Source organism: Ahaetulla prasina, chromosome 13 (assembly GCF_028640845.1).
Source record: "Ahaetulla prasina isolate Xishuangbanna chromosome 13, ASM2864084v1, whole genome shotgun sequence".
Lineage (NCBI taxonomy): Eukaryota > Metazoa > Chordata > Lepidosauria > Squamata > Colubridae > Ahaetulla > Ahaetulla prasina.
This window is the reverse complement of record NC_080551.1, coordinates 24,309,677-24,379,969: the sequence shown is the minus strand read 5'-3', so window position 1 is coordinate 24,379,969 and position 70,293 is coordinate 24,309,677. Positions and strand designations below refer to the sequence as shown.

Here is a 70,293-nt window from a genome sequence, read left to right as displayed (position 1 = left end):
CGGGGGATTGGGGACCCCTAGGCTAAGTGCCCGGTCATTAAGCCAAGAACTATTTTGCACTCCTCCAATGCCTTCCATCTGCCCAGAGACATTCTATTGTGGCCTGTTGGCCACCAGCCCCTCCAGCAGCCGAATCAGAGGAGGAGGAGGCGGCGTGGGAGTCAGAGCCAGCATCAGGGCAACCTGAGAGCTCCGAGGGAGAAGAGGGAATGGAGATGTCAGAGAGAAGGGAGACAGAGGTGGAGCCTGGGCCGTCCATCAGCCCTCAGATGGAGCGTCAACAGCCTCCAGGTCTGGAGGTGGCCGATGAGGAAGAGGAGGAACAACTGGGTCCAGTGCCTGATGTGCGGATGCACAGAAGGCAGAGGAGAGGAGAGCAGTGGAAATCAACCGGCCGGTCCTTGGGACGGAAGAGCCTTCGCTGCTAGTGAAGCCCCACCCTAGCTCTGGGGATAAAAGGCAGGGGGCGGAAATGAATAGGTGTAGCAGAAAACTATTAATCTTTCTGCTGGACAGACTTGTTAGCCTGCAGTGAGAGATAAACATTTTGCCGGGGTTGCCGACGCTCCTAATAAAGGAATCTTTTGAGTTAACTTCAGAGGGTTCGTCGTGTTTGGGGAGCCGGGTCAGAAGACACTCACTAGGGTCTTTCAAGCGCAGCTGGATGGCCGGACTGTCGCTCTTCTCTCGCTTCACCCCCAGCACTTCCCGTTCCCACTCCCGTTCCCGGCTGTCCTCCTCGATCTGCCGCTCGGCCTGGCTGTATATCCGCAGCAGCCGCAGGCACAGGATCTGGTGGAGGCGCAGGAAGATGTACCAGTTGTTGTTGACGTGGAAGAGGTTGTAGGCCTCGTCGAGGCTGCGCAGCTTCTGAGCCGCCGTGCTGCTGAAGAGCAGCTTGGCTTTGGGGGAGCTGCCCCCCACCCCGTTGTGCTTCTTCACCGCCCCGGAGTTTTCGTCCACGTCCATCTCTTCCTCTTCTTCCTCCTCCAGGTCGGAGAGCTCCCCTCGCTGAGCGAAGAGAAGGTCCGGGATGAAGTGGTACATGATCTGCTTGATCTTGTACTTGTCCTCTTTCTGGATGCCCGTCTGACGCTTCACGTGGTGGATGATCAGAGAGGCGGCATCCTCCAGAATCTGCTTGTCCTCGTAGGCCAGGGAGAGGTGAGGGCCGGAGTTGTCTTCCGAGGCCTGTTCTTGCCTCTGAAAACCCAGGAAAAGAACAGTCTGAAATCGTCTCTTTTTTCTCTCTCCGCCCCCCCCGTCTTTGTCTGTCTATTTCTCTCTCAGTGTGTCTATTTCTCTCTCTCTTTCTCCCTCTTTCCCCCTCTGTCTTTGTCTATTTATATATCTCTTTCTTCCCCCTCTATTTATCCCTTTCCCTCTCTCTCTCTTCCCCCGTCTTTGTCTATTTATCTCTCTCTCTCTCTTCCCCCTTTCTTTCTCTTTCTCTCTCCCTTTCCCCGTCTTTGTCTATTTATAATCTCTCTCTTCCCCCTCTATTTATCTCTTTCCCTCTCTCTCTCTTCCCCCTCTCTTTCTCTCCCTCTTCCCTCCCGTCTTTGTCTATTTATCTCTCTCTTCCTTCTCTCTCTCTCTCTTCCCCGTCTTTGTCTATTTATCTCTCTCTCTCTTCCCTTTCTCTCACTCTTTCTTTCTCCCTCTTCCCCCTGTCTTTGTCTATTTATCTCTGTCTCTTTCTCGCCCCTCCCCTTTCTCTGTCTCTCTCTCTCTCTCCCCCACCCTTCCCCTTCTGTCTCTCTCTGTTTCTCTCTCCCCCTCTTCGTCTGCCAATTTATCTCTCTTTCTCCAGCTACAAATTGCTGAAGGACAACCTTTCTACTGCTTCCCTCAATTGCCCCCCAGCAAAAGGACAACCATGAACACCCTTCTCCTACAGCTCTTTCTCAAACAGTCCTCAAAGCCGTTATCTGAAAGTTACCGTGGAAGGAACATTTGGTGAATTTTTTTCAACGTACCTCATCATAAATGGTCTCAATCTCGCTGATCAGACTCTTGGATCGCAAGATCTTGGTGTCGTTCTGCTTAAAGTTGATGCCTTGATGGTCCAGGGATTTCAAATAGTATTTTTCGTTTTGTTCCCGCCACACTTTGTTGAATCCCCTTTGGGCTTCCCGCCATTCCTCTTCTTTCATTTTCAACCTAGGCCGGAAAAAGTTAGAGGGCGTGTGAGAGAGAGGCCTCTTGGTTTAGGACCTCTGATGGTTTGATCACATTCCTCCTGACAAACACGGATGAAAACTCCGGCAACATGAAAACATGCGCTCACCATGTGGTCTCCTTTCCTGAGTAACTGGAGAAGTTCACTTCTACCTAACTCCCCCCCCACATTCCTCCCCTGCATCCCTGATATTTCTAGGATAAATTGAATCCCAGTAGAATTGAGTTTGAAAGGAGAACTTTTTAATACAATTCTCGCAGGTGAGTTGTGAGATTCTGGCTCCCAAGATCTATAGAAAAGGGAGCAGGCCCAACAGATGTGCCTAAAATCCAGCTTTTTGAGTTTGGCATCAACCAGATGTGTAAACAATGCAACTGATCTTATTCTCAACCAGCAAGGCTGACGTATCTGCAGATTCCAGGTTGAAGAAACCAGCCAACGCCGGTCTTCTCCGTTATCAAGCCATGGTTTAGATCTTTGTTTCTCAACCTGGCAACTTTAAGATGCGTAGAAGTAGGTTGAAAGCCATCCGAAGGCTGAGAAACAGTGGTTTAGAGCAGAACTCACAGTAGAGCTCTGGGAGTTGAAATCCAGAAGTCTTAAAGGGACCAAGGTTGGAGACCCCTGGTTTAGAGGCCCGGTTGCTTTGGGACAGTTAGGGAAATCGCAATTTCTCTGGAATCAAGATGACTAAACACGGCTAGATGATAAATTCTATCAATGCTTGGCCAGATGTAACGGCTCCCAAGTCAAAGTTTCTCAACTTTGAAAGGCATCCATAGCTTCGAATTTAGATGTCAGGAGGATCACCCCATCCTACATCTACCTCCTCAACTCCCAAGAGCTTTCCCCAAAGTTCTTTTCCATGTGAGATGTGCCAGGTCATCCTAGATCAGGGGTGTCAAACTCAAGGCCTGTGGGCTGCATCTGGTCCCATGGGACTGGCCTGGCAAACAATAAAGGACTGCCCTGCGGTGCCTCTGCCAGGGAAAATGGAGCCCCCCCCTCCCCCGGGCTCCATTTTCCCTGGCAAAGGGTTATCAAAATAAACTAAAAACAAAACAAAAGGAGAAATGTTTCCCCTTTTGTGTTTGAGTATACAAGAAGGGACAGGAAAGGAGAAAGGAAAAGATAAAGAAAAAGATGGGAAGACAGCAAGGAAGGAAAAATAAGGAAAGAGGGGAAGGAAGCAGAAAGGAGAATGAAGAGGGAAGGAAAAAGAAGGAAGGAAGGTTGGTTGGTTGATTATAATGAGGGAGGATCTCAGAGAAGTCCTGCCTTAGCACCTGGCCATCACATGTGCCCCCGACATGAGTCCCATGTTACACCCAACATGGCTACTCTCCTGCCCCCACCCCCGGCCCTCTGAGGTCAAACACAACCCTGATGCGGCCCTCAATGAAATCGAGTTTTGACACCCCTGCCTGAGATGATTCCAGACCAGTGGTGGGTTTCAAAATTTTTACTACTGGTTCTGTGGGTGTGGCTTGGTGGGCGTGGCATGGCTTGGTGGGCATGGCAGGGGAAGGTTACTGCAAAATCCCCATTTCCTCCCGATCAGCTGGGATTTCGGAGGCAGAGAATAGATGGGGGCGGGGCCAGTCAGAATTTTTACTACCGGTTCTCCGAACTACTCAAAATTTCCTGCTACCGGTTCTCCAGAACTGGACAGAACTTGCTGAAACCAACCTCTGGTCCAGACCTCGGAAAAGCTTGCCCAGCGTTTTTTCTTTCGACACCTTTCAACATATTTTTTTTAGATTCCCTTTGAACGCTCCTCTTTGTTTGCCCAATGACCGGGTACCTTTTCAGCACAATGGGAACTGCGACAGCTGGATTTTTCCGAAGGCCGTCGATGATGTCGGCAGCTTTGTCTGCGTATATCCTCTGCAGGGCTTTGCGATGGATCACTTCGGAGGAGCCCCCCAAGGTGTTGTCGAGACGGAACTTGGCTTGCTCTTCCGCCGATAAGCGGGAGAGCTTCTTCTGTATCGTTTCCAAGACTCGGATGGTCGCTAGGTTGGTCTCCAAGACTACATCCAGCTGGAAAAGAAGACGCTCATTTAGCTATGGCCGGGGGTCCCCAAACTTGGCCAGCTTTAAGACTTGTGGATTTCAACTCCCAGAATTCTCCAGCCAGCATAGCTGGAGACTTCTGGGAGTTGAAGTCCACAAGTCTTAAAGGGACCGAGGTTGGAGAGCCCTGGTCTAAAAGGATGCAAATGACCAGCTGTCTGCGAGGAATATAAATCCTTCCATTCCCCACCATCCAAGTCAGAGCTGAAGAAGCTTCTTGGATGAGAAGCGAAATGTCTTCAAAGAAAAAACAAGGAAGTCCAGTTGCCTCTTGAAAAAAAGCACCTTTGGGACAACCAGGACCTGGAGGACTGAGAATCTTCACAGACACCTGAATTGGGAAATTCTACAGCATTGCTACAAAGGCTGAATTTCAACTTCCCAAGTGGGATTTATCCAGGTAGTCTTTTAATTTACCACCTTTCATTTTAGTGACCATTCACTGAAGTTACAACCGCACTGGAAAAAGAGACTTATGACCCTTTCTCACACTTACGACCATGCTGCCCTCTCCATGGTCACTGGATCAAAATCCAGACGCTCAGCAAGGGGCTCATATTTATGACGGATGCAGGTGACCTGGGGCCACGTGATCCCCGTTTGCAACCTCCTGGCGAGCCAAATCAATGGCGGAAGCTGGATTTGCTGGACAGCCGTGTGACTGACTTAACAATGGCGGTGATGCAACTGTGGCAAGAGGAGTCATCCCATGGGGCAAAATTCACTTCACTGTCTCACTTAGCAACAGAAGTCTTGGGCTCAATTGCGGTCATTAAGTCAAGGACCACCTGCGGTTGGGAAACGCTGCCTGGTGCCAATTTTTCCAGTTGTGATACTTTATTGGCCATCGGAGCGAAGTTCCTGATTTTGTCCTGGGGAAATCAAGGCCTATCTGACCTACCTCAAACCGTTCATCCTCACATCGGTAGATGTGCTCTTCGTACTGAGTCTTCTTCGAGCTCACAAACGTAGAATCTTCGGACCAGGAAGGGAAGGAGACCCAGGTGTCATTCAAAACCTGAGCAGGAGGAGAGAAAGAAAGAAAGAAAGAAAGAAAGAAAAAGAAAGAAAGAAAGAAAGAAAGCAAACACAGAGGGAGAGACGCAAGGAGGAAGGAAGAAAACAGGGAGAGAGGGAGGGAGGGAGGGAGAAAAAGAAAGGAAGGAAGGAAGAAAGAAAGAAAAACAAGGAGGGAGAGGGAAGGAGGAAAAAAGAAAAAGAAAGAAAGAAAGAAAGAAAGAAAGAAAGAAAGAAAGAAAGAAAGAAAGAAAGACAGACAGACAGACATGGAGGGAGAGAGGGAAGGAAGAAGGAAGGAAGGAAGGGAGGGAGGGGTTGTTACTGCCAGTCAGATAAAATATTATTCTAGCAACTATGGAAAAAAAGGCTTACTGGACTGCTGAGAGCAGATTGCTGGTCCAGTCACCATCAAGGAATATGGTAGTTTCTCACAAGAGAATGCTCAGCTGTACAAGGGCGCCCCCTTGTGGGTGGAGAAAGGACTCATGCTGAGATACTACAGGGATACTATGAACTTAGAATATCTTAGAAGCCAGATTCACTTGACTTCACTTGATTGGGTTATTTATTTCACAAGCGCAGTGATTTGTTTAACAGGGCAAGAAAAGCCGTAAAATGGAACAAACCTCACTCAACAATTTTCGCACTTAGCAACATACATTTTGTGCTCGATTGCGATCGTAAGTCGAGGACTACCTGTAACTATTGGGGGTGGGAGGGGAATCCCCGGAGGGCCTGCCATTGTTGCTAAGTTGCAGCAACATTCACATCCTCAAAGGGGGGGGGGGAGATGGCCAGCTTACCATGAGTCGTGGTGGCGCAGTGGTTAGAATATAGTACTGCAGGCTACTTCTGCTGACTGCCGGCTGCCTGCAATTTGGCAGTCTGAATCTCACCAGGCTCAAGGTGGACTCAGCCTTCCATCCTTCCGAGGTGAGTAAAATGAGGACCCAGATTGTTGGCGGCAAGAGGCTGACTCTGTCAACCGCTTAGAGAGGGCTGGGAAGCACTATAAAGCGGTATATAAGTCTGTGTGCGATTGCTATTACCTCCTTGCACAATGGGGTCCGACCTGTGCATTTGGGCTGCTGGTAACTTTTGGGCAAGGCTCGATAGCTGGAGCCCAGCCGTTTGCAGGAAGCGTAATCTATCTCCATCGCTATCCCCTCGGTAGCTCGCTCCTTCGGGAAACTTTCCAGATGTGAGGATTCTTTGTAACCCAGGAAGTTTTTAAACCAAGTGAACAACTCCGGAAATTTTCTGAAAAGGATGAAACCAAAAAACCAATGAAAACAGAATACACTACGTTAGCACCGCTGCTGCAGATTTTTTTTAACATTCTTAATAAGGTTTAAAGTTTTATTAAGCTGCTAATCATCTTATATGGGGAAAGATGCAACCCGCTTCTTTAAAGCTTTCCTCTGGCACCTTCTGCGGTGAAATTCACTACGCTGGTACCACCGGACAACTAAACTTGGCCAATAATTGAGGCAGGAGTAGCTCTATTCCTTGAACTCTGACCTGGTTGGCAGATGAAACAAGCATAATGATCTCTGCCTGTTAATTTACATATTATTTCATTTATTAAATTTATCCCTGGCCCATTTCGCTATCCAAGCAACTTTCAGTGGCTTATTTTCAGTTCTCCAGTGTATGTTGTCTGTCCCACAAGGGAGCACGCTAAAGGGCTCGTTGCTTATCTTGCTTACCCCAAAAAGGGAGAAACCAGCTGTACAAGTTCAGCTCGGGATATGACCTCCTGATTGAAAATGACAAGGCACCGGAGGAAATTCTCATAGGCCTCCGTGCTGCGCAGTGCTTTGCGGACCTGAAAGGTGGAATGGGAAGAGGAAAAAAGGAGGACGAGAAAGTTGGAAAAGAGAAGACGAGGCTCTCCTACAAAGGAACAGTTTAATCCTCTCCCATTAGCACAATTCTAAGCTCATCAACCAACAGACATGACGTAAGTGGAGCTGGGAAATGGGTATATTTATTCCAGGGGGAGCTGAAGGGCGAAGAGGAATATCTCAGGACCCAAACTATAATTCCTTGTGGACCCCAGACGATCCCATACATGTAGCATCCTTGAACAGCTAAAAAATGCCGTAAGTTATAAGCTCAACTTCTTTCTTATGAATAATCCTCAACATAGGACAACCGAGACCAGAATTTCCTTTCCTAAACCAGGCAGTGGTTAAGCTCAATGTTACGACCTCTTTCCCCATGATCGTTAAGTGAAATCCCTGCAGTTGTTAAGTGAAGCAAATCCTGCTCTTCCCCCCCACTTAACTTTGCTTATTGAAAGCCAGCTAGGAAGGTGGCAAAGGGCAACCCCCCCCCCCCGGGAGAATGGCAAACCGTGGTGAATGCACACCGGTTGCCAAGTAGCCAAATTTTGATCTTGTGATTGTGGGGGTGTGGCAACCGTGGCAGGAGCAAGGTCTGGTTGCAAGTCCCTTTTTCCGTAATAACTTGGAACTAGAATGTGTGGGTCGAAACACAGGCGAGGAGCCAAACTTCCAGCAGCAATGTTTTATTAAGATAAGGACTCAGTATAAACCAACATCCAGTTTCCGGCTAACAGCCCCTTTTAAAGGAAAACTGTCAGCCTTTAACCAATAGCTTTAAAATATGTCCCGCACTTGCGTGGCGGAAGGAAAAGCTTTCTGCCTGGACATAACAGGAACAGTTGCTAAAAGTTGTAAATCGAGAGCTGCTATTATTATTGCAGAATAATTCTGGGGGATAAAACGGGCACCGTTTATTAGCTCTCCTACCTTGTCAAAGAACAGAGACTCTGTCCCGTGTTTGCCAGCTTCTGCAAAGGATGGGTCCTTCAAATTAAGGAGCTTTGGTTTCTTCTGTAGCGAGGAAGCACACAAACACAAAGGAATAAGTAAGTGGTATCTACCACAACACATTTTAATGTGCTGAGCTACTGTGCAGTTAAAACATTAGGAGAGGAACAATGGCACAGTACTGATGCTACTTTGATAGGACAAGCGTTGGTTCGTGAAGGCAAGGGTCTCCAACCTTGGCAACTCTATGACTTGTGGACTTCAACTTCCAGAATTCTATGCTGGCTGAGGAATTCTGGGAGTTGGAAGTCCACAAGTTGTAAAGTCGCCATGGTTGGAGAACCCTGAATTAAGGGACTCAGAAGCAGACACAACATACGAACAGAGGGTATAGTTCTCTGCACTCTTTCCTTAGGAAATATGGAATAATTAATCAAGTCAAAATTAGATTATTATTCCAGGCAGCCTGAACATGGAACTAATAAGAAACTGTTGTTGTAGATCGGTAGTTCCCTATTTGGCTCAGGGTTACAACTTTCTGCCTTTCCTTTTTCCAGGGGCTGGGCCAGACCTGGAGTATTAGACATTAAATTTCTGGTTTGCCTCACATAGTGCAGTCTGGCCCACTGAAATTCTTAACTCAATAACATTGATAAAATGTGAAAGTGCTGTAGAAAACATTGCTTTTGTAGCATTAAAGATCCCTCAGGTGTTCTTAACTAGTTCCTAAAATTAAAACACTAAATTGTTGGGAGAAAATCAGGATGCAGTATATTATTTGCTAAGGGCTTATATTAAAGTACTTTGCCACCAATTGTGGGCCTTGAAATGAAAAGGGGTAACGGGCAGAGGAAGGTTTCAGCAGGTTCTGACCAGTTCTGGAGAACCAGTAGTGGAAATTTTGAGTAGTTCGGAGAACTGGTAAATACCTCCTCTGACTGGCCCCACCCCCATCTATTCTCTGCCTCCTGAGTCCCAGCTGATTGGGAGGAAATGGGGATTTTGCAGTATCCTTCCCCTGGAGTGGGGTGGGAATAGAGATTTTACAGTATCCTTCCTCTGCCGCCACCACCAAGCCGGTAGTAAAAACATTTGAAACCCACCACTGGTAACGGGGCCTTACCTTCACTGGAGGGGTGACCCCCGGGGTGGCATGCCTCCGGATTTGACAGCCGTTCTGATTGGGCCTCTGCTGCTTGCTGTTAAGCTGGGGCTTCTTTATGGTGCCTCCGTGGTCATTTCTCACCGACTCCACTTTCTCCGCAGTGGTCTTGCTCAAGAGCTGACCGGGAAGAACCACAAGTCCATTATGGCCCCCATGGGCGAGAACATGCAAAAACGCTTCACAAGAATTAGCTGGTGAAGAGGCGATGAACACTCGAAGATAAAGATGATCCTGTTCTCCCCAGGCTTCATATGCAGTAGTCCTTAAGACTGAGAAGGAGCTGGCCCCTTTACAGGAAGTAAGCTGTGGGTCCAGCTTACCTGAAGGACCGTCTGACCCCATCAGGATTGGCCTGCCCCATGTGTGTTGGCAAAGGAGGCATGCTATGGGTCCCCCCCTCCCCCAGCTCGATTATTCCGGCTGGTGTGGTCCAGGAGGAAGGCCTTCTCTACTTTGGCTCCTGCCCTCTGGAACATCTTGCCCCCAATGTGAGGTTGGCTCCAACCCTCCTATCCTTTTGTAAGGCCTAAAGACCTGGACCTGCCAGTTGGCCCAATGGGGAAACAGCACAATGCAGGTGGCTGATTGAGTAATCACAGATCCCCCCTTCCCCCACTCTTTGGCTTAAATTTATGTTTTAATGTAGGTATATATTTTATACCCAGTTAAATGAGTGGCTGATAAATTTTACAAATATAATAAAATACTAATAAAGGAGAATATTTGTAGCTCAGGGTTGACATGTGGGGTCCTTGGTGCTCTCTGAGCTTTGCTTGTTTTCTTGCCGACCGTTTCATGACTCGAACTAGGTAACGTCATCAGCGCGAACACCACCAGCACTGATGATGTTACCTAGTCGGGTCACGAAACGCCTGCAAGAAAACTAGCAAGCTCAGAGAGCACCAAGGACCCCTAATAATAAAATAAAATAAACAAAACTCGTGATGAACTAAATCGGGTGACCCATTTGACCGGCCCAATTTTACGATCTTTTTTGCAGCGGTCGCTAAGCAAACGCCCCAGCTGTTCAATGAACCCATGGTTCACTCTGGAGGCGGTTTGCCGAAAACCCAGAAGTAAATGCAAGACGACGAATTCGAAGTCACTCACAACGGAGCTATTTGCATCTGGCAAGAACTGCCCGAATTCGGAGAGCAAGTCCTCCTGGTTCTTAAAGAGGCGCGCCACCTGGGCATAGACTTCCTGTTCGGTCAACGCTGGGGTGTAGTTCCCACCGGCTTCCTTGGCATTTCGCTGCTCTTTCTGTTAGAGGAGATGGAGGAGAAGGTTCAAGAAGACGAAGGAGGGGGAAAAAATTGGCAGCTTTTAGCAGCTGCCCCTTGCCCATTTCTGCTCTCTGAGCCTTACAAAAAATAAAAAATGACGACACCCAGCTGGAGATTTCAAAAGAAGAGTAGCAAGAGATGGGCTGAAAAAAGGCATTGGCGGCACCAATAAAGGAGAATTGTTGTAGCTCAGGGTTGAAATGAAGGATCCTTGGTGCTCTCTCACTAGCATTGATGTTGTTGCCTAGTTGGGTCATGAAACGTCTGCAAAAAAACAAGCACGCTCAGAGAGCACCAAGAAGCTCTCAAGTCAACCCTGAGCTGCAAATATTCTCCTTTACTGGTACCACATATGGGTGTCAAACAGTTCAGGCAGCACGCAAATGGGAGGCTAGCACTGAGGATGTTACCCAGTTGGGTCATGAAACGTCTGCAAGAAAACAAGCAAGCTCAGAGGGCCCCAAGGAACACACATGGGAGGCGGTCTGTGCTTTGCCCCAAAGCCGTCACCAAAATATCGGACCCTGGAGAGGCAACTCACCTCTCCCTACTTTCTACCTGCATCAATTTCAGTTTTTTACACTCAGTGAGAAAGTTTCCCTCTTGCAGCCAACCCAAATGCCAACGATTTAATGCCAGCAGGCAGGATTCTGTGTCCCACTGTCCCCATCCACAAAAAAATCTTTGCCCCAAAATCCTTCTTCTGCTCAGGTCCCCAAATTCAGAGCAAAGCAGCCTCCAAAGGAAGGACTGGCTGGCTGGCTGACCCACCTGATAGGTGTGGAGAATCTCCAAAAAAGCCTTATAAATGTCCGGCTGCCCTTGAAAACGGTTCTTGATCTTGTTGACGTAGTTGATGGCGTGGTTAAACTCCACGGGCTGATTGTTCTGGAGGGACGGGGTGGTCCCCAGGGAGATTGTCACGGGCGTGTGGGGCTGGACCGGCGGAGAGCGAGGGGAGGCGTAGGGGACCGGAGGAGTTTGCTGGCTGGTGGGCGTATGGGTCTGTAGCTGGGAGGGCTGAAAGAAGCAGAGCAAAAGGATTAGGGTGGCTTGAGGTCAGAGGGGTCTATAATTAAAGGCAGTCCTCGACTTACGAACTGAGGATGCTTAGTATCTGTTCAAAGTTTCAAGGATACAAAAAAAAACTTAGGACAGGACCTCACACTGAAGACCAGTGGGCAGTCAGCCTGAAATGCTGCATTCTAACCACTGCGCCACCACGGAGGAAGGAAGGAAGGAAGGAAGGAAGGAAGGAAGGAAGGAAGGGATAGAATTTAAGACTTACATACCGCTTCATAGTGCTTTACAGCCCTCTCTAAGCAGTTTACAGAGTCAGCCTTTTGCCCCCAACAATCTGGGTCCTCATTTTACCCACTCAGAAGGATGGAAAGTTGAGTCAACTCTGGGCTGGTCAGGATCGAACTGCCGAACTGCATAACCACTGCACCACCACCAATATTCCAGCTGTTTTGGAAACTCCACCTTTCTAAACTCCACCCTTCTCACCTGTCCTTCAAGAGGCCCTTCCAATGCCGGGAAGCTGTCATGCTCGAGGCCCGCCCTTCTTCCCCTGTTCCTAAGCAAAGCCCGCCTCCATCACCTACGCTCACCTTGCTGATCTTGGCAGGCGGAGGCTGTGGGGCCGGCTGCGCCGGGGTGGGAGCAGATTGTGCTGAAGGTTGAGACGGGTGCTGCGGCTGCGGCTGGGGCTGCGGCTGGAGGCCATGGGCCGGGATTTGGTGCACTTGCCCCGGGGTGGTTACATTCACCATGTCGTTGGTCTGGACTTCGATTTTGTAGCCCGGAGGCAAGAAGGTGTTGAAACCCATGATCAAATCTGGGTGGCCTTTGAAGAGTTGAGAGACACGGCTGATCACCCCGGGAGTGTCGATGCTGCGCGGGGAGCCGGCAAAAGAAAAGAAAAGAAAAGAAAAGAAAAGAAAAGAAAAGAAAAGAAAAGAGAAAAGAAAAAAGACGTTACTTTCTTGCCACAAATTCCAACAGGTGTAAAGGCAGGCTGCATTAAGGTGCATCCATTATGGCCACAAGCACAAAACAGAATATGCTAGGTCAGGGGTCCCCAAACTTGGCAGCTTTAAGACTTGTGGACTCCAACTCCCAGAATTCTTCAGACAGCTGAAGAAAAGGGGACCAAGAGGTGTGAAAAGCTCTTTCCTTCCTCTCCCAGTGTCATTCACACATCCCATTACAGCAGAGGTCTTCAAACTTGGCAGCTTTAAGACTTGTGGACTTCAATTCCCAGAATTCTCCAGCCAGCTATGCTGGAGGTTGAAGTCCACAAGTCTTAAAGCTGCCAAGTTTGAAGACCTCTGTGCTAGGTTCTACAGCCTGCCCTTGAAGGGAAATCAATACAGGTAGTCTTTCACTTATAAAAATTGGTTTAGTGACCGTCCAAAGTGACGACGGCGCTGAAACAAGCGACTTAGGACTGTGTTTCACAGTTGTGACTGTCGCAGCATCCCCATAGTCATGTGATTTACGTTCATATTTACTCATCTTTATGACGGCTGCAGTGTTCCGGGGTCACATGATCCCCTTTTGCAACTTTCTGACAAGCATAGTTATAGACCTTTCCAGCATCTCCAGGATCATGGATCAAAATTCAGATGATTGAAAACTGGTTCATATTTATAACTGTTGCAATGACCTGGGGCTCATGTGACCCCCCCCCCCGGCGACCTTCTGACAAGCAAAGTCAAGAGAGAAGCCAGGTTCACTTAGCAACTGGGTTTACTAATTTATCAACTGCAGCAATTCACTTAAGAACTGAGGCAAGGAGGGTCGTAAAATGGGGACAAAATTCACTTAAACATCTCCCTTAACAACAGAAATTTTGGGCTCAGTCGTAGCTGTAAGTTAAGGACTACCTGTAGAGGAAAACCTAGGCAGACACTGGTGTTTGGTGATAAAAAGACAGAATTATTGCCAAGATTGCTTGAGTTTTAAGCATTGAGTTTTAAGCATAATTAGAACTGCAGAAAAAACAATTGCTACCAACCTGCCCTCCATTGAGGACCTGTATACTGCACGAGTCAAAAAGAGGGCTGTGAAAATATCTACAGATCCCTCGCATCCTGGACATAAACTGTTTGAACTCCTACCCTCAAAACGACGCTATAGAGCACTGCACACCAGAACGAGACACAAGGATAGTTTTCTCCCAAACGCCATCACTCTGCTAAACAAATAATTCCTCAACACTGTCAAACTATTCACTAAGTCTGCACAGCTATTAATCTTCCCATCGTTCCCATCACCCATTTCCTTCCACCTATGACTGTGTGACTGTAACTTTGTTGCTTGTATCCTTACAATTTATATTGATATTGTTTCCTGATTATTTGTAGCCTATGACTATCTTTAAGTATTGTACCTTAGAATTCTTGATCATCTATTCTTTTATGTACATTGAGAGCATATGAATAGAATAGAATAGAATAGAATAGAATAGAATAGAATAGAATAGAATTTTATTGGCCAAGTGTGATTGGACACACAAGGAATTTGTCTTGGTGCATATGCTCTCAGTACCAAGACAGATTCCTTGTGTGTCCAATCACACTTGGCCAATAAAAAAATCTAATCTATTCTATTCTATTCTATTCTATTCTATTCTATTCTATTCTATTCTATTCTATTCTATTCTATTCTACTCTACTCTACTCTACTCTAGTAGGCTACATTTATGTTCACTACTGTTTGTTGAACATGCAGCAACGGTTGGACTCCCATTAAATATAGGAAAATAAAAACAAATACAAAAAAAAGCAGCCATTCTTTATACCTTTGAGATTTAAACTCCTTCATTATGTCCAAGAAATCATTGTAGACTTGAGGCTGGCTACCAAACTGCAGCTTCACCTGGTCAAGGTAAGAAAGAGCATCTTCGACCTGTAACCAAAATAAGTCAAGTTAAAAACAGGTACCAACGATAAAATGACAAAAGTGAACCTTATTTAAATGTTCAAAATTGAACTAAGGGCCTAATAATATTTATAGAGTAATAACTTCCCAACAAATTTTAAGTAAAAGAATTTGATCTGATATAGCATCAGGAAGATTGGTTTGGCTAATAAAAAGAAATGAGCTGTAATAAACCTACATTGCGAGGTTAATTTCAGCTTAAGTCTATTAATAATTATGATCACAATTAAAAAGAAAAGAGTCACTGGTATTTTATTGTATTCCTGGAGTTACACGCTCTTCAAAGAATTTAGAACTGACTTCGCTTCCAAAGTTTTTATGCTTTTTGCATCCTTCAGCACAACTCAGGCAGGAAAATGATTAAATGTTAAATACAACTTTGCACAAAGTCTCCCAAAGCCGTTAGTAGGCACAAAGTAGCAATTTCATTTTCTACACCAGTGAGGATGGGAGGAGGAGTGGAGTAAATTAACACCGTGTCTTCACTGGTTATAAAAGTATGAAGAGGGTAGACTCGAAAAGTGGAGCACATAAACAAACAAACCAACAAAATATATCCGAAGATGCAAATGTTGCTTTGGGTGTGTGTGTGTGTGAGAGAGAGAGATGTATAACACAAACCCATCCATAAAGCATAAGCAGTTCAAATCTGAACAAAAGGGAAGATCACCATGTATCAAAAACGGAACTTAACAAACATGCACAAAACACGGAATTTATTTTACAGTCTAGTTTAAAGATGCTTTACGCCCATCTCTCTCAACCCGAATGCTCCATCACGGGAGGTTTTTAAGAAAAGACTGGACAGCCACATTGTCTGAAATGGTATAGGGTCTCCTGCTTAAGCAGGGGGCCGGACTAGAAGACCTCCAGGGTCCCTTCCAACTCTATTCCGATTCTCTGCAGCAGCAAGTGGAAGATCGAACAGATTCTCAACCCTCTGACCAGACTCACCTTCAGCCTCTGGAACTGCTGCTGCCCCTGGACTGGTGCTGCTGGTGGAGTCGGATGGGCGTGGCTCTGCACCACTTGGCTTCCGTGGGGCTGAACGGGGGTGGGGTGATGATGCCCGCTGTGGACGGCGGCTAAAGTGGGGCCGTGGCTGTTGGAGCTCTGGGGAACGGTGGACACCTGGGGAGCGAAAAACCACACGCGAGTCAGGGCCCAGCAAGGATCCTGCCCAGAGTTAAGGAAGGGCCAGCAGTCGTTCTTTCAGTTGTGGTGGAAAAAGAAAAAAGTGGGTGATGCTATTTGCCGAACCACCTAAAAATCCAACTAACAACTCAGGCAGTCCTTGACTTATGACCATAACCGAGCCCAACATTTCTGTTGCTAAACGCGGACAGAGGTTAAAAGTGAATTTTCCCGCATTTTACGAACTTTCTTCCCCCAGAGAGATTTAACGACTTATTGAGTTATTGAGATGTATTCTGTGTTTGGGGGGGGGGGGGGGGCTGCACCAAGGGAGGTTCATCCAATCTCTCATTGTGCACATGTTGTGCATTGACAATAAAGGTTTGATTTGAGAAACATTCCTGGTCTTCTCAGATTTCTGATCGTAAATTCCCTCATTCTCTATTGGTTTGGCTGCGTAACTAGTGCTTCTCAACCGTGGCAGATTGAAGATGGGTGGACTTCAACTCCCAGAATTCCCCTAGCCGGCCACGCCAGCTGGAGAATTCTGGGAATTGAAGTCCAACAGGCTGAAAGTTGACGAGGTTGGAGACTCCTGGTCTTGAGGATGTTGGAAAGTCTTCTCCAAACCGTTGTGGCTTAGAAGCTCAACACCCTTTGACACCCCTACATGCATCTTTGCTCGCTGTAGCCACCGTGCACAAATTCAGGGACCCGCATCTATTGTGTTATCGAAAGTGTTCACTTCCGACGAGGGGCACAAGAATTTCTCAAAGGCAGAAGAGCGAAACTCCCCCCCCCACCTTTTGCCGCTGTGCAGCTCCTTCCTCCAGGAGCTGTTTCAGCACTTCAGAACAGGATGGGCAGCGTCTCTTACCTGGTAGCTGGGAGTGACCGAGTACTGGATCCCGGTAGCGGATTGCATGGTCTCCGAAACCGATTCATAGACGGGGGGAGCTGGAGCCAGCACGCGATGCTGGTGCTGGAAGGGCTCAGCGCTGCTGGCGATGCGTCTCTGCTGGGACGCGTAGACGGGGGAGTCCTGTTCCTCCACTCGCCGCTTCATCCTGAATTCATGCTCAGGAGAGCCCTACGAAACCTGCGGAGAGACGGAAAGGGTCGCTTTCTGTGGCTTGAAGGGAGACCGTGGTTAAGGGAGCTTTGAAACCCATCAACACCTTTCTTAGAGCGGTTTGGAAGGAATCCAAGCTGCGGCTATAAAATCAGCAACGCCGTTGTTAAGCAAGTTCCCACATTTGATTCTGCTTGTTGGAAGGCCGCAAAACGGGAATCCCATGACCCCAGGACGTTGCCACCGTCATAAATTTGAGCCAGTTGCCAAGCGGCCGAATTTGGATCATGTGATGTTTCAACGGTCATTAAGTGTGAAAAAATGGTCAAAAGTCAGTTTTTTCAGTGCTGTTGTAATTTTTGGTCACTAAACGAAAGGCTGTTAAGTGAAGGGCTACCTGGAAAGACAATCAACCACCCCCTCCCAACCTTACACGATCTAAGTGAGGGGTGCCCCACTTTTGAGACCTGTGGACTTCAACTCCCAGAATTGAATGTATTTTTAAATATATCCTGATCGTGCTCTGCAGCCTCTCAAGAGTAGGAAGTAATTTGAGTAATGCACAATCTTCATTTGGCGTATTAATTCTGAAACGTGTCGGAAGAGAGAGCATTAATTGCATCTGGAGCGTTTATTGTGAGCTTTGCTGGCACCGCACTTACATGAATGAGTCACTTAAGATTCAGCAGCAATTCAAAAGCATAGTAAATATCCTCCTGTGTTGTTCCCAATGAAACACACACCTTGCACATGGCTTTGAAGCAGCTGCTATTGAACTGCCCACAGGGTTAGGCAAGAGAGAGCTGCTGGAACGGATACTGAAGAATCAGAAACTCTTCTCTCTTACAGAACGGTGACCAAAAAAAAAAAACAAGAAAAAAAAACAAAACCCTTTTGAAATCAGGCCTTTAAAGCAGGGGTCTCCAACCTTGGCAACTTTTAAGCCTGGCAGACTTCAACTCCCAGAATTCCCCAGCCAGCAAAGCAAAGCAAAGCTGGCTGGGGAATTTTGGGAGTTGAAGTCCGCCAGGCTTAAAAGTTGCCAAGGTTGGAGACCCCTGCTTTAAAGTATTTCTTGGTGCCGTCCCTCTGGCCCTCCTTAAACTGGCTTGCCAGAATACAAATGTATTAAATGAGAAGGGCTCCCCCCCCCCTTTGTCCTTCACACCCTCAAATCAAATCTGTGCCTGTCAATGCCAACATCTGCCTTTGATTATTATCACTTTTTTTTATTTATAGAACAGAAAGGATACTTCGGTCTAATGAACATTAGTTTCCACCCATGCTTAAACTCCAATGTCCACATTTCTGTTTTGAATGAACTAGCCAACTTTCACAGATATGTTTTATATGAATTACCATCCTTGTTAAGATTGTCGGAGACCATCTATTTCCCCTCTTCAGGACCTAAGACGAAAAGCATTTTAGGAGTTAAGATCTTAATTCCTTCTGCATGGCCTGTGCTTTTTGTCTTTCTGCCTGCAGTGAAGATGAATTATACAAATGTAGGGGCATTTCACTGCAGTAATTGAACATGCTTAATGAGCTACTGAGTACATGGAAATTAATCCGTGAACATATATACCTGAAGAATGCATTTCACATGAGAAGATGAACCTTCATCGCTAAGGGGGAAACTGAAGATGCTGAGACCAGAAGGATCTTGCCACATCTACATCCCCAAACGTGAAGGCATATTTATTGGAACAGCAAATACACACAAACGTGGGCCAAAAATTAAGGGGATGGGGAAAAAAGTCCTGAATGGGATTTGAAAAAATACACTAACTTTCCACCACTTGGTAGATCTAAGCATTAAGGACAAATGAGACCAAAAAGAAAAAAAGAAAAAAAAGAAAAGAAAAAGAAGTATCACCCTGTTCTGTTTTCAATACAATTTTCAAGACAATACAAGTTTCAGGTCAAATTTGAATAGAGAAGGAATGCATAATCCACCATTAGTCCTTGCAATGAGTGTTTTCCATAGAAGATCTTTCAGTCTTTGGGGCCATAATGGAAGGAAAGTGGAAGGGACTTTATTAATTAAAATTTGGCATTACTACTTGGGAAGAGAATTGTGGAAATGAACAGAGAAAAGAAAGGCTAAGGAAAAAAGGGTAAGGCGTATTTTTGGGTTCAGACTTCATTGTTCCAACCTTTCCATCACTAGATTAAATCTGAACGACAATCAAGACGGGGAGACTATTCAGAAAACTTGGCTGCCCATACCGGTTGTGACATGTCTCACATTTTAAAAGTTCACAAGTTCCGGAACATCTTCAAGGGACAGTCTTGGGTGAAGCCTGACCCCAGGTAGTCATGAGGGATTCTGGGAGTTGAAGTCCATACATCTTAAAGTTGCCAAGCTTGCAACTTTTATATTAGTTCAATATATTTATTGATCCAACAATTGGGATATCACAGGTTGGAAAAACGCTGGATTATGACGTCAATCCCTAACATACATATTATTAATAAAGGCATGAACTAATTTTATTGTTGATGCATTAGACTGGTTGGAAAGCTCACTGAAGCGGCAGTGGACCCGATACCTGATAGAAGTACATTTTATGAAGTACTGGAAGACGTAAAATATAAGCCAGTAAAAATCGGAAATTCACATGCGTGTAACTTTTTTTCAAGATCTAAAAAGCTTCTGTCCAACAACCCTTCACCTGTAACCTTAAATAGGCTTGCCAGGAAGTGTGTAATAGAAACGACATCTAAGTATGGTTCCTTGAGTTTTGAGTTCAAAACTGAATAGCCTTTTGAATAAAAAAAAACAAAACCCACTGTGGCTAGCATCCTATTAGTATGCCTCTAAAATCAATAGATCTAAGTATTTTACACTAAACTAAAACCCCACTTATGTCTGTCTGATTCAGTGTGTTATGCAAACACAGCTTCTGTGGTTTATAAAACCTAGTTTGTGTTCCTAGTTCAAGATATGAATATATATAGGTTGCTTAAGTCATGGTTTAGTATTTTTATGTGAACCGAACAGTTCGTCAGATGATCAAAGCCATTTTTGCTTGGTATGCAAGCAGCAAAATAAATAAAAATGTAAAATAAAAATAAACAAAATGAAACTTTAGCCCCAATGAACTATTAATATTACTGCGTTTTTGGTAGTTAGCATCATGACAGGAAATCAAATATAAAGGAATCTTAACAACGTTACAAGGGGGTTTGCAAATAGATCCTGCACATTTAATGTGAGGAATAAAAAGATGAAGACGTCTCAGATTTCTCAAATATAAAAAAACTAGCTCAGTTAAAACATAAAACCCACAATCTTGTTATTGAGAGAAATATTAGGTGCTCACTCATCCACGCTAAGCTAGCTATCTATTTCTGACCAGGGGATTAATTAAGCTTTGCATTCCTAAAATAGGAAATAAACAAGAGGAAAAGGGCTGCCAGCAGCCAGCCGTCCCTTCAAATTTCATACTGCCAACAACTATGGTATTTAAACAGCCCTTCAACAAAGGCTGCGCACTGAATCATTCCATTTAAAGCACACTCAAGAGGAGACTTTAATAGGAGTAAATCCCATTTTAGCACACCCTGGTGTCTGGCCGAGGACTGCCTGTTGGTGTGGAGATGTGGAGCATCTGAGGACAGAAAGCCCAGCAGAGAGGCGAAGGGACTGAAACGAGATTCAGAGCAAGTGGCTGGAACAGCAAAGAGCCGAAATGCAAAAGGCCACCGACGTCTCACAAGGGTATCCCCGATACACTCAGCTAAGACGGAGTATCTGGACTGCCAACACAGACATCCTCCAAAGATTTCTCCAGCAGACAAAGGGATGCTGCATTTAGCACCAACAGATGCTTGCAATTCGGTGCTCGGGCTAGAAATGACCATTCGTTCTCCTTCTCTTTCAGTGTGCCCCCCACCACCATCTCCCCAGCATTGCATACTTGAGCTAAAGAGCAGCATATAAAAATGCAGCTACCAAAGTAAAATAAATAAATAAATGGAAATAAACGAAGGAAGAATTTTGGGAGATCACGAGAGAGGATCCAGAGGTTGGATGACCATTTATTAGGTATATATAGGAGTGAATTCCTGCACTGGGTGGAATCAGATGCAGTGTTTCTCCCAAGTTGGCAACTTTTGAGGTGTATGGATTTCAGCTCCCAGAATTCCCCAGCCAGCTATGGGAGAATTCTGGGAGTTGAAGTCCACAAATCTTAAAAGTTGCCAAGGTTGAAAAACGCTGATCTAAAAAGCATCATATGGATTATATAAGGTATGAACGGAAGAGTTCTGGGAAATGAAGTCCCCACATCTTGAAGATGCTGGCTGGGGAATTCTGGGAATTGAAGTCTATATGTCTTAAAGCCACCAACTTTAAGAAACATCAGACTGGAGGATCTATAAGATCCCATTTACAAATTGCAGCAAGACAATCCTTAGATCCCCTGCCTTGAATATCCTACATTAATTTCTCTTTACTGCCGCAACAATTAAGAAAGTTTTCCCCCCCCTCCCTTTGCTTAGAAGCTTCATCAATTCAGCAAGGCTGGGCAGCTCTCAACCAGGTATGTTTGTGTTCAAAAGGACAGGAGGGAATTAGAAGGTGGCGATGGAAGAAAGGAAGGCCTGGGATGGGATCCCCATACCTTTAGAGGATATGCCCCTCCAGCTGAAACTGGGACTCCCCTTCCCCAAAAGGCAAGGGGGCAGACTCGGGGCTCATCAGCCTTCCTCCCACTATGGCTCTCTTATTTATTGATTTAGCATATGGCATCTACAGAGGTCATGCAATCACTGATATACAGTTTAAATAAAGGGTCAGCAATTACCGGTATATATGAATATAATAACACTTGCAGTATCTGGGACTCAAATGATTCCCCTTTTGTGACCTTCTGACAAGCCCAGTCAATGGAGAAGCCAAGATTCACTTAAGAACCGTGTTACTAACTTAACAACTGCAGCGGTTCACGTAAGAACAGTGTCAAGAAAGGTTGCAAAACAAGGCAAAACCCACTTAGCAAGTGCCTTGCTTAGCAGTGGAAATGTTGGGTCAACTGTGGTCGTAACTTGCGGATTATGTGTGTGTGTGTGTGTGTGTGTGTAGGTCGGTAGATATAGATGATAGAGAAATGGAGAGAAAGGATAGGTAGAAATGATGATAGATAGAAATGATGACGATAGATAAGAGATGATAGACACAGAGATAGATGATAGATAGATACTGGGATAGACAGACAGATGGATAGATAGATGATAGATAAATAGATGGATGGATGGATGGATGATAGGTAGATAAATAGATAATGATATATAGGAACTATAATGATATAGGACAGACAGACAGACAGAGATAGATAGATAGATAGATAGATAGATAGATAGATAGATAGATAGATAGATAGATAGATAGATAGATAGATAGATAGATAGATAGATAGATAGATTAGATAGATAGATAGATAGATAGATAGATAGAAGATAGATTAGATAGATAGATAGATAGATAGATAGATAGATAGCTTTACAAAAGATATGTGGACAATACAAGATAGGAGACAATACATTAAATTAAGCTAAAACCATAATAAAAGCACCCTAACATGGAGCCATAGAATTGCAATGGGAGGATCCGATCTCTAAGGAAACTCTCCAGCTGTGCTGGACTTTGGCTGCCTCCCCCCCCCCCGCCCCAATTAGCCTCAAGGCCGGAGAAAAGGGGCAAGGGAGCCCCCCCCCACCTGGAGCCGCAGCCCCCGCCCCAAAAGCCACGGAGGGGGGCGGGAGGCGATGCAGCATCCCAGCGCCCACCCCTCCCCCCGCAGGGAGGAGCGGCCCGTAACCCACGGCCGGCTGGGGATGATGGGCCCGGGGAGCCAGCACGCAGCGGCGGCGGCTGCAGCAGCAGGGACCGGTCCCGCCCCGCCGCGCCGCCGGGGAGGAGCCTGGCATGCCACCGGAGGGGAGGGGAGGAAGGCATGACGGGAGGGGGAGGAGCCTCACCGGCGGCCCGCCCCCGCGGCGGGCTGGGGCAAAAAGGGGGCGGAGCCTGCGGGGAGAGGGGGGGCGGCGCGGCTAACCCGCCGCGGCCGTGCGGGAGCGAAGGGGCGGAGCCCTGGAGCACCCGGAGCCGGGATTGGCCGAGCGCCGGCGGCCGGCCCGCCCTCCCCTGCACGCTCGAGCGCGCGCGCCACACGCCTCCAGGCCCCGCCCTCCCTGCCTCCCTCCCCGCGCGCGCCCCCCTGTCCTCCTCCTCCTCCTCCTCCTCCCGCAGACTCCGGCTCTCGTCACGCCGCGCGCTGCCCTTCCTCCTCCTCGCCCCGCGAGCGCCTCGCCTCCCTCACCTGCGTGCCGCCGCCGCCGCCGCCGGTGAGCGCCGCCTCGCCTCAAGAGCCGGCGCGGCGAATCCTCGTCCGCGTCTCCGTCTTTCTCCTCCCGCGCTGAGGAAAGGCAGAAGGCCAGGCCGGGCCTGCGCGGACGAATGGGAGGCCAGCTAGGCAGGCAGGCCTCGGGCCCCGTGAGGGGTCCGAGGGAATGGGAAGGGCGCCGCGGCCACAGACCAACCGTCTCAGGACGGCCGCCGCCGAGCGCTGCCCGCTTCTCTGTTCCCTGAGAAATCCTGCCTCCCCTGCACGCTCGAGCGCGCGCGCCACACGCCTCCAGGCCCCGCCCTCCCTGCCTCCCTCCCCGCGCGCGCCCCCCTGTCCTCCTCCTCCTCCTCCTCCTCCTCCCGCAGACTCCGGCTCTCGTCACGCCGCGCGCGCTGCCCCTTCCCTCCCTCCTCGCCCCGCGAGCGCCCTCGCCTCCCCTCCCCCGCGTGCCGCCGCCGCCGCCGCCGGTGAGCGCCGCCCCGCCGCAAGAGCCGGCGCGGCGAATCCTCGTCCGCGTCTCCCGTCGTCCTCCTCCGCGCGCTGAGGAAAAGGCAGAAGGCCAGGCCGGGCCTGCGCGGACGAATGGGAGGCCAGCTAGGCAGGCAGGCCTCGGGCTCCCGTGAGGGGTCCGAGGGAATGGGAAGGGGCGCCGCGGCCACAGACCAACCGTCTCAGGACGGCCGCCGCCGAGCGCTGCCCGCTTCTCTGTTCCCTGAGAAATCCTGCCTCCCCTGCACGCTCGAGCGCGCGCGCCACACGCCTCCAGGCCCCGCCCTCCCTGCCTCCCTCCCCGCGCGCGCCCCCCTGTCCTCCTCCTCCTCCTCCTCCTCCTCCCCCCGACTCCGGCTCTCGTCACGCCGCGCGCGCTGCCCCTTCCCTCCCTCCTCGCCCCGCGAGCGCCCTCGCCTCCCCTCACCTGCGTGCCGCCGCCGCCGCCGCCGGTGAGCGCCGCCTCGCCTCAAGAGCCGGCGCGGCGAATCCTCGTCCGCGTCTCCCGTCTTTCTCCTCCCCGCGCTGAGGAAAAGGCAGAAGGCCAGGCCGGGCCTGCGCGGACGAATGGGAGGCCAGCTAGGCAGGCAGGCCTCGGGCTCCCGTGAGGGGTCCGAGGGAATGGGAAGGGGCGCCGCGGCCACAGACCAACCGTCTCAGGACGGCCGCCGCCGAGCGCTGCCCGCTTCTCTGTTCCCTGAGAAATCCCGCCCCTCCCCTGCTCCGGGGAGGCCTCCCGCGCGGCTACAGGGCGACAGGTCTGCCGCTCTAGCGCCCCGGCCAATCCCCGCGCAGCGCAGCCTCCCTTCCGCCGCCCCGATTGGCTCCCAGCTCCCAGGAAGGGGATGCCAAAGGCGGGTTTGGGAGAGGGAGGGGGAGTGTAGAAAAAGGGGTGGAGAGAAGCTGAGAAAATGTCCGTATGGGACGCGGAGGACCCGCCCTGTGCGACGCTCATTGGCCGGATTTCCGCTGCCGCCGCTGCCCATGGACGAGAGGCGCCGCCAGTCAAGCGAAAGGGTGGGAGTTACAGAAGAGCGGGCGAGGAAAGAGGCGACTCCGCCCCTCGATGCTCTCGGCTTGTCTCCGCCCCCCTGGCTGGCGGGAGGCCCCGCCCCTTCTCCGGGGAGCCCTATTGTGGAATGTTTACATCGGTGCTGTTGCTGCTGCCGCCTTTGCAAATCCGCGCAGCGTGGCTCGCGTGCAAGCGTAGAAAGGCCCCCGGCTCCATGCAACCACGCTGGGAAAGAGCAGGCAAAACACCGGACTACAACCACAACTGGCAAAAGCCAAGGCTTGCAAATGCCAGGCGCACCCTGTTGCAAAGCACACACAATCTCCCCGCTGATGGTGCTGCAACTGCATCTCCCTCCCTCCGCGACACGGGAAACCCACGCAGCCCAACCTCTCCCCTTCCCGGAAGTCTGAGGCCGTCCGCTCTTTGGGGGCGGAGGCAACAGGTCTCCCTTCGCGCTTTGCGATCGCGGGGCACCAATTCCCAAATGCATTTCCTCCCCCCAGTCAAAACCTCGGCACAAGCCAGTTTCTGCAAAAATAAAAAAAATAAATTTGCCAAGTTAGCAGGAACGCCGGTCTGAAACTGCCCTTAAAAAAAAAACCCACTTGCGCCGCGGAGAAGCCCAAACGTGGCACTTGGACAGGGTTGCAAGAAAGCCGAACAGCTTTCTCTTTCGAAGCCCTATAAAGAAACTCTCCCCCTCTCACTTTTTTTTAATAAGGTAGTTTTTTCATAGACGGATTGCTCGAACGCCTAAGAACAAGATGTCCGGAAATAAGCACTATGCAAATCGCATGATATTTCATTTAAAAAACCCCGATGAACTTCATAATTAAAGCAATCTTGGGGAATGGGCATGCAATCCACAAAAACCTGAATGAGTTTCTGTTTCCAGCTGATTATTCGCTTTTAAGTGTCCAGTTTTAACGTGGGTAAAAAATACGTTGAGCTTAGAAAGGGTGCAGAGAAGAGCAACAAAGATGATTGGGGGACTGGAAGCTAAAACATAATGAACGGTTGCAGGAACTGGGCATGTCTAGTTTAATGAAAAGAAGGACTGGGGAGACATGATAGCAGTGTTCCAGTATCTCAGGGGCTGCACAAAGAAGAGGGAGTCAAACTATTCTCCAAAGCACCTGAGGGCAGAACAAGAAGCAATGGATGGAAACTAAGGAAGGAGAGAAGCAAACTAGAACTAAGGAGAAATTTCCTGACAGTGAGAACAATTAATCAGTGGAACAACTTGTCTCCAGAAGTTGTGAATGCTCCAACACTGGAAATTTTAAAGAAGAGATTAGATAATCATTTGTCTGAAGTGGTGTAGCGTTTCCTGCCTAAGCAGGGGGTTGGACTAGAAGACCTCCAAGATCCCTTCCAACTCTGTTATTCTAAATGGGTACTTAAGCCAGAGGCTTGGTGGGAATTTTACAGATTCCCAGCATGGATTTTCCTGGAATTCCTTGTTTGCCCTGAGCATAAATACTGCAGCATACATACAGAAGGCTATAGAATATTTAGAGTAAACTGATCTTCCAAATGTGGATATTTATACACTCTCATCAGTTCACAAGTACACCTAAGATAAAGAGATACAAGAAGAACTATCTCCTTAAGAAGAGACAATTCTTGGAAATGACAGGATAGAAAAATCTGGAAGCAGACACAGCCTTTTTAAAAAATGGAATGATCTGGTTTAAAAAAAGCTACAATCTACTACTGAAGAATGATATTTTATAAAGTAGCACTGAAGTGTGTGTTTGCATGCTCTGCTGAGCCCCAATTCAGCCAGGTATATTTTAATTCACCCTGCCGTGTGGTGGCCTGGGCAGCCACGGGGCAGTGTGTCAGTGTGAACACACAACCTGAATGACGTGACTATTCGCTATCCCATCTCTGCCCAATTACACACTGCGTTAAACATCTCTCCCTGCCAGCCCAGTATCCTGGATGGCTCAGAAAGCCAGTGACACCATCCTCCTCGCCTCAGGAATAATCAAGTTAATTACAGTTCAGAGTAAGAGGGCAGGATGTGCTTTGGCTGGGAAGCACAACCAATTCTCAGGTGCTGCTTTGGAAACGTGCCTTAAAATTATTTTTATTTATTAGACGCATTCATATGGTTGCCTAACTCACACACACACCGACTCCAGGCGGCCGATTCACTCCAAAATTGCAGGCATCTCACAGTAAACCAAAACAACAGGAGTACTCACTCATACTTTCACCCTCCTCCTTTTTTCACATCCACGTCTTTCCACGCGGCTAAAAGCTGCTATCACGCCGCAATTATCCGTCTCCACTGCCAGGAATGCCTACAATTCAAAGTCAGGCTCCCCTCCTCCCCATTAAAATTATTAAAAAAAAAAGTCACCCAACATGACTAGACTTGACAGGAAAAGCAGAACCAAGTTAGTAACACGAGGCGAGCAAACGCTCAAAAGCCCTGATAAACCTGCATTTTTTTTGAACCCTACGCCTTTGGTGACCAGTGGTGGCTGAGTTATCTTCTGAACATAGCTGGGGGGGGGAAGCTGTTGTAAAATGTAAAATCGTTCAGCCTGATCTACCTTGGGAGCTACCTCGGAAGGAAGGAAGGTGAAAAAGGAAGGAGGGAGGGAGGAAGGAAGATGAGAAAAGGAGAGGGAAGGGAGGAAGGAAAAGGGAACAGGGTAACGGAAAAGGTAAACCCTACAGAACAAACCTTTCAGAACAAAAACCAAAATGTAATCAATTTTCATTTCACTTGAAGTGTTAAACACTTTTCTCCCCCCTCTTTTCCTGTACCCCCTCCCCAAATCTTTGAAGCAACCTATCTAGCTTTCAAGAGCCCCCCACCCCACCTTTGGCTTGGCCAAGCATAGCACTGTGCTCCTCTTGCGCCAGGCAAGACAAAGATGCAGATCCTTTCCGGTGGAAAACTATAGATCAGGTGTCTCCAATCTTATCAACTTTTAAGACTTGTGGACTTCAACTCCCAGAGTTCCTCAGCCAGCAAAGCTCCCAGCAATTCTGAGAGTTGAAGTCCACAAGTCTTAAGGTGGCCAAGGTTGGAGAACCCTGCTATAGATCTTTATCCAGAGACAGGCCGAGCTTTGGGCTGTCTGGCTTTCCCCCTTCTAGGACAAGGCCCTGGATTCCTGGGTGTCTTTCAAAGAGCTCCCTTGAAAACTGTGTCCACCTGGACTGAAAACCTGGAAGTCACACTAAGAAAGTTACGAGATTTGCAACCCTTGGCTTCTAAACTGTTGCGTTGTACACTTTTTAGCCAATGCATTTGATTCAGATGATCAGGCAACCATTGCATAAGGGGGGGGGGGAACCTGCTGGCCATTACTTCCAATTTTCCAGAAAGCATGTAGCTTTGGAAAATGCAGCCAAGGATGAGTTAGTAATCTCCCGCCCCCCCCCCCTTTTTAAAGTTATCCAACCCCTTGTGGCTGTCGGGCATCCCTCAAATTCATTCTGCAAAATGTGTTTTTGTTTCACTATGTTTCCCCATCACGTTTTAGAAATCTTTTCTTGTGCCCACCTTCTACATTCTTTCTTTCAACCAAGAAACTGCAGGCAGTCTTCAACTTACAACCACCTGTTTAGTGACCGTTCCACATTACAACTGCACTGGAAAGAGTGACTTGACTGTTTCTGAGAAAGCCTATCTGCATTTCTCCGACACCAAAGCAGTTTTTCTCTACCCTTCCAGTTTGAAAGTGGGTGGACTTCAACTCCCAGCGTGCCGGCTGGGGAATTCTGGGAGTTGGAAGTCCACCCATCTTCAAGTTGTTAAGGCTGAGAACTGCTGCCCGAGAAATAAACACACACACACACACTTTTCTCTCTTTCGGAGATATATATAGAAAATCCCCGAGTAGTAACAGGGCTGTTTAGTAGAATGAATGGGCGGCGAATGAAAGCAACCGAGCGAGGGACGATCCAATGCCCATTTATGGGTACACTTCCCCTGGAGAGGGAAGCTCCATTCCTTCGCCCTCCACTCTCCGCCAAAGGATCTTGAACACCTCCCTCCCAGACCGGAAATGCTCTCCCCTCCCCCTCTCCCGGTCGTCTGCACTGCAACTGCCAGATGGGGGGGGGCGCCGTCTCCCCCTCCCCACCCCCAGAACCGGGTTTAGAGGGTTTGACTTCCGGGATGGTATTCTTTTAAGGCCGCCTGGTGGGAGGGGCTAGCGGTGCCACCCTCCCTCTGCCTCCCCCCTCCCGGCTCTGGGCTGGAGAAATGGGGAGGGGGCTCGACCACCCACCCACCCACCCGGGAAAAACACGCTTCCGATCTCGTTTCTGTCCGGCTTGACGGTGGGCAGACTCGCTCGTGCTGCATCAGTCCGTCCCATGGAGTCCGCATTCCCAGGGCAGCCGAGCCAGCCTGTGCCCGGCGTCGGCTCGGGCATCAAGTCCGCAGAAACCGAGATTCCAGCCCCTAAGCGCGGGGGAGGGGGGGGGATCCGGTTGGACCCCTTGACAGATGTGGCAACCCTCGAGACCGGTGCCAGGATGGTCATTCACACGATTCCCCTCCCTTGTTCCACGCCGAACCACCAATCGCTGCCTTTCTCTCCAACCGGCCAAACCTCCCCGACGAATCCGAGCCGAAAGCCAAGCGTAACGTGTGAATGGCGTTTCTAGGGTCTGGAGTCGCCCTTTAAGCTTGAGGCGGCAACGGACGCCCGTCTCTGGCTCAGCCTGGCCTACCTCACAGGGTTGGAATGGGAAAATACAACGGGTATTAGGGAGGGGACACACAAACACCCCCCCCCCGCATGTGCTGCTTGGAATACTAGGAACAATGGCGGGTTAAACGGGGAGGCTCCTTCCCGCCTCGCCGGACTCCGTTTCTACGTCCCAGGCAAGCCAACAAGAACACGGTTCTTCGCCCCCGCGTCTCCGTTCACACGTGCAGGCGAGCCCTGTCTCAGCGCGCGGCCGCGTGTGCAGTCCCTGCCTCTCTCTTCTCCCCCCTCCCCTCCCCATTCAAAACCCGCCAACTGCCAAGTCGAGCAAGAAACTCCGGCGCCGATGCCGACGCGGGGAAGCCCGGACCGGCCAAGAAGGGCCGCCCGGGCGTTCCCCAAAAAGAGAGCCGCGGCGCCGCTTTCGGGCCAGAGGACCCCGGTCGGAAATCCGGGCTTGCAGGTACGCGCGTGGGGAGGAGGGGGCAGATGATAGACGGAGGGGAGGAGGGAGATAGGCCGAGAGGAGGAGGAGGGGAATAAGGCGGGGGAAGGGGAGGGCAAGAGAGGGGGAGGGGGAAGCCCCCTGGCTCCTCCCCCGCGTTTAGTGCTCGCGCCCACCCGCGCAGCCCCTCCAGGGCTCTCCTTTGCTCCTCCCCCCTCCCTCCCTCCCCCAGACCCCCAAGGTGGGGGGTCGAGACGTGGAGAAGTTTCACAGCGGGAGGAAGAGGAAGGTGATGGACCCCGGGCGTTGCAAAACTCCTCCGGCGAGGAAGCTCAGCGCCAGGATCGCCGCCTCTGGACCCCCGCTGCCTTCCCAGCCCCCTCCCCTCCGAGCTTTGGTGTTGTTTTTTTTGGGAGGGGGTCTTTTAGGCTTCCCGCTCCTCCTCCCTTCCTTTCGGAATCCCGAGCGGGGTCAAAAAAACCACACCAGCACCCGCCAACCCGACACTCTGCGGAACAGTTCCCCCCCCTCCCCTCTTCGGAAAGGCATGGGCGGGGGTCGCCCTTCTCCCTTTCTTCCAACTCCCCCTCCCCACTCCAACTCCTTTCCCGCCCTAAGGAAACTCAGCTTGCTTCTCCACCTCTCTCTCTCTCTCTGCCTCCCCCTTTCTTTTCTTTTCTTTTTTTCTTTTCTCCTTCATTTACTCCTCTGATTTGAGAAGGGTCTCTTGCCCTCCCCACCCCAGCCCCCCAGGGGAAAAGCCCCCGAGGTTCCACGCCTCCCCCTCCCCTCCCGGGAAAAGCAGGAGCAGGAAAATAATAAAATAATTAAAAAAAAACAACCACCAGATCCAGCATTCGGGGGAGTCAATTGGAAGCAGCTGTTACATACCCTTAAAGCCCCAAGCCAGGAATCCTGAATGGAGGGACACACCCCCCGGCGCTGATTGGCCGAGGGAGAGAGAGACCGTTGTGGGAGAGGCGGGGATTAAAGCTACGATTTAGGCCACGCCTCCTCTCTATTCTCTCCCCCCCCCTCCCGGAAATGGCCCTTGTATGAAAAAGGCTTTGATGGACAATCAGCATCTGTAAGGAGGATGTCGTAGAGGAGGAGAGGAGGAGGCTGGGAAACGTGGGAATGGCCTTCCCCACCCGTGTTTTTGGCTTTGGGGAGGGGGGGGATCTCTCTCTTGCAAAAGTTAGGAAGCTGGGCTGACCTTGGCACCCAGGGTCAACTTTGAGAAAAAGTTGCCTTTCTTTCTATTATTTATTTATTTATTTTTGCCAATTGTATATTGGCAAAATATGGCCACAGGGCCTCTGTGGCTCAGCAGACTAAGTCTGTCTGTTATTAACACAGCTGCTTGCAATTACTGCAGGTTCAAGCCCCACCAGGCCCAAGGTTGACTCAGCCTTCCATCCTTTATAAGGTAGGTAAAATGAGGACCCAGATTGTTGGGGGCAATAAAAGTTGACTTTGTATATAATATACAAATGGATGAAGACTATTGCTTGACATAGTGTAAGCCGCCCTGAGTCTTCGGAGAAGGGCAGGATATAAATGCAAATAATAATAAAAAATAACAGGTAAAAGTATAAACGTAATTTGGATACATGAAAAGAGTAAGTAAAAAAGGAATATTAGGACAGAGACGGTAGGCACGCAGGTGCACTTATGCAGGCCCTACAGACCTCGTAGGAATGGGGTGAGGTCAACAGTGGACAGTCTAAGGTTAAAGTTTTGGGGGTTTGGGGAAGAAACTACAGAGTCAGTCAGGTAGTGCATCCCAGGCATTGACCACTCTGTAATTGAAGTCATATTGCTCCGGAAAGTTTTGAGGTGCGGATTCCAACGAGTGTCTCAAAGGTGGTTTTTCAAGAGGCAACTGGACTTCCTTGTTCTTCAGAACTGAAGAGGCTTCTTGAACGAGAAGCGAAACGTCTTCAAAGAAAAACCAGAATGTTCAGTTGCCTCTTGGAAAAAGAACAAACGCACCTTTGGGACAACTGTGACCTGGATGAAGGATAATCTGCATAGTGACAATTCTGATGGGTATTTATTTATTAAGCTTCTGTGCCGCTCCTCTCGCCTAGAGATGATTCTGAGCGTCTTACAAGCAATAAAAGCAACAAGGTAAAACATGAAAGCAATAAACAGAGATACTAAAAGTGGGGAAAATCTCGTTAAAAAAAACCTCCCTAGTTTCTCCAGAAGTAAAGGGGAAGGTGTGTGGCATTGTATTTTGAGACTTCTGTCAATTTCACTGGTCCTCTCCTTGAGTAGATTTAGCTCCTACAGTTGTGAGAGGCCAACAGCAGATACCTGTCATTTGCTAAAACACCAGGACCGCAAATGAAGGTTCAGTTAAACTGATTCATTGGTAAATGCCTATGCCAGGGGTCAGCAACCTGCAGTTCTGGAGCCGCATGTGGCTCTTTCATTCCTCTGCTGCGGCTCCTCGTTGCTGGTCGGTTCAACAAATGATAGGGCTTTCGGTTAGGACAGGCAGAGGAAAAAGGACACCGTGCTAGGAGGAGACTATGAAGGGTGGAACCGGACTTCTGGTCGGCTCCAGAATTGAACGGGAGCTTCTGGTTAGGAAGTTTGTGACTCTTTTGAGTGTTTAAGATTGCCGACCTCTGACCTATGTACAGGAACCTTCTCAGCTATGGGCGAGCACCTGCTTGGAGTTAGTTAGATTCGATAATAGCTTTATACCATATCAACCTTGTTAACTCCCAAGACTTTTTTCTACTATGTATTCTGAGTAGCCTGTGATTAATATATACTAGTATATGTGTACATATATAGTGCATGTATATATATATATGTTTACAGTATGTATAGGTGTGTGGAAGAGGGATGCGGTGGCTCAGTGGCTAAGACACTGAGCTTGTCAATCAAAAGGTCGGCAGTTCAGTGGTTCAAATCCCTAGTGCTGCGTAATGGGGTGAGCTCCTGTGACTTGTCCCAGCTCCTGCCAACCTAGCAATTCGAAAGCAGGTAAAAAACGCAAGGAGAAAAATAGGGACCACCTTCGGTGGGAAGGGAACAGCATTCCGTGCGCCTTTGGCATTGAGTCATGCCGGCCACATGACCATGGAGATGTCTTGCTCTTCGGCTTTGAAACAGAGATGAGCACTGCCACCTAGAGTCAGGAACGACTAGCACGTGTGAGGGGTACATTTACCTTTTAGTCTATCTGTGTCTGTCTGTCTGTCTGTATCTTCTTTTGTGAGTGAGCATCAGAATTTCAGTGTGTTCACAGAAAAAAGTGACAATAAAGGTTATCTTATAAGCAGCACTCAATGGGACTTAGATTTGCTTTGCTTGTGGCTACATAAGGATTCTAGGCTGATCCCTCTTTTGACTCCACCTCCAAGTTCTGCCATCCCTTCTCCTACATCACCTTCTCCACCTTTTTCCTTGTAGCCCCTTTGAACTATCCTATTCCTGCCTCGTTCCAGGTTATATCCTGGGGGAAGGATATTGCAAAATCTCCATTCCCACCCAACTCTGGGGCCAGTCGGAGGTGGTATTTGCCGGTTCTCCTAACTACTCAAAATTTCTGCTACCGGTTCTCCAGAACCTGTCAGAACCTGCTGGATTTCACCCCTGGTCCTCTGCCAGGATGCTCAGCTGTGCAAAGACTGTGATCCTTCTTCAAATGAATCCAGGCTAGAAAAAAAACAGCTACCTTCAAAACAATCCTGCAAGCTTGTTTCTTTTAACCTCGTTTTGCTATACGCCTGAAAGGTAACATCCTTAAGAAAAAGTCTTTCTCCATCTTGGCAATGTTAAGATGGGTGGACTTCAACTCCCAGAATTCCCTAGCCAGCATCTAGCTAGGAAGGGAAGTTTTGGCCCAGACCTGAATCGCTTGCTTGCCGAAAGGTGTTGGAATTGGTCCAAGGTCCGTCAAGAGGAGAAAGGCTAAGAGGTTGGAGACCTCTGAACTCAAAACACTCAATTTGTAGAAGCCTCAAAAGGAACAGCACTGAGCTCGTGGGTTGTAGGCGTATTTAATTGTGAATACCAAAAACAACCCACCCCACCCCCCGGAATAGAGCCCATAATTTCGCTGTGAAGAAGCGACCAGGAACATTTACAATTATTTCCAACTTGGACGTGCGCCAGTCAAGATTAAATATAAAAACCGAAAAAAAGGGGGCGGGGGAGGAAAGAGAAGGGGGTTGTAAAAAATGAAAAAAAGAAATATACACGTTCTAAAGATCCGGTTCCAGTATAAAGTTACTCACGTGGCTCCACGTGGCCACTTTTCCTCTGCAAGCAGAGACAGAGAGAGAGAGAAAGAGGGGAGACATTGGGGCTCCGGAATACGAGACCCATGCTATATCTTGCTGCTATGGGGCCCCACATGCTACAAGGGAGATTACTGGGTGCCCCACATTCACCCAACCTTCTCTGTCTCTTGATGCCTTAAAAGGATTTCCCTCTCCCCTTCCCCAGCTTCGTCTGGAAGAGCCTCCATGGAAGGGAATTGTTCCAGCTTAAAGCCCTGCCTCTCTCTGCCTGTGGCCCCCAACCCATGGGGCCCTTCTAATTCGGGCCCTTCTTCTGGTCCCCTATTCGTACCAGCCACTTAGCATTTCCACACAAGCTATTCCTCCCCCCCCTCCTCCTGCCTTCCCTGTGGGCTGCAGAGACCCCGCTTGGATAAACCCCTCCAAAAAGGGGCCACCGATGGATGAATGCGTATCCCTAACTTGTCTTCTCCACACCCGTTGGGAGAAAGTTTCCTTGTGCGTGGTTGAACCAAGGAGGGGACAGAGATGGGTGGTGGGACGGAGGGAGATAGAAAGCGCCATGAACTTTGGCAGTATCGTGGGAGGTTGCCCGTCGGAATGAGGCTACGCTGAATCTTGGCTAGAAGCAGCTACACCTACGTAAATGGGAATCGTGGTTCCATCCCGGGCAAGAGAAGGACGTCGCATGGACACATGGACAAGACACAGGCAGGCCTAGCGGTCATTAAGACTGAAGCGTTGGGTTGTCCTTCCGAGGCAGCCTCTTGTAGGACAGGCCCATGGAGAAGAGTCAAGACCTTCAGTTCATGGACTCCGTTCACGCAGCCCGTAGGTTTGCTTCATTCGTTACTAGTATATATATATATTTTTCTCAATAAGGCACGGGTCAGTCAAGGCAGTGGGTTCAACGGATTCCTTGTCTGTGGCTACTGGTCGTGGCTCATCGTGGCTGAGCGGTCCAGGAAAAATGTCCTCCAGCCTTGGTGGTGGAGAATGGGCTTGCCACTGGCCACGTCCATCTGAAAGCTCCGACCAAACCTACTTGTTGAGCAGGAGGAAGGGAGGGAGGGAGGGAAGGAAGGAAGGAAGATGAGAAAGGAGGAGGAAAAAAGGAAGGAAGGAAGATGGAAAAGGAAGGAAAGATGAGAAAAAGGAAGGAAAAGATGAGAAAAAGGAAGGAAGATGAGAAAGGAAGGAAGATGAAGGAAGGATTAGAAAGGGGGAAGGAATGATGAGAGAGGAAGGAAAGATGAGAAAAAGGAAAGAAGAAGAGAAAGAGGAAGGAAGGAAGGAAGGAAGGAGTCTGACAGCATAGTAGATCCTCCTGGGGCTGAGGCCTGGGTGAGCTTCCAGACCTGGACCTGAGGACGTGGTGAGCTTCCAGACCTTCTAATCTAGACCTTCGGATTAGCTCTTCTCTGGACCCATCCTGGGATGGGAGATGGGGAGGAGATTTTCTCTGTAGGCGTGCTCAAGGATGGCCAGGTAGCAGAAGTAATACTGCTCAGGGGTCTGGATGCTGAAGGCACGCTGGGTCCTCATCCTCACCACCGTCTGGTAAATGTTGAGGGTCCCCACCTCTTGCAGTTGCGACAGACAAATATCCAGTGCGCAGAAAGTACCTGGAAGGAAGGACGGGGGGAGAAACGGACAGATCACCCATCGGCCCACCCTCCGAAACATTTCCTGTTCTGCATCAACTTCTTTTGAGTCTGATTTCCGGTGAAAAATATTGGGCTTCCAGGTCCCATAACCCCCAACCTGCAGGGCCTTGGGGGCAGATTGAAGTTTGATACAGGGCAGGGCAACAGGTTGAAGAAGATCGCTTGTCTGCAGCCCCAAACATTTAAAGGAAGAGGAAATGACCTCTGCTTCCAGTTTTACAAGTGGGAAGTCTTCTCCAATGTGGGCCACCAACAGAGGTGTGAAGTTCAACTCCCAGGTTCCTAAGCTCTGGCTTTGTTACGTGAGGCAGGCTGGGAGGCAGAGGGTGGACCCATGGGAGAAAGCTTCTGAAGCCCTTGGAAATCCAACCCTCCACTCAAGATTCCAGGACGATGCAGTTACCTGTCCTCCCGATGCCGGCACTGCAGTGTACCACGATGGGTGGCCCGCCCGGGTGACCTTTGTAGCGTGGTCCCAAGGCACTGACGGCCACCCTCTGCTGCTGCTTGACGGCTCCCAGGAAGTCAATGAGTGTCGCTGCCGAGGAAGGGACTCCGTAGTCGGGCCAGCTCACGTACTGGAAATGGGTCACACGGCGTCTCTCGCGGTTCTGTAGGTAGTTGAAAAGTGGGAGGGGGAGAAGGGGTAGAGAGAGTGGATCCCACTTTTCAGATCATCACGTTCATGCCACTATTGCAAGGATGGGTTGTCTTCTGCTTGGGAGTTGATGATCTCGTTGGCCCCCTTTCGATCCAACGTTTCTCAACCTCAGAAGGTTGCAGATGAGTAGACTTCAATGCCTAGAATTCCCCAGCTGGCATGGCCGGCTGTGGAATTCTGGGAGTTGAAGTCCATCCATCTTCAATCTACCAAGGTTGAGAAACACTGTGATGGAGCCAAATCAATGGAAACTGAGGGAGTTGATGACCAGAAATCTGAAGGCCACCAGGATTGTTTCCGTTATGATACCTGTTGGCCCTTTTGATGAAGAGCTGGTGCAATTACCTCACAGCTGAACATCTCTAGAAGGGTCTTCTTGTAATGGCTGAGGTTCTCTGTTCCAAGGTTGGTAACCGTTAAGGTTCCATAGCCGATCTGGAAGTCCTTCTCCAGTGGCCAATATTGACCACATTTCCTTTTGCCTCCTTCTTCAATCCTGTCATGGAAAGAAGAAAGGGACCATATGGAATGGGTGGCCAGCTTGGAGCCCTACGGAAGCATGGAGAGACATCTTTTGAAGGAACCACAGTTGGCCCAGTTAGCATAAGACATCAAATCCAAAACCAGAAGATTTTGGGTTTTGACTCGATGTCTCAAGAGCATCTTCAGAAGAGCATCGGAGCAAATGGGCCAGGCCCCCTCTCCCCTAAAACCCATCAAGGTCATGCTTGCTGATTATCTGATGCACAGGTACGTTACCTTGTGGTCATCACGATTACCAGCACATTCTGTTCCCACACCATCCGCCAGAAGTCATTGTACGTGTTTTCTAATGGCCCTAGAATGAAGCAGGAAATAGAAATACGCTGTCAAAAGCTACATACTATAGTTAGTCCTCGCTTACCAACCGCTTTGTTCAGGGACCCTCTGAAGTCATGATGGTGCAGAAGAAGTAACTTTATGACCAATGTCTTCATTTATGACATTTGCAGCGTCCCTCAATCATGTGATCATCATTACATTAATATAGGTTGTCCTGATCCTGGCTCATTATCTCCCTTCCTTGCGGAGTGGAAATATTGGAGAGAAAGGGATTTCAAGAGAGTAAGAAAGCACTCAGTGGAAAACAGGCTCTTCTGGGTTTTGATAAAACCGTTCCACAGTGGATTATTGGTTCACTCAATGATCATCGCAAAAAAGGTCATAAAATTGGCTTAGTCATGTGACCAACCTGTTTAGGCCATTATGGGAGACAATATAATGGGCAGGTTGCCAGACCTGGAAGCCATCTTTTTCATTGGATCTTCAGGCCTGCCACATTTACTACTGCGGGAAACTGGGAGGGGGGATTGTGTGGAGTATGGGTGATATATAGTCATAATAACATTCCTTTCTCAAAGAGTCAAGGACATCCACCCCTGCACCTGGAAGGGTGTGACTCGGAGGCATCTCTAGTTGGATCAGTGCATTGATTGGACCATGTGATGGACATGTGGGTGCTGGGCATGGACTTGTACTTTCTTTTGGGTGGGGAAAACCTGGAAGCTTTCAAATTCGGGTTTTCCCAGATATGCCAATATGACATCTCCAATAAAATAGAACTTTGAGGAAACCCAAGCCTCGGAGTCTTCTTTCATTGGGGGTGTTACTTTGAATCTGACACAGGTTCCATTACAATTGTATGTCAAGGGATATCTATGCTGGACAGGACCAAAATTTAGCAACTCAATCTGGTTGCTTCTAGTTGGAAAATAGGATGATGGACTCTGAGTCTAACCTGATAAAAAGACATTGGGTTTTCCTGAAGCTCCAGACATGCAAGGCACATCTGTTGAGCAAAGCCAGAAGAGGGAGCTGGGATTTGACAAACTCCAGACTCTGAATGCAGATGTTGCCTCTTCTCAATGATTTCTAAAGAACCAGGTGATGTTTTCAAGATTAGGGACCATAAATACCTTGAGTGCCGATATAAGCATTTCTTTGCTTGTACCCGTCCATGAAACTCGCATTGATGTAGTCGGTCATCTATGGAGACACAATTGTGTTTGTCAATTTACAATTTACATTTGGTGTTGGGCAAAGATAAGTGTGGAAGTATTTTCAGTATTGCTTTCCAATATTAAAAAAAACATCAGATTTTATTCCCTACTCCTAAACAAAAGGCCCATGAAACCAGAGCTTTGTAGACATAACTTTCTTCATCAGTCTGATATTCTCTCTTGGAGCCAACAGTTCTTTTCCTATGTTCTTGGGCAAAAAGAGGACTTAACTGTTTCCACAACCTCGTTTTCTATTTCTTAATGTAGAACAAGACCCAAAAAGTTGTTTTCTCCAGTCAGGAAATCTTTGGAACATAGTTTTACATTTTATCTGCACAACCCCTGTGCAGATGTTCTGTAATCGAACTTTAAAACATGAAGAGTGTACCCCCATTCTACTAAATTACTTGCGCAGAACAGTATCTGTAATATCTGGCAACTTCCTTGCATGTTTAAAGTGGATATCTCCTTTAGCATAGGGGTGGAGGAGAAAATATGGAGAGAGAGAGAGATCCCCTGTCGTAACCGGAAGTTTTAAATCTGCTAATATGGTATAGTCTTAATTGAACCGAAGGGATTTCTCTTTGTCCCAAACACCTTTCAATTCTAAATTGTACCCTGTTTCCCCGAAAATAAGACCTCCCCAGCCCAATCGGGCTTTTGAACACATGAACTAAAATAAGCCCCCCTCCCTCGAAAATGTGCAGCTGGTTCCCGCCATTTCCTCTGGTTAGGGTTAGGGAGACAGAGCTGGGAATCAGGTAAGACGGCAAGAGGATTCCTGTCTTGCTCCATGCACCCCAAAATAATAAGACCTCCCTGGAAATAAGGCCAAGCGCTTATTTCGGGGTTCCAAAAATATAAGACAGGGTCTTATTTTCGAGGAAACGCAGTATTCAGTTGAAGTATAGCCCACCTTTCCCCTAGGCCAGGGACTTGTAGACTTGTACACTTCAACTCCCAGAACTCTGGGAGTTGAAGTCCACAAGTCTTAAAGTTGCCAAGGTTCGAGACCCTTGGCCTAGGCAGTGTATGAATGCCCCCTCCTCCAATTCCCTCCCCCCACAACACTCCTGGCAGTTAGTACAACCACCATAAAGGTCTGTTTCAAACCTGCTTCAATTCTGCAGCTAGAGATTGAATTCTTTGCTGTGATCTGAAGGGTTCGATTCCCTGAAATGCTATCAGCTTCACTTACCTCCTGATAGTTGAACTGTTTGGACAACTTCACCCTGGTTTGATCAAGGCAGGGAACGTCCCCATATCGGTTTTTCTCCTGGTTCAAAGGAGCCCTGAAAAGGAGAAAGGCAGAAACATAAACAAGGCAAGCACCAAGGAATGTCTCCCAGCAATGAGAGGCTGCTAGCAAAGAAGCAAACATTTTAAAAAGAGCAACAAGAATCGGACTCCTATCATATGCAAGATAATGAAGTCCACCCATCTTCAAGTCGCCAAGGTTGACAAAGGCAGTGATAAATGGAGAACAATGGAATTCCATGGGGTGAGGGACAGTTCCTCCCCCCTCCAAGTTTGGTTCTTAGACGGGGCTTCAGAGGGGGTCCCTCCTGCCCTCCAGAACGGTTGCAGGAATTGGATATGTCAAGGCTAATGAAGAGGAGGGCTAGGGTGACAGGATAGCAATATTTTGATATCTCAGGGACTGCCCCAAAGAAGAGGGAGTAAAGCTATTCTCCAAAGCACCTGAGGGCAGGATAAGCAGCAATGATTAGGGACTAAAACATATGAAGAACAGTTGCAGGAACTGGGTATGTCTAGTTTAATGAAAAGAAGGACTAGGGGAGACATGATAGCAGCGTTCCAATATCTCAGGGGTTGCCACAAAGAAGAGGGAGTCAAGCTGTTCTCCAAAGCACCTGAGGGCAGGACAAGAAGCAATGGGTGGAAACTAATCAAGGAGAGAAGCAACTTAGAACTAAGGAGAAATTTCCTGACACTGAGGACAACTAATCAGTGGAACGACTTGTCTCCAGATGTTACAGGTCCGTAATGGCGAACCTATGGCATGCGTACCACAGGTGGCACGTGTAGCCATATCTGCGGGCACGTGAGCTGTTGCCCTAGCTCAGCTCCAGCACGCATGTGCATGCCGGCCAGCTGATTTTCGCCCATGCTTCCCTTCCCCTCCCAGGAGTCTCCATTTTGGTTGTCAGGTAAGTACAGGGCTCGCGTGGATGCTCTGGGAGGGCATTTTTGGCCTCCAGAGGGCCTCGGGGGAGGGGGAGGTCGTTTTCGTTCTCCCCAGGCTCCAAGGAAGCCTCTGGAGCCTGGGGAGGGTGAAAAATGGGCCCACCAGAAGTCAGGAAACGGGCCAATTCTGGCTTCAGAAGGCTTCAGGGAGGCTTGCTAGGCCTCATACAGGTGTGGGTGGGTTCGTACGCACATGCACAAGGGAGCATGTGGGGGGTTGTGTGTGTGTGTGTGGGGTATTGAATTATGGGTGTGGTGCTTGTGCTATCGTGTGCGCGCTTTCGGCACCCGAGGAAAAAAAGGTTCGCCATCGCTGTTACAGGCGCTCCATCACTGGAGGCTTTTAAGAAGAGGCTGGACGGCCGTTTGTCTGAAATGGTAGAGGGTCTCTTGCTTGAGCAAGAGGGTTGGACTAGAAGACCTCCAAGGTCCCTTCCAACTCTCTTATTCTCCAACCTCAGATCCTCCCTACTTAAAACCTAAAAACTTAAAACCTACTTATTTCGTCTTGCTGGACTCGCTTAAATTTTAAATTATCAAATTGATTTTATGGGTTTTAAATTTTTTGTCAATTTTAGAGGGTAATATTTTATCTATAAGTAGCCGTATCAAATAGGTTTTTTAAGGGTTGTTTTTAGTTTTGTATTGTTGTTTTCTTTCTGTATTTTATTCTTGGCTGTACACCGCCCTGAGTCCTTCGGGAGAAGGGCGCTCTATAAATAAAAATATTCTATTCTATTCTATTCTATTCTCCCGCCATCTCATCCGGATGCTTACAGAGAACAGCCAAAAGTGCCCGTAGGGCTCCGGTGCCGAATGCCTTCATATTCCTCATAAATTCCTCGCTTCTGCTTCTGGTTGACGTGCTCCAGGAGTTCCGGCAGGGTCATGGACTTGGGCCCCGGGACATGGACGGAACCGTTGTCCCGAGGGGGAGCCAGAGGGACCAGGATCAGCTCATCCAGGGGATCCGGGTGCCCGTTTTGCTGCGGGAGGAATCTGCAGTTCCAGCTGAGGGGGTCCAGCTTGAGAGACCCTCCCAAGTACTCGGGGAGGCACTCGTGGGGCAGGTGCTGCCTGAGCTCCGACATTTTCACCATCTGGACCTAAGAAAGAGGAAGGAGCACAAGAGCCTCATTTTATTCCCTGCTTTTTTTTTAGGAATGAAGGTTCCCCGTATTGAAAGTGCATCCGTTTAGGCTGGCTTGCACTGAATTCCTGATTTATTAAGGTTTTTTTTTTAATCCTGCTTTTGTTACTTTACAATTCAAAGTGGTGAATACTCCATACTCTTACTATTTTCCCCATAACAACCATCCTGCGAGACGGGTTGGGCTGACAGACTCTCCTGGTGATTGGCCCAGCATCACCCAGCTGGCTTCCATTTCTAAAGTGGGACTAGAACTCCCCATCTCCTGGTGATTGGCCCAGAGTCACCCAGCTAGCTTCCATTTCTAAAGCGGGACTAGAACTCCCCGTCTCCTGGTGATTGGCCCAGAGTCACCCAGCTAGCTTCCATTTCTAAAGCGGGACTAGAACTCCCCGTCTCCTGGTGATTGGCCCAAAGTCACCCAGCTGGCTTCCATTCCTAAAGTGGGACTAGAACTCCCCATCTCCTGGTGATTGGCCCAGAGTCACCCAGCTAGCTTCCATTTCTAAAGTGGGACTAGAACTCCCCGTCTCCTGGTGATTGGCCCAAAGTCACCCAGCTGGCTTCCATTCCTAAAGTGGGACTAGAACTCCCCATCTCCTGGTGATTGGCCCAAAGTCACCCAGCTGGCTTCCATTCCTAAAGTGGGACTAGAACTCCCCATCTCCTGGTGATTGGCCCAAAGTCACCCAGCTAGCTTCCATTTCTAAAGTGGGACTAGAACTCCCAGTCTCCTGGTGATTGGCCCAAAGTCACCCAGCTAGCTTCCATTTCTAAAGCGGGACTAGAACTCCCCATCTCCTGGTGATTGGCCCAAAGTCACCCAGCTAGCTTCCATTTCTAAAGTGGGACTAGAACTCCCCGTCTCCTGGTGATTGGCCCAGAGTCACCCAGCTGGCTTCCATTTCTAAAGCGGGACTAGAACTTCTCGTCTCCTGGTGATTGGCCCAAAGTCACCCAGCTGGCTTCCATGCCTAAAGCAGGAAACCCACAGCTTCCTATTTCTAAACCAGTACCTGAGTTACTATACTGAACTGGTTCTCATTTGCCATTTTAGTACCAATTTCCCCAACTCCTAGAATAGCACGTTGTCTGTTTTCGCTGCACTCGGTCTAAATGTCTCAACCGGGCATGTGAACGTAGCTGGTTCTCCCTTTTAGCAGGCTGAAGCCTCCTGAGATCCATTTCTGCTGCAACTTACCCTTTCTCGTAATTTCTCTTTAAGCAACAAGCTGATGATGGAATAAGGAACTCGAAACCACATCGGGGCTCCTACAATGAAGACCTTTTTCAGGCGCGCTGGAAAGGCTCCCTGTAAACCAAGGAGATATTTTTTAAAAAATCTATTTTTTTTTTAAATCAGCATTTTTGGAAAAAAAAGGAAAACAGACAAGGAAGCAAGGCCAGAAAAATAAAACGCAGGGAATTTTTCAAGCCTCACAGGATTAGGTACGGTAGCACATTTTTTTTTTTTTTATTGAAAGAGTTTTAAAAAAACAAAAACATTTTTCCCCCTTTTTTTCCCCCTCCCTCCCAAAAAAACAAACAAACACCCCTCCTCCCCACCCCGGCTTCCCGGTCAATCACAAGGTCAAGTTATACATAAACCAAACATAGAATAAAATTTTTCCTTCCAATCCAAATAACCACATCCAAAGCTTTTCGTCTCCCAACCCCCTCCCCATTACATAAAATAACTTTCTAATTATTCAAAGGCAATCTGATATTTCTTAATCTGATATCTGTTTTGTAGATAATCAATTCATTTTTCCATTCAATTAAATATCTTTCCTGCGTATTGTCTTTTAAAGACGCTGAGATTTTAGCCATCTCAGCCAAATTAATAACTTTCAATATCCATTCTTCTATTGTAGGTATCTCTTCTTTCTTCCAGTATTGTCCAATCAACAGTCTTGCTGCTGTTATTAAGTTCAGAATCAATTTAGTCTCAATCCCTGTACAATCCGTTATAATTCCCAAAAGGAAAAATTGTGGCAGGAACTTTATCTTCTTCTTCAGTACATTTTGAATAATCCACCAAATTCTTATCCAAAAGACCTTAATTTTCTTGCAAGTCCACCAAATATGAAAATATGTAGCGTCATCACAATCACACCTCCAACATTTCGCTTGGATATTAGGATACATACATGATAATTTTTTGGGATCTAAGTGCCATCTATAAAACATCTTATAAAAATTTTCCTTAAATTCTGTGCTTGTGTAAACTTAACATTTCTAACCCAAATTTTGTCCCATGTTTCGAACATTATTGGTTCCTGAATATTCTGTGCCCATTTTATCATACAATTCTTTACCAAATCCTTTCCGAATCTATTTCAAGCAACACATTATACAATCTCTTTATATGCTCGTGGGTCTGATTTCCAATTTGCTTTATTAAATTTTCCTCCCTTTGCATTATACCAATTTTTGATCTTCTTTCCATCTAGCACTTATTTGCCCATATTGAAACCAAGTATAATTCCTCCTTCTTCATTTAATACCTGTAATGATTTTAATTGCAATCTACCTCCTTCAGCATACAAAAGTTCTTTATAAGTAATCATTTCCTGTTTCTGTTCTATATTTATATTCTCTATTGCATGTCTAGGGCTCGCCCATATAGGAATCTTGTATTCTAATTTATAGGAATATTTTTCCAGACCAAAAGAGCACTTCTCAACACATGATTCTTAAAAGCCCTATCCACTTTTTTCATAAAATAAGTACGCATGCCATCCATATAACAAGTCATAACCTTCTATATTCAAAATTCTTTCCTCTGTTAAGTTAAACCAGTCACTTATTACTGAAAGGGCTACTGCTTCGTAATATAGTTTAAAGTTAGGCATTCTTAAACCACCTCTTTCCGTGAATCCTGTATTATTTTCATTTTAACCTCGCCTTTTTACCCTGCCATATAAATTTGTTAATCCCAATCTGCCAATCTTCCAAATTTTTATCCTTTTTAATTATTGGTATCATCTGGAACAGAAACAAAATCTAGGTAACACATTCATTTTAATAGCCGCAATCCTTCCCAATAGGGATAACTGCAATTTCTTCCAGACACTCATATCATTCTGAACTTTTTGCCATAGCAAGTCATAATTATTCTTATAAAGTTTCTTGTTCGATGAGCTAATATAGACCCCTAAGTATTTAACCTTTTTTACTACCTCAAATCCTGTCATTTCCTCTAGTTTTTGTTTCTGTTGTATAGACATATTTTTAATTATCACTTTTGTTTTATTCTGATTTATTTTAAATCCTGATACCTTTCCATATTTATCAATTACTTCCAACAAAAATCTACTTGAATTTATAGGATTCGTTAACGTAACCACTACATCATCTGCAAAAGCTCTAACTTTATACTCATATTGTCTAACCTTAATTCCCTCTATTTTCGTTAATTCTCGTATTTTATCTAATAATGGTTCCAGAGTCAAAACAAACAATAATGGTGATAAGGGACATCCCTGTACGGTAGCACATTTTATATTCATCATTACGATAGAAGTATTGTTTTAAAAACTAGATTATTGACATTCCGGCAAGAGGGAAAAGCAATAATCAGCGCAGGATAAATCGTAGAATGAAAAGCAGAACTGCAGGGGGAATGATCAATCCTCATCAAATGGATAATTGAAGATTAGACTATTAAGAACTGTTGTCAAGAGAAACCCAAATTTTGAATGTGGAATAAAGGAGATTTGGTACTTACTGGAAATCTGTATTAATCAATGGGTTGAAGATCAATTATTAGTGGGGAAGGAACTTCCTTTTGATATTCCTTGCATTTTTCTTCTCTTTCTTCCCTCCTTTAACTGTCCTTGTATTTATTCTGTGTGTGTCATTCACAACTAGACTATGGTCTGTGCTGAATTACACAATTACAGCAGTGGTGGGATTCAAGTAATTTAACAACTGGTTCTCTGCCCTAATGATTTCTTCCAACAACCAGTTTGCCAAACTGCTCAGAAAGTTAACAACTGGTTCTCCCAAAGTGGTGCGAACTGGCTGAATCCCACCATTGAACTACAGCTCTCATCATCCCCACTCAACACAGCCAAGCAACGACACTCTCAATAGTACCGCAATTATTTACCTGAGCGGTTAAGGAGCACCTGGCTAAACAGGGTTGGGCGAGAGGATAAGAGGCCATCAGGAGATCCCAGACTGGGAACTGAGTTTAAAAGGGGATTTTGCCTGCATTTCCTCCCTCTGGCCATTAGAGGGAGACCCAAGTACATTGAAAAGAGCAGATACTTAGAAAGTAAATTGAAAAGCAATTTAGAAAATGGATTTATTTGCTTTGAAGTAAATCTAAGGCCCTTCTCAGCCAGTGAACGCTAACAGGCTGAAATAACAGCAATCCCCTAATTTTTCCTACATCCTGAAGTTTTGTTGATGAAAACTGCCCCATCAAAGAGACCAGCTCAGCCCTTGGTGGTTGGTTGAGCTCATGGAACATATATCCGGGTTTTGTGTATGTTCAGGGATGTTGGAGGAAGTTTGGGTAGGAGACCACGAATAGCTGCAGATCCTACTGAGGAGCACAGCAGATCTTATGGCTGGGTTCAAAAACGACCAGTTAATAAAAAAAACAAAGCGCGATGAAAGATCTTCGTGTCACAATAATTCCAAACCATGTTGTAATGGTGCATGAATATAAGCAAAGTATCCAATTTTGCATTATTTTGTGCCACAAATCAAACTGGATAATTTTGTGCCATCAATCAACCATCCATGAATCTTTCTTTCTTTCTTTCTTTCTTTCTTCTTTCTTTCTTCCCTCCTTTAACTGTCCTTGTATCTATTCTGTGTGTCATTCACAACTAGACTATGGTCTGTGCTGAATTACACAATTACAGCAGTGGTGGGATTCAAGTAATTTAACAACTGGTTCTCTGCCCTAATGATTTCTTCCAACAACCAGTTTGCCAAACTGCTCAGAAAGTTAACAACTGGTTCTCCCAAAGTGGTGCGAACTGGCTGAATCCCACCATTGAACTACAGCTCTCATCATCCCCACTCAACACAGCCAAGCAACGACACTCTCAATAGTACCGCAATTATTTACCTGAGCGGTTAAGGAGCACTTGGCTAAACAGGGTTGGGCGAGAGGATAAGAGGCCATCAGGAGATCCCAGACTGGGAACTGAGTTTAAAAGGATTTTGCCTGCATTTCCTCCCTCTGGCCATTAGAGGGAGACCCAAGTACATTGAAAAGAGCAGATACTTAGAAAGTAAATTGAAAAGCAATTTAGAAAATGGATTTATTTGCTTTGAAGTAAATCTAAGGCCCTTCTCAGCCAGTGAACGCTAACAGGCTGAAATAACAGCAATCCCCTAATTTTTCCTACATCCTGAAGTTTTGTTGATGAAAACTGCCCCATCAAAGAGACCAGCTCAGCCCTTGGTGGTTGGTTGAGCTCATGGAACATATATCCGGGTTTTGTGTATGTTCAGGGATGTTAGAGGAAGTTTGGGTAGGAGACCACGAATAGCTGCAGATCCTACTGAGGAGCACAGCAGATCTTATGGCTGGGTTCAAAAACGACCAGTTAATAAAAAAAACAAAGCGCGATGAAAGATCTTCGTGTCACAATAATTCCAAACCATGTTGTAATGGTGCATGAATATAAGCAAAGTATCCAATTTTGCATTATTTTGTGCCACAAATCAAACTGGATTATTTTGTGCCATCAATCAACCATCCATGAATCTTTCTTTCTTTCTTTCTTTCTTTCTTTCTTTCTTTCTTCCCTCCTTTAACTGTCCTTGTATCTATTCTGTGTGTCATTCACAACTAGACTATGGTCTGTGCTGAATTACACAATTACAGCAGTGGTGGGATTCAAGTAATTTAACAACCAGTTCTCTGCCTTAATGATTTCTTCCAACAACCAGTTTGCCAAACTGCTCAGAAAGTTAACAACTGGTTCTCCCAAAGTGATGCGAATTGGCTGAATCCCACCATTGAACTACAGCTCTCATCATCCCCACTCAACACAGCCAAGCAACGACACTCTCAATAGTACCGCAATTATTTACCTGAGCGGTTAAGGAGCACTGGCTAAACAGGGTTGGGCGAGAGGATAAGAGGCCATCAGGAGATCCCAGACTGGGAACTGAGTTTAAAAGGATTTTGCCTGCATTTCCTCCCTCTGGCCATTAGAGGGAGACCCAAGTACATTGAAAAGAGCAGATACTTAGAAAGTAAATTGAAAAGCAATTTAGAAAATGGATTTATTTGCTTTGAAGTAAATCTAAGGCCCTTCTCAGCCAGTGAACGCTAACAGGCTGAAATAACAGCAATCCCCTAATTTTTCCTACATCCTGAAGTTTTGTTGATGAAAACTGCCCCATCAAAGAGACCAGCTCAGCCCTTGGTGGTTGGTTGAGCTCATGGAACATATATCCGGGTTTTGTGTATGTTCAGGGATGTTGGAGGAAGTTTGGGTAGGAGACCACGAATAGCTGCAGATCCTACTGAGGAGCACAGCAGATCTTATGGCTGGGTTCAAAAACGACCAGTTAATAAAAAAAACAAAGCGCGATGAAAGATCTTCGTGTCACAATAATTCCAAACCATGTTGTAATGGTGCATGAATATAAGCAAAGTATCCAATTTTGCATTATTTTGTGCCACAAATCAAACTGGATAATTTTGTGCCATCAATCAACCATCCATGAATCTTTCTTTCTTTCTTTCTTTCTTTCTTTCTCTTTCTTTCTTTTTTCTTTCTTTTCCTTCCTTCCTTCCTTTTTCTTTCTTTCTTCCTTCCCCTATCTATCTATCTATCTATCTATCTATCTATCTATCTATCTATCTATCTATCTATCTATCTCTTTTTTGTAACCACCTCTAACATAGAAACATTTTGAGCAATTTCGGGATACTGAGTTTATTTATTCATATCCTGCCTTTATCATTTTTACAAATAACTCAAGGCAGTGTTGGGCTGAGAGAGAGGGACTGGCCCAAAGTCACCCAGCCAGCTTTCATGGCCGTGGCAGGGCTTGACCTCCTGTTTTCCAGCCTGCTATCTTAACCCAGAGGTCTTCAAACTTGGCAGCTTTAAGACTTGTGGACTTCAACTCCCAGAATTCTCCAGCCAGTATAGCTGGTTGATGAATAGCTGGCTGGAGAATTCTGGGAATTGAAGTCCACAAGTCTTAAAGCTGCCAAGTTTGAAGACCTCTGCTTAACCACTACATCAAACTAGCGTTATTCATTGCTACTCTCGTAGCTTTCAATGGGATGTGCTTTGGAAAATCTAGGCCTTCTTTTTTTTGGCTCCCATGGAAATCTAATCCTTTTTCCAATTCTGGCAGTCCCTTGTAAGGATGAAGAAAGAAAAACTGAGAACCACAAGGCGACAGGAAGTAAAATGTTTATCTGTAACGGTCCATCTGGTTTCAAAAGGCAGATCTAAGTAAATTCTGGCTAAGAGGGGCATAGGAGGTTACTTTTCAGGGCCCCAAATAATAACATAGTGGGAATTTTGGCTTTAAGCTGGGGGAAAAAAATCTGCGTGGAAAACAGTGGAATGAACCCTGTTAGGTCCGAATTATGGTAGAGTAGCTAGTTGCATTTCATGGCCACAAATAACAACATTGTGGTGTTCTTGGCATCCAGTTCAAAATGTATATTTCCTTTTTTTAAAATATTGGGAAATGTATATTTCTTTTATTTCTATAAGTGGGACAAAATAACCATTACCGAATAGGGGCTGAAAAACACCCTAGACGCAAGGGTCTCCAACCTTGGCCACTTTTAAGACTTGTGGACTTCAACTCCCAGAATTGCTGGCTGAGGAATTCTGGGAGTTGAAGTCCACAAGTCTTAAAGTGGCCAAGGTTGGAGACCCCTGCCCTAAAGTGACAGTGTGCCAAAATAAGAGTCTATAATGGAGACTTTGCTGATTTTCTGAGCGTGAGAAATAAAGCATGCATTTATGTCTGTAATCTAGACATAACGTTTATAATATTTTAGATGCGCTATTTCATATTTTGCATTTTTATCTCTTGCGTTTTTATCCAAACAGGATGTGCCACATGCTAAATAAATATTTCTTTTTTAGATCTTACTACTATCTCCTACTATGGTTATATCAAGCATTAATTGTATAACTTCAATAAGTACCTGCCATTTGTAGGTATTATTAATTTTTTTTTTGGGGGGGGGGAAACATACGGTTGCTATAAATAAAATGAAAAAGAAGAAAGAGTTGGAGCTCAAGGATAATTCTGGGCCAGGGGAAGCCTCTATGCTAACCCCACAGATAATCATGGTTGAGATTCACTGGGGCCAGAGGAGTCTCAGGTCTCATTCTTCTAACCTCAGCTCAGTCCTTAGGTGAGTCAATTCCCTCATGGTGGCCCTTCCCGAGAAGTTCTCCATCCTCTGGACCAACTGACTGGCTGAGGACTTTAGCCAGATGACCACGTTTGAGGTTCTCAAATATTTGTGCTTGGCTGACATTTTCCCCCCGAAAAGGGCACTTTTAATACAGGAAACGGGGCTGTTTCTAACTTTCTTTCTGGGAAACGACCCTGAATTCTTCATCGGTGGCTTGAGGAGACCACAGGAGACGTTCAACACGTCAGAGGTCAGAGCCGGCTGGATTAAATGCTCCGTGGCTTATATTTGATTCATTCATGAAACGGCCTCGCGTTGGGCAATTAAAAGGTTTTCGTTACGCCGGATAAACTGGCTGAAAATAAAAATCGGGCTTCCATGGAAGGCCTGGGGTCAGGGAGGGCCACCAAAAGCTCCTGCTTGGGTGACATCTCAGGGTTTTTGAGTGGGTAGAAAGCCAAAAACAACCCCTTTACCACCCCAAAAACACCAGGCCATTACCATCTTCAAAGTTCAGGTAGCCCTCGACTTACGACCACATTTGGGACCAGAACATTTGTCACTAAATGAGGTATCACATGATCCTGCTGGATTTTACGATCTTTTTGCTGCAAATGTGAAATGACTCTTGGTCGTTAAGTGAGACATCACACGATTGCCCGATTTGAGGCCTTCCCTGCTTCTTGACTCCGCTTCTTGGGAAGCTGGTGGGAAGGCCCAAATTGTGCCACAACCATCGTAAACGTGAACTGGCTACCAAACACCGGAATCGCAATCATACGACTGGGGGTTTGCTTCAATGGTCGTAACTTTGAGGACAAAATGTAAGTTGCTTTTTTCAGCCCCATCGTAATTTCAAGGCCCTGTCGAACGAGTGGTCTTAACTTGAGGACTACCTGCCTGACCTAAACGACGACGGCAAATAAGTGGAGCCAAGCCGGTGAACTCTGAAATCGCACAATCTGCTGTTTTCCACGTATACGTCTCTGCTTTAGAAATATGAGAAACCTGGAATAAACTTCTAAGATGACAACAGAACGTGGCAGATACCTTCAAAAGTGGTTGTTGGATTGAAGCCTAAAGAATATCTGTTGAAGAGAAGTAAACAGGATGAAACTACAGGTGGTTGAATATGGGTCAAATGTTGAGAGTAAAGCATCCAGCTTCTTGACCGTGAGAAAAAAAGGTCTCAAGGAGTTCCAAAGGAGTGTTATCTTCTCCTTGTTGGAAGGTCTTCAAGAAGACAATGGGGCAACAACCATCCGTGACTTCCTTCTAGACTTAGATGGTGGGTCCTTGTTGCTCTCTGAGCTTGGTGCTTTTCTTGCAAGACGTTTCATGACCTGAACTAGGTAACATCATCACTGGTGTCCTAGCACTGATGAAGTTACCTAGTTTCGGTCATGAAACGTCCGCAAGGAACCCACCAAGCTCAGAGAGCACCAAGGGCTTCTCATCTCAACTACAACTACAAATATTCCCCTTTATTGGGACCTTTTTTGAGAAGGCCTTCAAGAACCTTCATGGTTGCTCTCCATAAACATATAAAAGAGCAGCAAGGGCTCCCTCGTCATTCATCTAATCGAATTCCTAGGTATGACCCAACACAGTTTCCATGGACTACCAAACATTTCCATCTGGGAAAACATTTTTGGGGGAAGTATATGTTGGGATTGTTTGTCCTTTATAAAATGCAGATGGAACCATTTAACAGGCTTGTATCCTCAATGCTCTGGAACACCATTAAAAAAAAAATCAAAAAAATCAAAGCAACCGAGCTGGTGACCTTGATGAAGTTGGACAATGCCTGAGAAGGGAAGTCAAACACCTGAAGTTTTCTGAGCAGAACTTCAGTTTGGGGGTTGTGGTCCCAGGGGAATCTGGGCAAAGTCAGTTTGGGTAACGGCGACCTTCAACAAGTTTAAGTTCAACCTTACCTTCAACAAGTTTAAGATCTTCTTGCTGAGATCCAGCTCGAAGTTGGAATAGTGAGAGTCCGCCATGTCGTAGATAAACACCAGGCCATTCCGCTGAGTTTCAAAGCTGGTTTTTGGAAGGAAAATCATGATATGCAGTCACAAGCAAAGTTGCACACTTCTCACTTCCACCTGGATTCAGACAGGGAGCCGAGGCTCGCACCCAAAAACCCAGCCTAAGGCTCGGCTAAACTAAACCGTGATTCCCCAAATTTGTTCCATGACAAGCATGGCATTCTTGGCCTAAAAGGTTTTGCTTTATTTTATTTTATATTATTAATTTATTAAATGATTATTCTCTTTTATTAGTTTTATTGCTTTATATATGAGGTTTTTTTGTATTCCTGAAAGCCACCTTGAGTCATCATGTGCGAGTAGGCGGCAATATACATTTCCTAAAATAAATAATAAAATCAAATAATAAAATCAAATTGCGGGATTTGTGATTCATAAATACAAGTTTGGAGACATGGACGATAGCAATAGCACTTAGTTAAAATAGTTAAAAATTTAAACAAAAGCGTCAAGGACGGTAAAAACATTGTTTAAAAATTAACTGAAAGGCGAAGGGAGGGTTTTTGGAGAAAAACTCATGGTTGTCTAAAAATATAAACGTGTACCAAAGCTTAATGTAGCATTGTTAAGATGGACTCAGCCTTCCATCCCTCCGAGGTGGGTAAAATGAAAACCCAGATTGTTGGGGGCAAGAGGCTGACTCCGTCAACCGCTTAGAGCGGGTTCTAAAAGCACTGTAAAGTGGTATATAAGTCTAAGTGCTATTGTCCTTCCTTCCTTCCTCCCTCCCTCCCTCCCCTCTCTTCCCCTCTTCTCCCTCCCTCCCTTTCTTTCCTTCCTTCCTCCCTCCCTCCCCTCCTCTCCCTCCCTCCCTTTCTTTCCTTCCTCCCTCCCTCCCTCCCCTCTCTTCCCCTCCCCTCCCCCCCTCCCTCCCTTTCTTTCCTTCCTTCCTCCCTCCCTCCCTCTCTTCCTCCTCCTCCCTCCCTTTCTTTCCTTCCTCCTCCTCCTCCCTCTCTTCCTTCCTCCTCCTCTCCCTCCCTCCCTTTCTTTCCTTCCTTCCTCCCTCCTCCCTCCTCCTCTCCCTCCCTCCCTTTCCTTCCTCCCTCCCTCCCTCCCCTCTCTTCCCCTCCTCTCCCTCCCTCCCTCCCTTTCTTTCCTTCCTTCCTCCCTCCCTCCCTCCCTGTGGTTAGAATGCTGTATTGCAGGATGACTCTGCCCACTGCCAGCAGTTTGATCCTGACTGGCTCAAGGTTGACTCAGCCTTCCCTCCTTCTGAGGTCAGTAAAATGAGGAGCCAGATTGTTAGGAGCAACATGCTGACTCTGTGAACCGCTTAGAGAGGTCTGTAAAGCACTATGAAGTGGTATATAAGTGTTATTGCTATTTCCCTTCCTCTCTTCCCTTCCCTCCCCTTCCCAGTGGTTAGAATGCAGAACTGCATGCTAACTTTGCCCACAGCCAGGAGTTCAATTCTGACCAGCTCAAGGTTGACTCGGCCTTCCCTCTTTCCAAGGTGGGTAAAATGAGGACCCAGATTGTTGGGGGGCAAGAGGCTGACTCTGTAAACCGCTTAGAGAGGGGCTATCAAGCCCTGTGAAGCAGTATCTAAGTCTTCAGGGCGGATTGCTATCCATCTCTCCAGGCTCCCGAAGCCAAAACCAGGTGCCCCGTTGGACTGCAAATAGCCCTCCTTACCTTTCCACCGCCCTGTCAAGCAGGTAAAAAAGGGCCTGAAGGACCACGTGTTGGACACTTTTATTGGGATGGTGCAACTTAGCGGTGAAGAGAGCAATGGAGGCTCCGGACGGATCCCTCACACTCTGAAAAGAAAGCAAGTGGAATGATTAACAGCAGGGTGGCCAAACAGGGTTTAAATGAATCTCTGCTAAACCACAGAGAATGGTGATCACTGGCAAGCAGTCAAGAAACTGGGGTTAGTTCATGGCAAAGGGCAGTAGAGACCGGGTAATTCAGCAGCACAAATCTTTAAGAAACATTCCTGGCTGCTAAGAGCGGTAGACTTTGATTCCCACCTGTATCCTAGATCAGGGGGTCTCCAACCTTGGCAGCTTTAAGACTTGCGGACTTCAACGCCCAGAATTTCTCAGCCAGCTATCCAACCTTGGCCACTTTAAGACTTGTGGACGTCAATTCCCAGAATTCTGGGAGTTGAAGTCCACAAGTCTTAAAAGTGGCCAAGATTGGAGACCCCTGTCCTAGATTCAGTAAAGGAAGAAGAAAACTTCAGGATGAAATTCCTGTTAGCCGTACCACTCTATGGGGAAATGGTGCGCTTTGGGTCCTTCTCTGCTGATGGGTGACCTTACAGGGTTGTCGTGAAAGGGTTAGAGGGGAAGATAAAGGATCGGGCCTATTCTGTTTAATTCTGTTTTAATCCTGGGGTGGGTTTTTTCCCCCCACTTTGCTTTTAGCAATGTATTTCCCTATGATTTTATTGGTTTATTTGTAAGCCACCCAGAGGCACCCAAGTTATTTCATCGGGTACAGAAACCTGATAGAGAAATAATAAACGACGTATCACATTCACCAGGCTAGAAACGAAATCAGTCAGCTTGGCTCCGATTTGGAAGCTATAGGCCTAGAATTTGGGGTCTCCAATTGTGAATAAATTAACAAGAGGCGGGAGGGAGAGAATGAATATATTGTACAACGCACACGGTTGCCAAGATACACCAAAAGGCAGTTGGTTTAGATGCCTTTAGAAGAGAATAGCAATTTTTGGATGAGGAGAGGTTCATTATTAATGGAGCCTCCAGCTGCAGGGGCAGTCCCACCTCTGAATACAAATGGCTAGGAAAGCATTTGTCAGGGTGAGTTATTTCCTTCCATAATTCCTCGCTTGTTAACTTGCCAGACATCTCTCATTAACTGACTGTAGGGAGGGCTGCATTATGACCTTTGTGAGCCTCTCCCTCCCTAAATAACACACACACACACACACACCACAATAAGGGCGAGGAGGAGATTGTTATTAACCATCTACCAAAGTGCAGCAGCATCTTCAGGCCAATTTTTGTATCTTCCCCAAAGCGCATGCTCGTGCCAAAAGCATCTCAAATTAAAATAAGACACACTCCTCTACGACAGGGGTCTCCAACCTTGGCAACTTTAAGACTTGTGGACTTCAACTCTGGGAGTTGAAGTCCACAAGTCTTAAAGTTGCCAAGCTGCTCTACGACATCAAATTAAAAATATAAAAACAAGAGGAAACGAAAGTGACTGGTGACCAAATTGTCGCACTTACAAATGCAATCAAAATCCAGACGTTTGGCAACCGGTCTCGCATTTATGACGGTTGCAGGGTCCTGGGGTCACAGGGGAGGTGGGGGGGAAATCACCCTTTACAACTTTCCCAGCCGGCGAGTTGCTTCACAACCATGGTCAACATGGTCATAAAATCAGGGCGATTCAAATGATGACTTGTTTAAAAACCACATCCCAACGATGGTTGTAAGTTGAAGATTGCCCATAAACTCGTTCAGACCGTCTCCATCCTTATTTGAACACCCCTATCAAGGCTTTGGGGTACTTCTCCCACCCCTCAAATTTTTTCTGCAATTTTTTCAGCGTTCCGGCTTGATCCATTGAGAGTTCCCTGGAAGCAAAACTTACCAGGATGGTGAATTTTCCACTCAGGAGTTCTGACCTCAAAGGCTCCTCGTGAGGTTTGAGCTTCACAATTCCTTCCTTGAACCTCGTTTCCTAAAGGGGTGGAAAGAATAGAGCTGGAAGGGACCTTGGAGGTCTTCTAGTCTAAGCCCCTGCTCAAACAGGAGACCCTAGTTCATTTCAGACAAGCGGCTGTCCAATCTCTTTTTAAAAACCTCCAGTGATGGAAGCACCATCAGAAAAGACGTATCTATTCTTTCGTGCAGGACTGGCATAATTATTATAATTATTATGATTATTATAATAATAATAATTATTATTAATTTTAATGGGGTTTTAGGGTTTTATTTTAATTATGGGCCAAATTTAATATTTTTTAATACTGGTTTTAATGGTATTGTATTTATTTATTGTTGTTTTTATTTGGCTGTAAACCGCCCTGAGTCCTTTGGGAGAAGGGCGGTATAGAAATTAAATTATTACTATTACTATTACTATTACCCACACCTTCTAGTGGCAAGCTGTTCCACTGGTTCATTGTCCTCACTGTTAGGAAGTTTCTCCTTAATTCCAGGTTGCTTCTCCCCTGGATTAGTTTCCATCCGTTGCTTCTTCCCCTGCTTTCAGGTGCTTTGGAGAATAGGTGGGTAACCCCCCCTCTTCTTTGTGGAAGCCCCTCAAATATTGTAATACTGCTGTCACGTCACTTCTAGTCCTCCTATTCCTTAAACTAGACATACCCAATTCCAGCAACCATTCTGGGGAAGCGTTACAGCTCAGCAAAAGGGGTTCTTTTATGTACACTGAGGGCATCTGCACCAAGACAATTTCCTTGTGTGTCCAAGAAAAAATTCTATTCTATTCTATTCTATTCTATTCTATTCTATTCTATTCTATTCTATTTTCCTATTTCATTCCATTCCATTCCATTCTATTTTATTTTCTATTCCTATTCCTATTCCTATTCCTATTCCTGTTCTATTCCTATTCCTATTCCTATTCCTATTCCTATTCCATTCTATTCTATTTTATTTTCTATTCCTGTTCCTGTTCCTGTTCCTGTTCCTGTCCTGTCCTGTCCTGTCCTGTCCTGTCCTGTCCTGTCCTGTCCTGTTCTATTCTATTCCATATTTATTATTCTATTCTATTCTATTCCATCCCATATTTATTATTCTATTCTATTCTATCCCATATTTATTATTCTATTCTATTCCATTCCATTCTATTCCATTCCATTCTATTCCATTCCATTTTTATTATTCTATTCTATTCTGTTCTATTCTATTCCAGCCACCTTGGCAAGAGGCCATTCGTGGGTCTAAGCTTGTGTGAACCCACCCATGGAAGTCACGGAGGCCACTCAGCCAGAGAAACCCCTGCAATGCCCAAGCACTCACCCTGTAGGAGTGGAAGAGTTCAATCGCTCGGAGGACGTCGAATTTTCTGGCCATGAGGAATTTGACGGCCATGTTCCAGGAAAGAGGGGAGACATTGTACTGAATGGTCCATTTGTTGATCTCTTCCAGGAACTGCTTGGTGGCCTTCACCCCCACGGAGCAGAGCAGGAGAGAGGAAGGAAGAAAACAAAACGGTTAATCTTCATGTTTTGTTACAGATTCCAGAATGGTGTGTAAAGAGCTGCGGGTTGCAACGGCTTCAAATTCTGCCTGAGCTCGGAGGCTACACGAGATTCAAACTCAGCAACAGAATTCCTTACAATCAGGAGCCATTCAGCATTTTGGAAAATTTGCTCTTCAATTTACGGCCACAATTAGACAAGTGGACAAGTGGACATTGAACGGGGCAATCGGGAAGCGAGGCATGGCATAACCGCTCCCGATTTAACAAGCTTTTTTTTTTTGCTATGGTCTTTAAGGGGATCTCCCTTAGTCATTAAGCGAGACATCGTGGGATTGTGAGTTGCGATCTTCCCTGCCGGCTTTCCCATGGAATTTGGTTGTCAGAAGCCGTCTGGGAAGGTCACAAAAATGTCAATCATACGACATTGCTGCAACTGTCATAAGTACATGTCAGTTGCCAAGCGCCTGAATTTTGATCACATGACCATGGGGATGCTGTCGTAAGAGTGAATAAACGGTCATAAGTCACTTTTCCCAGGGCCCTCGTAACTTTGAACAGTCTCTAAACAAAAAGTTGCCGCGAACGGTTGGGGGTCTAAGCAGTGGTGGGATTCAAATAATTTAACAACTGGTTCTCTGCCCTAATCACCAGCTGGGTAGGTGTGGCTCAGTGGTCATGTGACCGTGTGGGAATGCCCAACTCAACGTCACTCACATCGATGGGCGCTTCGCCTTAGCTGTTACAATGTAATAAGGGTTAACCAGAGAGGCAGTTTCTGTAAGCAGGGCAATAAAGATTAGGCTAGAAACACCACCAGAATGTTCCTTCCTGCCTTCCTTACAGGATTAGCCCTGCAAAGTGGAAAAAAAACAAAACAAGATTTCTTCCAACAACTGGTTCTCTGAACTGCTTAGAAAGTTAACAACCAGTTCTCCCGAATAGGTGCGAACTGGCTGAATCCCACCACTGGGTCTAAAGACCCAGAACCGCTTCTAGCCACCTTCCCTTCCCCCTTGGATGCAATCCTGGTTTAGATATTCCTAGGAAAAACACCAGTCATTCCTCAGTGCCCAATTTTCGAGCTGTCACGCCTTTTACTGTAAAAATAATAATAAAAATGCCAGCAGCAAAGGGCAGATGAAAACGTCGGATGAGATGAGTCACGGGGAAGAAGCTGCTTGCAAGATGCGGAGGGAGGAAAGAGAGAAGGATGCCGCAAGGGGGGGGAAAAAAGAGAAAAGGAAAGGAAAGAAAGCAGGGACTGCCTGAAACCAGAAGGGCTGGATTAGATGACCTTTGGGGAACCCCTCCTGATCTACAGTTCTGGGGTTGCATGATCAGGGGCGGATGAAGCTGCAGCATGAGGGTTGCCTGGTACTTCTGGCTCACTTCCCAAAGGCAGCTTTGGAGACCCGCACTGAAGAAACAACAAACTATGATCTAAATGGGCTCAGCAGACTAAGTCTGTCTGTTATTAACAGCAGCTGCCTGCAGTTACTGCAGGTTCAAGTCCCACCAGGCCCAAGGTTGACTCAGCCTTCCATCCTTTATAAGGTAGGTAAAATGAGGACCCAGATTGTTGGGGGCAATAAGTTGACTTTGTATATAATATACAAATGGATGAAGACTATTGCTTGACACAGTGTAAGCTGCCCTGAGTCTTTGGAGAAGGGCGGGATATAAATGCAAATTAAAAAAAAATAAAATCAGGGGTCTCCAACCTTGGCAACTTTGAGACTTGTGGACTTCAACTCCCAGAATTCCTCAGCCAGCAAACCCCTGATCTAAATCGAGGCTCTCCAAACTCGACAACTTTAAGACGTGTGGAACTCCAACTCCCAGAATTCCCCAGCCGGCCATGCTGTCGCGCTCATGTTGGGCTCAGCTGTGGTCGTTAGCCGAGGAGAACCTGTACTCCTTCCCGACGTCATCGAGCAAAGGGCCAATTGATCAGCTGAAGTCCACGTGGCCCCGAAAACTGGCTAAGTGGCTCCATTCTGCCAGGGCTTCGATCCGCGGCTCCTCCAAGGCCGCTCAGGGCTCCCCGTGGGCCCATTTCTGGAACGGAAACGTCAGTTCCTCGCTCCAGGCCTTGGGGAGAACTGTGTGGCCATTCATTTTTAAACAGTTCCTGCGCTGCTTCTCCTCCCGTTGGAAGGACAAACATCTCGGAGGAGTGACTCATGGAAAACAGCAGGCCTGTGTTCCCCCTTGCATCAACCAGCAGGGACTCCGAAGGCTGCTTCGGCTATAAAGGTTTTTGGAGAAGGCTCCAGTTGGAGCTTTAGAGATACGAGCAACAGCAAGCCCAGGGCGATGGGGCTACCTGGGCTAAAGGCTGCATTTAACAGCATCTGACAAACTGCAAAGAATTCTGCCTTTCTATAGATATCAGTATCAACCACACACGTAGGTCTTGGCATTTTCCTGTGTAAGGTTGAGAGTATCTTGGCGACGTTTCGACGAGGTCTCACTCATCATCTTCAGGCTGATGCTTTCGGCTTCGTGCTTGTGTGAGCACGAAGCCAAACCCTAACCCTAACCCAGCTCACTTCTTTGTCAGTAAATTTAACACAAAATAGTTTGTCGTGAAAGCGACTGCCTGGAGGGCTTCTGGATTGGACCTGAAAGGCGAAAGGGAAGCAGTATATGCTCCTTCCCATATTGGGGTAGACCAGGTTGCTTCGGTAGGAAAAAAAAGAAAATCCCCACTATATAATTTTTATCTTTTATCTATCTATCTATCCATCCATGGAGAGGTGGGATTCCCATAATTCACCTACCTGTTTGCCCAGCACTAAAAATGCGTGCATGCGCTCGGCCTCCTGCGCCTGCGCCTTGCACACATGCACGCCTTCTGCACATGCGCCCGGCCTCAAAATCGTGCCTAAATGGGACAGCGTAGAGCCGGGTCAGGTGGACGTATGTGTGGAATTTCTGCTACCGGTTCTCATGAACCGATCGGAACCAGCTAAATACCAACTCTGTATGTATCTATGTATCTATCTGTATCTATCCTTCCCTCCCCTTCTCTTTCTCTCCATCTATTTACTGTCTTGAGTGCCTATAGAAATAAATATTAATAAAGGTATCTGTTTATCTATCGTTAGCATCTATCTACCTATCTATCCACTTAGTAGTTGAGTGCCTATAGAAATTAAATAATTAATGAAAGTATCTGTTAGCCTCTGTCTATCTGTGTGTGTGTGTATAATCTATGTATATATCTAGGACCGTGATGGTGAACCTAGGGCACGCCTCCCACAGGTGGCACGCAGCACCCTCTCTGTGGGCACGCGAGCCATTGCCCCAGTTCAGCTCTGCTGCACATGCGCGCATGCCTCCGGCTGGGCAGCTGGTTGTCAGGTCTCTGCCACGTATGTGCAAGGGGACGGGCCACGTGCAGAGCCACATGCACACATGCGCGGAGGGGGGATGTGCAGGGGGTATACACAAATGTTTGGGGATGGGGCATGTGCACGAGGCCCGTACCCGCATTGCATTTTGGGTGGTTGGTGTACATGTACGCATTTACACACACACGTGTGCTTTTTGGGCACTTGGTCCAGAAAAGGTTAGCCATCACTGATCTAGGATCTGCCCATCCATATCTATCTATCTATCTATCTATCTATCTATCTATCTATCTATCTATCTATCATCAGTCTCTCTCTCTCTGTCTCCATCTGTCATTATCTATTATCTATCACCCATCAATTATCTATCTATCTATCTATCTATCTATCTATCTATCTATCTATCTATCTATCTATCTATCTATCTATCTATCTATCATCAGTCTCTCTCTCTCTTTCTCCATCTGTCATCTATCTATCATCTATCACCCATCAATTATCTCTATCTATCTATCTATCTATCTATCTATCTATCTATCTATCTATCTATCTATCTATCTATCTATCTATCTATCTATCTAATCAGTCTCTCTCTCTCTGTCTCCATCTGTCATCTATCTATTATCTATCACCCATCAATTATCTATCTATCTATCTATCTATCTATCTATCTATCTATCTATCTATCTATCTATCTATCTATCTATCTATCTATCTATCTATCTATCATCTATTACAGGGGTCTCCAACCCTGGGAACTTTAAGCCTGGAGGACTTCAACTCCCAGAATTCCCCAGACAGCAAAGCAAAACTCCCAGAGGCAAAGCTGCCTGGGGAATTCTGGGCGTTGAAGTCCTCCAGGCTTAAAGTTCCCAAGCTTGATCTATTATCCCTGATCTATTATCTATCCATCCTTCCTCTAAACGTGTGCCACGTTCCGTTACTTTCAGCTAACGCTGAGCAAGGGGTTTGTTCCCTTTGGCACAAGGCTTAACTGGGCTTAGCTTTCAGAAGCTTCTCGAACTCAAGACAGGGAAAAGAAATATTTATTTCACCTTCCCCCTCATTCGCCCCCCTCCAATTCAGTTGACCCAATTCTCCTCCTCCCCCCATTCTTGCTTCCGTGAAGAATTCTGTTTCTGAGCTGGTCGTCTGCTATTTCTGAAATCTTCAAGCCCCAGTCGAGCCCTACCTGCCTGGCTGGCTGGCTGGCTGGCAAGCGAGATTCACATGCTCTACTACAAACATGAAACTCCCGTCGGGACGCACGAGGACAAGGTTAAAGTCAAACCGCCAAACAGATCCGGGAGAAGAGCAGCGTGACATTGAAAGGATCCTTATCTCCTGGTGATCCTGCTTTGTCCTCTCCTCCCACGTTGACACGACGGTTCGGGCAAGGACGTTTTGCAGCGCTTTCCCTTCAAAGAAAACCCCGAGTTTTTTTGGCCACCCAGGCCTTGAGGAAGACGCTGCCAACCCAGGCCTTGGCACAGCGGGCAGCCCCCAAAACTGGCTAGGCCCTACTCCAGAGAGCTGCGCTGTTGTGGTGGTGGTGCACCGCAGGCAAGTCCTCGACTTACAACCGCAACTGAGCCCAGGATTTCTCTTGCTAAGTTGTGAGACAGGAGGGAAGCAAGCTTCGCCCCATTTTGCGAGCTTCCTTGACACCGTTGTTAAGGGAGTCACTCCAGTTAAGTTAGTAATCCAGCCATTAAGTGAATCGGGCTTCCCCGTTGACTTTGCCTGTCGGAAGGTCACAAAAGGGGATCACGTGACCCCAGGAACAAGGCAACCGTCGTAAATATGACTCAGGGGCCAAGCGTCTGGATTTGGATCAACGGTTGTAAAAAATAGCAATTCAGTTTCTTTTTTTCAGTGCCGTTGTCACTTCGGTCACTAAATGAACTGTCATATGTCGAGGACTACCTGTATTTAACACAACCTGTGCCTTACCATGGCCCAAAGCCAACCTGAAAGTCAAGCACGCAATTTTGGCAAGATACCTCCGGTGCTTCTGCCGTTCCTCTCTGCAAGTAGTCCTCGACTTACGACCACAACTGAGCCCAGGATTTCTCTTGCTAAGTTGTGAGACAGGAGGGAAGCGAGCTTCGCTCCATTTTGCGAGCTTCCTTGACACCGTTGTTAAGGGAGTCACTCCAGTTAAGTTAGTAATCCAGCCATTAAGTGAATCGGGCTTCCCCGTTGACTTTGCCTGTCGGAAGGTCACAAAAGGGGATCACGTGACCCCAGGAACAAGGCAACCGTCGTAAATATGACTCAGGGGCCAAGCGTCTGGATTTGGATCAACGGTCGTAAAAAATAGCAATTCAGTTTCTTTTTTTCAGTGCCGTTGTCACTTCGGTCACTAAATGAACTGTCATATGTCGAGGACTACCTGTATTTAACACAACCTGTGCCTTACCATGGCCCAAAGCCAACCTGAAAGTCAAGCACGCAATTTTGGCAAGATACCTCCGGTGCTTCTGCCGTTCCTCTCTGCAAGTAGTCCTCGACTTACAACGGTTCACTTAGTGACCGTTCAAAGTGACAACAGCATTTCAAAAAAACGGGACTTACGACCATTTTTTTCACATTTACGACCCAGTGGTGGGTTGCCCCCCCAGCAGGAGGCTCCGCTCCACTGACCCAAACGTCATCAAAACTCTTCTGCGCATGCACGGGCGGGCGGGGACTACTGGTTTGCATTGTGTGTGAGCACGATGCGAACTGGCAGTAAAGTTAAGTAGAACCCCCCACCCCTATTTACGACTGTTGCAGCCTCCCCGAGGGTCACGTGACCAAAATTCGGACGCTTGGCCACTGACTTCATACTTACGACGGTTGCCGTGTCCCCCGGGTCACCTGATCCCCTCTTGTGACCTTTTGACAAGTCAAGAGGGAAGCCGGATTCCACTTAACAACCCTGTTCCTAACTTAGCAACTGCTTTGATTCACTTAACGACCGTGGCGAGAAAGTTCGTTAAAACGGAGCGAAACCCACTTAACCGATGTTTCGCTTAAAGCACAAAAATGTGGTCGTAAGTCGAGGTCTATTCAGTACTGAGAAACAGAAGTGAAAAAAATGGGAACGTCCGGAAGAAAAGGTGCCTTCGGGTTTTGAGCAATGATTAACTAGTGATTTATTTTCCATGAAACGAAGAGACAAGGAAATGTCATGCAGGATCACATCAATTGTTGAAAAGGACCCAGGAAAAGGCTGTTTCGTCACCCACTCCTGAGCTTTTATATATATATATATATTTTTCCAAAATGCAGCCTAGGCGCTACCTGGCTGGTTTGGTAATCTCCTTTTTCAGGGTGAAAAGCTGCTACATTCTTCCCATCCTTACTCAACTTCCCTTTGGTTGAGTCCCCAACAAAAGGAGAGGGAAAAAAAAGAAAAGAAAAGAATGAATGACGTCACTCATCTGGGACAACAGGAAACGTTTTCAAAAATAAAAGGATTTTTCCCAAGGCAGCCAGGACTGAATTGGATTTTACTAACTTTCTAATTCAACGGAGACGTTTCTATCCGGGCAGCAGAGTTCAGTACAACCAGAGAGAGAAATTTAAAAAGAGGAGGAAAAGTTGCCGTGGGGATTCTTCCTTTTTTAAAAAAAATTCCGTTGTGCTACAACAGTTATAAGCGTGAAAAACAGCCACAAAGTCACATTTTTCAGTGGCAACTTTGAACGGTCATTAAACGAACGGTTGTAAGTCGAGAACTATCTTTAGCTCCCTGCATTTTTAAGAACTTTTCCAGTACACAAGCAGCTTTACTTGTTGCTGAATGTGTTGAGGTATTTGGTAAGGGAATATTTCTGAACCGTGACAGTTGTCTATCACATGATTAGTGTTTATACCAATACTATTTTATCTATGACCGATTACTTCTGACGAGGCTCTTATCTCCAATAGTAGCACGTCCTATTGGGCAATACCACCCATTTACAATTCTCTACCCTGGAGTATTTGAATTTTGCCCCCCCCCCAGAGAGGAAAAAGAAGCACCTGAATGAAGATGCAAGACGCGATAAACACATTCTGCAAAATATTATTTTAAGGGCTCTCAATAGACACCTTTGCAACAGAAAAGAATTCCAATATGATTTTAAGGAAGCCCTTGCAAATAATTGCTGGCTTGCTATCTGCTGTATTGCATGATTTCTCTCCCAGATCCACATGTAAATGACTGGACTCCCAAGGATAATCCAATTAAGTTCCCTCCAGACATTCCGGATGTCGGGAAACGTGACTCAGTGGCAAGGGATTATGGGGGTTGTAGGCCAGAATAGCAGGGAGTCAGCGAGCTGTCGTCCCTGATTTATTTTGTCCTAGAAAGCGGATGCTATTTGTGGATTAAGGATCAATCAGATCAGTGTTTCCCAAACCTCAGCAACTTTAAGACAGATGGGCTTCCATCCCAGAATTCAAAGCCACGTTGGACTGCCGGCATCGTCTGATTGGCTGGCTGGGGAATTCTGGGAGTTGAAGTCCATCCAGAGTCTTAAATTTGCTGAGGGTTAAGGAATACTGAAGCCCAATATTCCTCCAATATCACATTCCGTTTTAAAACCATACAAAAACTCGAATCCGTTCCCTTCCTCAGTCTACAATCATGTTATAATATGGGACCCACGGACGGAGTTGCCGCGTGGGGAAGAGGCTGCCGTGGCCTCTCCCCCACACGGTGCCTTTTAACACTTCATTAGGAATCTCTCTGTCTTATTGCAAGAACGGAGTTTGTAACTCGGACAGCATCGGAGTGAAGGGAGTCAAGTCATGAATGAGGCTGATCTAATTCATGACTTGCTGTTCTCAAAAAAGAGAGAGAGAGAGAGAGACGCTGACCTCAAATTCATTGATGAACTTGCTGGTCTTAAAATGGCTGATCTCAAGAAGCTAAGGGAGGGCAAGAAAGAGTTAACGCTCGGATGGGAACACCAGGGAATATTTGGCCCCAAAATATCCTTGGAAAAGCCAACTTCACAAACATGCCCTAGGAGGCCATGAGCGAGCGGTGATCTGAAGGAGACCTTCCCTCTTTCAAGGAATGGTGGATCTCAGAAAGGCTATCCTGGCCATCAGCCACTTTGTTTGTTGTACCACAACTTCTCGGAATTCCATAAATAGGGAATCACGCCACAGCTTCAAATCAGGTGACGCCGGAAGGAAGTCCAACATGAGTTGGGAGTGGAGAGAATTCTCAGAACGTTCCTAAAGACTAGTTGCACCACACGAGATACATAAGGGCGGACCTCACATTGACTTTTAAGAGTTACTAGCCATACCAAGGCTGACCTGGAGTGAAGTCCCCAGATATCTGGGAGGTCCATGTTGACCTAGAAACGCATATTTTGAGGAGCCTGTCTTATTCAGATCTGGGATGGCAGGGAAAGACCTTCACTGTAAGACACCAAGCAATTTGGCCTGGCCCAACTGACTCAGCATTGTGTTTCATCCTTCAGGGTCAGAAGGACTGCTGAGCTCGCTGGGTGGGCAGAATTCAGTATCTTTTCGACTTCTCATTATCAGCTTCGCTTCTCAGTTATCACCCTGGGATCTATTAGGGTTTCTTTCACTCTCGAGCTTTCTTCCCCAACGACACACCCAGAAAAGTCCGAAGTTAAGACAAACATACAGAACCAGATTTTCCCCAGGGGCAGGTGGGGTGGGGTGGGGGTTAGGTGGGGGGGAAGTTTAAATTAAATCTGTCTTTTCTCCATTCTGCACAAGAAGAACTCCAGCAGGGGGGCGGGGGGATGGTTTGGATCCCCTTTCCTGGTTTCCTTAAAGCCTCGGAGATGCAGAAGTGGAAAATTACACAAGCCGAAAACTTCGCAACCCAACACACGCCGTTCGCGCCGTTTACAGTCAACGGGAAAGCAGGAAGAAAAAACATGCATGCACTAGAAAAGGCAGGAATGTAAGAGGTGCAGCCATCCAGGCATAATAACCTTTCTCCAAAACAGCTGGGGGGGGGAACACTGAGAAATTCAGATATTTTTTTCTGTTTCTCGCTAGCCAGGGCAATATTTTTAAGAGGAAAAACACTGATAGGGTGGCTTAATGCTTCTAAATAGGGTTGGTAAAGAGCCATAAAGAGCGTTGGAATGAATATAATGTCTATACATCAGTGTTTCTCCACCTTGACAACTTTAAAGATGGGCGGCCTTCAATTCCCAGTATTCCCCAGCCAGCAAAGAATTCTGGGAATTGAAGTCTACCCCAAAGTTGCCAAGGTGGAGAAATACTGATATACTGTACATTTTAAAAAAAGGGTTAGGAAATTTATTTGAGCTGGCTTCTGTTTTGCACCCCTGTCCAAACCATTGAGAGACCAATGACCTTCTAAGCTGCTTCTTAGAATCTGGATGGTGTGAGTGTGTACACACACACACACACACACACACACACACAGAGAGAGAGAGAGAGAGAGAGAGATCGATCACTATCTTAATTTCCCTGTTCTCTTTTCTGGGTCAATTAAAAAAACAACAACTTGGGTCATCAATTTAATCTGCCATCATCTGTAAAGGATCATTTTCTTTCAGCGTGGGGGCATTTTGAGGCCTTACTGCTAAATAAAAATGTATTTTATTGGCCAGGTTAAAGAAAGGAGATTACCTAGTTTGGGTGATGAAAGGTTTGCAAGAAAACATCCAAGTTCAGAGAACCACCAAGGACCCCTCATTGTACCCCAATGACACCACCCCATAAAAAGAACTAAAAAAAAAAACCCTCCCTTTTTATGACCCTGTAAGAATTGCATTTTGGGGGAGGGGGATAATTGCACTTTTTGGCTTCCAAAGAATTGTATTTGGTAAAAACTTAGGAAGCAAAGCTACTCCACGAGCAGACTCTAAAATGAAAGCAAGGATGCTAAAATATAAATATATATTTTTTTCTTATAACACCCACTGGGAGATTCTCTAGAATTCTCCTTCTGTAACTTCGTACACTTCCATTACATATACACTTTCTTTCTCTTTCTTTTCCTTTCTTTCTTTCTTTCTTTCTCTCTCTCTCTCTCTCTCTCTTTCTTCGGCCTTCCTTCCTGATTCTCCAGTTCCAGGATTGGGAAAAGGGATTTAAAAAAATAAAATAAAATAAAGAGGGGGCATTAAAACAGTGAACTGGCACCCAGAAGGTTTAAGATTGCTTTGAACTTCTCCACCCTCCCGCCTCACTTCCTTAAACATTAAAAGATGTGAAGCCAGGGGGTTATTACATGTTTGTGTTTCACATCCTCTCCCTAATCTTTTTTTTTTTAAACATGGGAAAAAAATGGAGTCAAGTATCCGCTCCCCCCCCCAAACATACCAATCCTGGGGGAGGGGGGATGAGAGAGAGAGGGGGGAGAGAATCCAAGATGTTGGGGCTTGCTTAAGAAAAGTGGGGGGGACGACAGCTTGATCACTTCTCCCCAACTTTCAATGGGAGGGTGACATTCCTCCCATGGGTTTGTGGAGTGAGAGAAGGGAGCCTGGAAGGGGGGGGGTCTACATAGGTTGGATGTACAAAATGGGATGCTAGCACGATGGGGAGGGGGCTGCCCCCTCTTTGCAAGGGAAAGACTCCCCCTCTCTGGGCCTGATTCGCCTGCATCTCAGTCCCCCCAACCCCCTCTTCTTCTCCCAAATCTCTGACTTCCATGGAAACACTCCCCAGGAAATACCTCTGCCCCCCCTCCTCTTCCACTGATCTGGCGGAAAGGGGGGGGTGTCCATCAAAGGCTGGAGGGGGGCCGCTGTACTCCTCAGGGCCAAGATTGCCCCCTCCTCACATACACAGCAACATACACATACACATCCACATCCAAGAAGGGGCCCAGATTTTTGGACTTTATTCACCCGCAAAGCGAAGAGCGCTTACAAAGTAAAGAGGCATTTGGAGGTGGGAGTGGGGGAGGGGAAAAAAAGGGGGGGTATCTATCTACTTCCCAGAAAAGCAGCAGGCAGCCCCTCTCCCCAAAGCTTTGCCTCCGGGCCCAGCCCGGGAGGCTCGCTGGCTCTTTTATACTTCCGTTCATCACCTTTTCGTTCAAGAAACCCAAGGATGGTGGGGGGAGGTCTCTTAGAAGGAGAAGGGGGCGAAGAGAGGAAAAGCCAGGCCCGAACGGGCTCGGCCTCTGCATCTCCGGCAGGACCCCCACACACACTCCTCCCTTCCCCAGCACCCCCTCCTCCTCCCTTTTCAGCCCCCCCAATTCGGATCGCAAAAAAAACCCCAACATAATTCAACGTCATTGCCAAAGGCAGCCGCGATCTGCCCAGACGGCCCTGCTCGGCTCTCTCTCCCCTCCACCCCAATCCACTCCGACCCCGAGCCCTAACATTTATTTCTCGTGGGGGTGGGGGTGGGGTCTCCCCCTCTTACCTGCTCCTCCTCGGGAGTCAGCTGCGCGGCCATGCTCCTGCCAGCCCGCAGAAGAGGCGCAAGTTTGCCAAAGTCGCCAGCCTCGGGCGCCCCCCCGAAGCTTTCTCCGGCCCCCTCCTCTTTTATCTGATAATGTGTGGGGGGTGGGTGGGCAAAGCCAGCGAGGTTGGATGGATGGCGGGGAGGGAAGCGGGTGGTCAGCGGCAAAGAGCTGCCCTCGGCGCTAAGTCGAAGCCGGGCATCTTCGCTTGAGGACAGAGCTTGAAAAAGAGGCAGGGAAAAGAAGAAGAGGAGGAGGAGGGGGGGGTCGAAAGGGGAGGGGTCCCGCGGGCTCCCCTCAAAAGAGGGAGGGCCACCAAGAGCCGAGGATCCGAATTAAGACGGTCGGAGCGGAGCGATCCGAAGTGAAGCCGACAAACCAGCAGCCGAGCCGGGAAGGAAGAGGCAGCAGCCTGAAAAAGCTCGCTCGCTTGGCCGGGCCAGCCCGGACCTCCCGAGCATTGCGGGTGGGCGTGGGAGTGGGGGGTGGGTGGGTGAGTGGGAGTGGGAGAAAGAGGAGAAAACCCCCCCCCCCGTCTCTCTCTCTCTCCGTCTCCTTCTGCCGCCTTTTGCAACAGTTCTGGCTTTAAAAACAATTAAAAGCAAAACAAACAAACAAAACCCCCGAATTGTTGCAGGAAGCCTCTTCCTTTGCTTCTCGACCCACCGAGCACGCCAAAGCTATGGGAGAGGGGGGAAAAAATAACCCTGGGGGTGGGGTTCGGGCGGGGGGAGAAGAGGAGGAGGAGGAGGAGGCGGCAGGGGGAAAAAACGAGGAGAGGGCAGCCCGCCCGCTTGCAAAAGAGAGAGAGAGAGAGAGAGAGAGAGAGAAATTGGGGAGGGGGGACAGAAGGAAGTTTCTCCGCTGTCTCGAAGCGCAAATCTGCCCCGATTCGGATGGGCTCCCTCCCGGAGTGGGAGGAAATGAGGAGGGGGAGGCAGACTTTCCTTCGAACTGTTGCTTTCTGGAGGAGGAGTCTGTGTGTTGTGTGTGTGTGATGAGAAGGCGGAGGGGGGTGGGGGGGAAGGATTAGGAAATGGATGGATCCGCTCCCGCTGGCTTGGCCGCCCCCGCCTCCTCTTCCCAGCCCAGGCGGGCGGATCTGCTGCCCAGCCTTCCTCGCAGCGCTGATTCCTCAAAAGCAGAGAGAGGGGGAGGGAGGTCAGCCCTTCCCGGCGCCGGGGCTGCTCACCCTCCCCCCCGCCCCAGCCTGTCCAAACGGGCATCCGATTCGCGGGCCTGCGGGGCGGGGATGCTCTTTGGGAGGCGGGCCGGAGGAGGAGG

At 47.1% G+C, this 70,293-nt stretch overlaps 2 protein-coding genes across 6 annotated transcripts in view; both read right to left on the bottom strand.

Annotated features, from left to right (window-relative positions):
- The window catches only part of SIN3A (SIN3 transcription regulator family member A), a 32,110-nt gene extending 7,884 nt beyond the window's left edge, over positions 1–24,226 (bottom strand). For 2 of the 5 annotated variants that reach the window (XM_058156273.1, XM_058156276.1), the window contains exons 1-16: positions 23,973–24,226; positions 23,008–23,032; positions 16,487–16,708; positions 15,430–15,606; positions 14,336–14,442; positions 12,141–12,423; positions 11,299–11,547; positions 10,352–10,504; positions 9,200–9,358; positions 8,056–8,139; positions 6,988–7,106; positions 6,328–6,538; positions 5,160–5,276; positions 3,987–4,225; positions 1,980–2,163; positions 642–1,203 (exon numbers count right to left, since the gene is read on the bottom strand). In XM_058156273.1, coding sequence (XP_058012256.1) covers positions 642–1,203; positions 1,980–2,163; positions 3,987–4,225; positions 5,160–5,276; positions 6,328–6,538; positions 6,988–7,106; positions 8,056–8,139; positions 9,200–9,358; positions 10,352–10,504; positions 11,299–11,547; positions 12,141–12,423; positions 14,336–14,442; positions 15,430–15,606; positions 16,487–16,675 — 2,833 coding nt within the window. In that variant the 5' untranslated portion in view covers positions 16,676–16,708; positions 23,008–23,032; positions 23,973–24,226. Of the gene's footprint in view, positions 1–641; positions 1,204–1,979; positions 2,164–3,986; positions 4,226–5,159; positions 5,277–6,327; positions 6,539–6,987; positions 7,107–8,055; positions 8,140–9,199; positions 9,359–10,351; positions 10,505–11,298; positions 11,548–12,140; positions 12,424–14,335; positions 14,443–15,429; positions 15,607–16,486; positions 16,709–23,007; positions 23,033–23,498; positions 23,727–23,950 lie in introns of those variants that run through there. The other 3 variants (XM_058156274.1, XM_058156275.1, XM_058156277.1) reach the window with 3 other exon arrangements.
- A 10,784-nt stretch (positions 24,227–35,010) lies between these two features.
- PTPN9 (protein tyrosine phosphatase non-receptor type 9) lies at positions 35,011–69,894 on the bottom strand. The gene is made up of 13 exons (XM_058156341.1): positions 68,970–69,894; positions 57,051–57,194; positions 55,657–55,746; positions 53,719–53,843; positions 51,970–52,075; positions 42,860–42,970; positions 41,286–41,614; positions 39,499–39,592; positions 38,217–38,286; positions 37,021–37,099; positions 36,607–36,757; positions 36,004–36,211; positions 35,011–35,558 (listed from the first exon to the last, which is right to left on the bottom strand). Exons 1-13 carry the CDS (start codon positions 69,000–69,002, stop codon positions 35,344–35,346), a joined length of 1,755 nt encoding a protein of 584 aa, XP_058012324.1. The 5' UTR covers positions 69,003–69,894; the 3' UTR covers positions 35,011–35,343.
- Positions 69,895–70,293: the final 399 nt, after the last annotated feature.

Coding starts and splice junctions, on each gene's coding strand:
- PTPN9 (XM_058156341.1), bottom strand. CDS start 69,002: ATGGCCGCGCAGCTGACTCCCGAGGAGGAGCAG. Junction 53,844..55,656: donor GTGGAAAATTCACCATCCTG/GTAAGTTTTGCT, acceptor CTTTCTTTTCAG/AGTGTGAGGGATCCGTCCGG. Junction 36,212..36,606: donor TAGAGATGTTCAGCTGTGAG/GTAATTGCACCA, acceptor AACTACCTACAG/AACCGCGAGAGACGCCGTGT.